A 60,948-nucleotide genomic window follows, 5' to 3' on the forward strand; every position below is an offset into this window, starting at 1 on the left:
GTTTAAATTTCACATTACATTTTTTTTTGTGTGTGATTAATCTTACCTATAACATCTTACATAACTTTTCTTAAACTAATAGTTTTTGTATAGTATTGTGTTTTATATTTAAAGTAGATGTCATGATGTATATGCAAAGATGCACAGACATTAGTATAATGGTCACGGGAAGAGCAAATACCACATATGAATCATACTTTTCTCCATGCTATTAAAACCTTCATAGAAGTATTGAAGAAGGAGTTGCTCAGAAATCTGGTGGTATGGACAACTTGCACATAACTTCTTGAATATTTCTCAGTATTCATACAAGTTTTCACCACCAAGCTACTTAATCCCATAAATGTCTTTCCTTATGGTTGTGGTCCTTAATGCTAGGAAGAATTTCTCCAAAACCAATCTCGTAAGATCATCCCAGCTAGTGATGACCTAGGCGCAAGGTAGTATAGCCAATCCTTTGCCACACTCTAATGAATGCGAAAATGCCTTTAAAAAGATGTGATTTTCAGGGACATTTGGAGGCTTCATGTTGAACATATTATGTGGAATTCTTTCACATGTTTATGTGAGAATTCACCTACAAGACCATGAAACTTGGGAAACAAATGAATCAGTCCAGTTTTAAGAACATATGGAACATCCTCATCAAGATATTGGATGCACAAGCTCTCACAAGTGAAATCAAGTGCAACCACCTCCCTAAGAGTCCTTTCACGAGGTGGAGGTTGAGCCATATTGTTCTCAGTATGATGAAAATTAGCATATTCTAAATTAGATGTAGATCCAGTTTTAGAAGTAGTATGCACAAAATATGGAGCGGTAGCCACAGAAGGAGAATGCTCAGAATAATGCAAATTAATGATATATAAATGCACAAACTCTAAACATAAATTCCTAAAATCTCTAACTAATCTATGAAAGGTCCTATCAATTTCAGGATCAAAGGATGGTAATGGTCCAGAATTGCCCCTAGTCATGCACTAAGTCAATGCATATCATGAAAAGTCAACACAAGCAAATATAGGGGGTTACAACTACAAGTATATGCAAACCTTATCCAAATGAGCTAAAATTTTGTGAGTAACACCCTAAAATGATATAAATATAGCACAAAGAATTTCAAAGATAAATTCAAAGGATAACTATTTTAACCAATAAAAGAAAGTTTGAAAAAAATGGGGAAATAAAACTTGAAAAATAAAAAAGAAATAGTAAACGATCTCTTTATGGAGATCTGAGAAAAACTAAATAATGAGGGATTGGGTTTGATAGATCAATTTTTTCTACCCAAAGTGCATATATGATATGTCCAATTTTAATAAAAGGATCAAAAGTTATGGCCCTTGAAGTTTCAACAAATTCGGTTTTAAAAAAATTTTGTAACTCAGAATTAGGACTACCACAAGTGCTTCTAGGATTTTTCTATCAAAATATTGACCAAGAGAACTACACACAAAAACTTTCAAAGAAAAATAACACCTCTAGCTTTCAAAATAAAAATCACCAATCAATTAGGAAAACTGAATACTATTCATGGTGGTTTTGAAGGTGATTTTCAATGTTTTTGAGTGGTTTTGCACAAACAACATGCCAAATAACTCCAATTCTCCCAATTTTTACTCGCACAAACAGAACACACACAACTCTGAACAAAACACACAAAACAGAACACACAAAACCTAAGACAAGATCGTTGGTCCTCGACAATAGTGCCAAATTTGATCGTCGATGTCGCGCTCGATCCAAATTAATATTGCAGATTAAATACAATAACTAGGGAATGACTCCTAGGTCGTCTCTTAAGGACCAAAACATAATGGGGGTTTTGAATAGATTTGTGAATTGAAATCAACAGCGTAATTAACTTAGACTAAACAGTAATTAAAAACAGTTGGCCACTAGTTCAATTGCATTGCTTTCAATCTCAGATTAACAATAATTACCCGCTCCTCTCACCCCTAATCCAACACGACATAACCAACTAAGCGAAGGCTAAAACAACTTTCATAAACACAAATTAAGCAAACGCAATGCAAACATTTAATTAGTTCTACACCACCACAGATTAAACAATTGTGACTCTAATCAACTAAGTGAAGATTAAACACATATTAGGCAACTAAGTGTGTCCTAATTGCAAGCAAAGAACACATTTAATATGATGCAAGGCAAGACAGCAAAATCACAATGATAGTGCAAAAATCTTAAGGAAGCAATGCAATCTCACTAGTGCCCAACCTAAATAGAATTAAGCTTCCATTAAAACAAATTCAATACATCAAAACATAGTAACAGGAGAGTAAAAACGTAACACTAGAATGAAAATTGAATTGCAAACGAAAATCTAAAAGAGAGAATACTAAAATGAAATTGGAATGCAAACTAAATTCACATTAAAACTCGAAAACGAAAAGGAATGGAACGTAATCAGAGAAGAACAGAAAGTGAAATTGCAATTGGAAAATGAAAATGAAGCAAGAACAGAAAATGGAATTGGAAATTAGAACGAAAATGATTCAATACATTAAAGGAAAATGAAAGCAAAACCTAAACCCCAAAAGGGGGAGTTGTTTACGTCCAAGAGCACAAAAAATGAGAATGAAATAGATAGTGTAATGTTTTTGCTCTCTTGGGTACTAAAAACCTAGGTCCCAAGTCAGCCCCCACAATTGGGCTTCTCCTAATTTACCAAAAATGGACCCAAAGTCCTAAAGTCTAACCCAATTTACATTAAAAAATGAAATTAAAATATAAAGCTAATGTGAATAATAGAACATGATGTGGCAACCCTCTTGAAGTACCAATTATAATTCCAAAATTTGCCCTGAAAAATAAGAATGGGAATAATTAAGCTCAGATAATTTAAATTAATTAAAATATGAATTATTGGTCAAATTAAGCCCAAATAGTAAAATTGAGAGAATAATGGACAGTTAAGCACAATTCACTAATTAATTTATGTGTAGAAAGGTAAGTGAATAGGAAAAAAATAATGATTCATCACACGACCATGCTATTCATTTGGTAAGATTTCTTTTTATATAATATCAATTCCTTTTTTAATTATTCATACCCTTGTTTACTTTATATATTTCTTTGTTTGCAGTCATAGAAGCTCGGTCGATTAGTCCATGTTGATAAAATATTTCAATAAACACATATTCGACGTTCAACAGAAGAATTTGTAGATGAAAGATTTAGGCAGACACATGTTAGTTTCTATAAGTTGTATTACATTTAAACTTTCATTATTTAGTATATTAATGCAAACTTTTATTATTTGAATAGGAAGAATTTCAAAGCAAATTTTCTCGAGCAATATCTGAGGCTGCATCCCTTGATGTATTAGAATGCAGTCCCCTAGATCCTATTGAGGAGGAAAGACTACGAAATAGGTGTTGGTTACAAGTAGCGGGTAGAAGGTACAAGGGACGAGTTTATGGGATTGGACATGTGAATTCTCAAGATGATTGTGTTGATAGTTACATACAATAGTTAGAAGCAACTTCTAATCAACACGTTAATGTAAGGAGTTTAATAAACTACAAACCAAACTAGAATAGAGTGAGTCGTGACTATTATTCGATCAATATATGAAGACTATTATTCATCAGTATTGTGTGGTCTTTGTAACATTGAATTGTCTGAATTCTATCATAAAATTTTTTATACAGGTATTGTGTGATCTTTGTAACAATTTTGCGATTTGAATTTGATAACTCAGTTACATACGAATTTATCTGTATGTAATTACATATGAATTTAACTGTATGTAATTACATACGGATTTTTTCGTATGTAATTACATATAGATATATTTGTATGTAATTACATATGAATATATCCATATGTAATGTTATCTATGACCACATTACATACAGATTTTTGTCCGTAAGTATTTTGTAGATAATGTAATTTTACATACAAATTTTGGGTGTTATATACGAATTTTGGTAGTAAGAAATCAACTTTTTTCTTGTAGTGACGATTTTGTCTTAACAATGCTGTATTGTGCGATCTCTACAATGATAATGATAATCATAGTTATTCCAATTGAGGATCAATGCCTGAAAGTCTTCATCCATAAATGTGAAGGACGACATGGACTTTGGTTTACGATCCACTAGGTGAATGGTATTGAGGTTTCTCAAGTGCCTCTTTCATGCTAATGAGTAATTAAATTTGAAATAATCAAGCTAGCATTTAATTAACTCAATTATGTATGATACTTTTAGCTTTTTACATTTCTTAATAATTTAATGTCTATGTAGCATATGTAACTTTATGTCAGACAAAATCTCGATGTAAATTTACATTGGGCATTATAGTACCCTACGTAAATTTTGAATCGGTCTTATAATACCTGACATAATATTTTGTTTCTTTTTAATAAGTGGTTTTAACTTAAAAGAAGAACGTCAAATATAGAAAAATATCAATTGGAATAAGAGGGAATCACAATGGAGACATTCCCACGTGCTCTCATGAATAAGATTCCTAAAAGCAACCACAAAGATATGTGACATATATCTAAATGATGCACTTGACCCACTCTAATGCAGTAAGGGCAATCATTATGAAACTCCTACAACAATCATGAAAAACCCTTAACAATAAAAGGACATTATTAAGTTCCCTAAAAATAATCATGATCGACTTCATTATGAACTGTTAACACTTCGGCAAGTATACCGAATCGTATCAAGTAATAATAAATGGTAAGACCAAGTATCGTTTTTCAAAGGACTCACGGCCTAGACAGTTATGTGATTTCTTGATTAAATTAGACTTGTAAACAAAATCATTGTGGTATTGAATTGTGAAAAATAAACATGAATGCAAATTTTGATCAATTGGATGGAAAGATGCAAAAGTGATTGATGTAAAATATGGAATGATGATGTTGTTGGGGTTTCTGACTTATCCTATCCACTCTCATGTATTCATGAATTCATCTTTCTTCATTAATGTTAATGTCACTTTCTAATTTACCTTAAACCCGATGTCTCGGTGAAGAAAGCCTAGTCCTAATTACTAGTTTACAATGTCTTGTCTCCCTAGCAATTATTCATGCATTATCTTCGCACAGAAGCTTAAAGCCAACTGATCCTCCTATTCCTATGTCTAGGTAATATTGCTTCCAGGAGAATTTCCCTAGTTCTAGAATTCCCCGTATGTGTCCATATCAACAAAATCAATGATCATGCAATTGAATGCGTTAAACAAAGCATGCATAAAGTATAGAGGAAAAATCCTAACAATTAATGAAGTAAAACATATATAATCAAGAATCAATTCAATACATGAGAGTTTCAAAGGATTATATCATTTCCCCAACAACAATGGAGGTTTAGTTCACCATAGACATGGTGAAACTAGATGAAAATAATGAAAAGAATGAAAGATAGAACTCTAAAAGTGGAAGATCGGAGCTTCCGCATCCAAAATTCGCCTCCAAGGGGTGGAAGAAGTATAATTCCGCCTCTTTCTGTCCAAAGATATCAACCCTAGGTCGACTAAACCCTTATATAATTTATTGAAAAATACAGAAAATTGGCTCAAGCCAAGTTAACGCGGCGCTCAGCGGTAAAATGACGCTCAGCAGTGAGTGTGGCACTCAAAATTAGCCCTCAGCGATGACGCTTAAGCACGAGACAGTGTACTCAACAAGCAAGCTTGGCGCTCAGCGGTGAAATAGCGATGAGCGGTGACTGCGATACTTGAATTGTGCACTTTTCCTTCCTTTCCAGAGTCCAACTCCTTCATACTTCAACTTCTTTCATCCAATTCTTCTAAATTTCTGCCAAAACAAGGAAAACCAAGCATAAAACCCATCCAACTCTCTTATTTCCACAACTTAAACAAAAACATGATTTCAAGCTAGATTCTAAGTCATAAAAGGTGTTTTAAATGTCAAAATTAAGTATAAAAATAACAGTTTTTCAACTGTTACCATTAACAAAGGTATAATATTACCCCTTTTCATTATATCCTAGTTAAAATAATGGATTGAAAAACAATTAAAGTTCAAGAAAACTATGATTAAGTTATATATGAGTGCATAAAAATAAACTTACTTTAAAAAGTTAGTTACTATCCATACTCATACACTAGTACAATTAAGGGAAATGGCATCGGTTCTTTTAGTTTATAGGCACCGGTTTTACAACCGAAGCATATTCAGGCGAAGTAAAAAAGATAGGCTTTATGTCTCGGGTTCTGAACCGAGTCAAAAGTGTTCGAATTCTGCCTCAGTTCATAGACAACCGAGGTAGTATAGTATTTTTAATTTTTTTAATCAAAATCAAAATCTCTTCTTGGTTCCTCGTCTGTTCTTGGTTCTGTTCTACTATGTTCTTTTCCTTTCTCTTTTCTATGTTCTGAACCACAATTTCTTTCCCAGATTTTCAACCTCAACCCCAACCTGCACTAACAAAGACCTTTCCAGATTTTCAACCCCAATCATCACCATCCACCCTAAGAACTTTCCCAGCGAACAATCAGAAGGCACAGAGAAAATTAAGAAGCAGTACCCCCAATTCAGGAGGCGAATCCAAACCGCACCTGCAGAGAAACAAAACCAAACACCCAAGGCAGAGAAACAGAACCAAAAACAGATCCACCGGCTACTCCTTCGCCGCACCGTCGCTGTGCCTAAAAACCTCTTCCACAAACAAGACAACTCCTTCCTTCTCCCCCATTTTCCAGTACAAGGAATCACCTTTTCAATCATGCTAAAACCCGAATCAATCTCTTCACCTAACCGAATGCTGGTCAGACTCAGAAAATCGCAAAGGGGCAGCAGCGCGTTCTCGTCGACGTTGTCGTCCTCGGCCTCCGAAGCAGAGTCGAACGGTCCTACCGCAGCGGCTCCACCACTGGCATGGGCCGCACCAGGCGGTCCACAAAAAAACCCAGATGATCTAAGAAACAAAAAAAAGGAAGAGAAAGGGGATAAGAGCTGAAGAATTGTAGATCTGAGAAAGGGGATAACAAATTATAAATTGGGGATGGGGATCTGGATTAGAACCCTAGGAGCTTCACTCCCAACGGCCACCGCTTTATCTTCATTCCAGAGGTGACGCGCTCGCAGGCGAGGTGGAAGCCGCACTCGCAGTCATCGCACACGACGAGGTACTAGTGGATCCCGGCGGCGGTGGATGAGGCGTGGACCAAAGTAGCGGTATTGTTTGGAAGAGTGAGAGTGGAGGAAGAAGCCTTGTGCAAGCGACAGAGAGAGAGTATTGAAGAAAGAAGAGTGCGAGAATGGAGGAAGAAAGGTTCTGCGCGAGAAATAGGTTAAATGGTTGAACCCCTGAACGCTATACTAACTCGGTTCTTCAATTAAACGAAGTAGTAGGCCACTATATGCCTCGGTTCACATAGGAATCGATGATTATACACCTAATAAAAAATAAAATAAAAAATTTGTTGATAGTTATATGCCTCAGTTAACTGTTAAATCGAGACATAAACATGTTTTCACACTGGTTTTGCCCAAACCGAAGTAGTAGGTCAGTCTCGAAAAGCTGAAAAGTCTGTTGTGCAGAGGGGTAGGTGGGATTGCAGGGTGTTAGGCATCGGTTGTATACTTTAACCGAGGTAATAAAGCTTATACGTTTCAGTTCCCTTTGAACCGAGGCGTATAAGTTCGACTAAACTACAAAAATGCCACCGCGTTTTGATAGATTTCGGTTTCGCCTAAACCGATACCTATTGTGCGAGTTTAAATAGCGTTTTTTTACTAGTGATACATGTAACCATGCAGGAATTCTATTTAAAGCTGGAATGATTCAGGGAGGATTTGATTTACCATTTCTATTGATATCTAAGGATGACAATGGGCATGACTATTCCATCCCTAAAATTAAAATTCATCCCATTATCATCCACACTCAACAATTTTGAATTTTTTGTTCCACCATAATTCCCATTAGGAAACGGCTATACGCTTACTCATATCATGTTTATATCTAACCCTTTACTATTTTAACTAATTAAATAATTTTTATAAAATAAATTTCAATAAATAAGAAAAAATGATATTATTAAGTGTTCAATGTTAAAAGGATATAAATTTTCTTTTCTCTAATATTAAATATAAAGAAAAAAAAATTATAATTATATAAATTTTGAATAATAGTATCAAGTATCATTGAAATAAAGGTATACAAATTATAGAAAATAATTTAAAATGTGAAAGGTATATCTTAGAAATAAGATGAGACTAATTAAATAAGATGTTAATAGAAGATTTTTACATTTCTTAATAAATTAACAAGAATACTAAGATACATATGTAGAAGAGGATAAGACAAATATATACATAACAAGCTCTATCTTTGCATTCAATTTTAAAAGTTAAATATTATTTATATTTATACCTGTACATAATCAATTCGGTATTTTTCCGTCAAATTCAATACGAATTTTAACAAATGGGTTAGTTAACAATACAAACTTATATGTTACTTTTAAGTTAAGTTTTTTTAAAATATAGAAACAATTATGTTAATATTAGGAATAGGCATTAAATAAAATTTATTAATGTTCAAACCAACATTTACCAATTAAATGTTTAAAATAGTAACGGACTAAATTGGAAAGTTATACATAAATCATTAATTAGTTTCAAGTTGACAAAATTAAGTGTCATGCTGACGTAAATAAAATATGATAAAATTTATTTGAATTATGTCAAGCTTAAAATAAAGTCTATATAAGAAATGAAAAGCTATAGGAAAAATGGTCCCACAAGTTGATAAGAGTGAAAACAAAAGAAGCATAGATAAACAGAGATGGTGGAGAAGAAGGTTTTGGCTACAATGATGTTTGTCATGGCTTATGGTTTGGCGCTAACAAATTTGAGTGAAGGTCAAATGCCTGCTACATGTGATGAGTATAATCCATTGTTTTCTCCTTGCGTGCCTTATTTGGTTAATCCAGACTTTTCCACTCCAACTTCAAGATGTTGTGTTGGAGCTGCTCAACAGCTTACAAAAGGAAACAATCCTGCAGCCTTAAAAAAGCTTTGCACTTGTCTTGATGACACTACAGCTAATTTAGGGTTTTTATCTCAGAAACTGATACAACTTCCAAAAATGTGCAATATTAAGCTTTCATTTTCTATTGAAAAGTGTGTAAATGGTTAAACTAGTTATTCAACTACTGAAACCATATATTAATAAATAAATAATTTCTCAAAAGGTTTGATCTATTTGAAATGACTATTGTTGGTAATGACGTGTATATAATTATAAAGATATAATTTTTTATTTATTTATGTATATTTGGAGTATTGTGTGTTGTGTAATGGAATTAATTATATGGCAAAAGATAAATAATAAAACAACCAATTAATATTTCTGATGACTTCTTTCGATACAAATTAATCGGAAAAATATGATTCTGGAACTTCCGCGACTTCCAAGAGTTATATTTCTACTTCTACTGGATTTGTGACCAAGTCAGGTGTATCTAACTTTGTCCTTAATCTTTCTATTCTTACTAAGGGTAGTGATTAGATAATTGATTCAGGTGGTACTGATCATATGACTTGTGATCCTCGTATATTTACTAATTTTTCCTATAATTGTTCTAAAACTGTTATTATTAATGTCAATGGAGTCTCATCTCCTATTGAAGGTATAGGTATTATATCCCTCTCACCCTTCTTATCGATTCCTGATGTTTTATTTGTTCCTACATTAAATTGTAATTTTATCTCCGTCAGCAAGTTAACCAAATCACATTCTTGTGTTGCCTTGTTTTACCCAATGATAAGATGTCGTTGAAGCTATCAAATTAATACTACTTTTCAAGGCAACTTTAGTATTGCCAAGTAGTATTCAAGAAAGTAGATACGGTTAAAGTAACCCTGAGTCGTCTCCCAATGAATACGGAATTGCCTTTCAATATTTGAATTTTATGAATGCAATGCAATGCTCAAGAATAAAAGTGATGTTTGGAGAATGTTTAAAGAACAAATTAGAAACTTAAAAACAATTATGATGAAATAGGCTAATTCCACTACTTTTCCAAGATAGATTCATCGTCGGTTATTCACAAATCATTGTTCAACTAATTATTGTTCAAGTTTCAAATTAATTAAAGTACATTCTTAATTAATTTGAGAGCGATCATGCAATTAACCAAAGTAAATTCTCAATCAATTGCAAAACTTTTCTAGATTATTCACAATAAATTCAACCAAAGTACATTCTCAATCAAATTCTATTGTATTTAATCATGTCTATTCTTAAATCTCCTAACCAAATTAAAAGTCAATTAATCAAAGTAAATTCTCAATTAATTATAGTTGAAATTGTTACCACCAATCAAAGTACATTCTCAATTGATAGCAAAAACCAGTTTAATCATATGAAAGTTCCTAAATCTAATCAAAGTAGATTCTCAACCAAACCTAGAAACCCTTGAACTCATATCATCAATATGCATGTAGATTTAAACACCTTATGATGCAAAAGTCATTGCTTTTAATATGATTGAGAGATGAAAGACATAGAAAGAGAATAACTTATATCAATAATCAAAAGAAACAATTGCATTAATTCCACTTAACCTCAGAATCCATAATGAAATTACAGTGGAATAGCCCTAGGAGCTTAGCCCTCCATGAATGGGGTGAAACACATGATGAAATAAAAGTGAGAGGTGTAGTGGATGCTGGCTTCTAGTGGAGGAGTATGAGAGAATGAATGAAGTCCCTTTCTGCCTCCCCTAGGTCTCTTTATATAGGAATTGTTTGGGCTTGGACTCTGAATAGTTTGTTTATAAGATATTTTCTGTTGATATATTATATATTTCAAATATTCATTAGATTAAATATGTTTTAAAGAATATTTGATAGATATTAACTTAAATATCTTATATCATATATCTTCCAAATAACTAACAGATTTAGATAATTATAACATTATTTGGAAGATATTTTCTGTTGATATTCCCAAATTAATTCACCAATTGAATTTTATCTTTTAGCCTTTCTGATTACTCAAAATTGTAGAACAACCCTTGATAATTTCCATATTCACACTTCAGCCCCTTTGTTTCTTTTCAAAATTATAAGAAAGCCCCTCAGTTGACCAACCTTGACCAGATTCAACTAGCATTGACCAACTTTGACTCAAAAATTACGCACCAATGGAATCTTGACACGTGTAATCCCCTTCCCCACCAAAAATTAGGGTTTCAGATTGAGGGGAAAGGGGAAAATTTCTCGCTCCTACGCCATGAAAGGATTTTTGGTGGTGAAGAATGGAGGATCGTGTGAGAACTTGGTGGCGCGATTGGGTTCCATTTTTGGCTTTTTCTAGTAGCAAGTGTGGTGAAGGTTGCGGGTAGAAGCGAGTAGCGGCGCAACGGCGTGAAGAACTCGCGTCTGGTCTCGCGATGATGGCGGCTTCATAACGGCATGATGGCCTGACGAGAAAGGAAGACTAACGCTATGGTGGCAGCATGGTGTGATTCTCGCGATGTAGCGGAGGTGTGATGCGGCGACCATGGAGGTTTCGCGGTTGGCGGCGACACTGGTTGCAATCGCGGCGGCTTGTTATATGGAGATGGTGAGAACAGTGCAGCAAGGCGGCAGGGGAGCTTGCGAGAAAGAAGATGTTGGTTGGCAATGAGGATGGTTGCGGCAAGGTGGAGACGATTATGTTGATGTGTTAGGGTTGAGGTGGCGTGTTCTGATTGGTTAACTAGTGAGGGCAAGGATTAGTGATGTGGCATCATCTAGTGGTTCAATCTGTTAGTGGTGAACTGCCACGTGGCATGATCTGGTGAAGTCTGACTAGTTAGTGGTAAGACGGGTATGGGTAGGAAAATTTAGGGGTGTAAGAGAAAAGGCTTAGTGTTTGGGTTTGGTTAAGAAAAGAGGTGTGCATTTAGGGAAATTCGGGAGCTGCAAGGGTAAAGACTACCTCTTTGGCCCATCTGTATATTATTTTCCAAACAAAATCTGATTTTGGGCCTTAATTTTCAATATCGACCAATAAAGCTTTAATTTCAGCTGAACAAATAAACATTAGAATATCCAAAAATAATTTATGCGCTAAAACTTCCCTTTTACGTCTCTTTAACTCTCAAACCCAACAATTCCAATCATCACAAATTCACTTTAAATCAATCATTTAAGCACATGAATCTCATCAAAATATTTAATTTTATAGCATAAATGTGGGCATAAATATGCTCTCATCACACCCTCACACTTATCCTTTTGAACTCCTGGGCAAAATTGATTAATTCCAAAACTTTGTTCTAGGTCATTTTATTCTATATCTGCATTTGGATCAAAAGAATGAACAACACCAAACATAGATCAATCATCTAGACATTACTTTGTCATGGACATGCAAATGAAATCACTCTATTCTTCACACATGAGTTGACCTTTTTGAATTCCAAAGAAAATCAAATATGAAAGATAACACTCAAGTCAAAATGTATTTATTTCTCCCTAACTCTCTCAAGTGTTTTTGGCTTGTGTTTACACTCAAAATACCCATGAAAGTAGCCACCCTTGGTATTTAATGTACAGATTCTTATTGCAATATGATGTTAGCTTTCATGGACTGCCCAAACATGACTTTGCAGCCTCTACCCACACTTAAACACTAAAAACAAGTTTCAACCATTGGATAAATGTCAAAAAATAAAAATATTGACTGTGGTGAGTCAGGTTACCACAACTGGCTCATGCAGTAAAGTTTATGTACAAAACTCCATTTTTGTTCGCGTAATCGTTTACGAGCTAGTTGTAATTGATTACTAGTGTGATTTTGGCTTGTACAAGTTTCATGACTTCCCCTAACTTGGTCATCTCATAAACGTTGTTTCTTTCCTCCATCATGGACTGTCCAAACATGACTTCCTAGCCTCTACTCACACTTAAACACTAAAAACAAGTGTCAACTATTGGATAAATGTAAAAAAAATAAAAATATTGAGTATGGTTAGAGGTGATAAATGTAAAAAAATTAAAAATATTGAGTATGGTTAGAGGTGGAAGGAATGTATAAAACGTTAACTTTAAGGAATTAACTGCACCTACTCAGATGTCCAAAAATCACAAATTAGTAGTCATTGGAAAGAGTTTTGAGTCTATTTTCTAATAAAAAAAGAATCACATCATTTGGAGGTCTGTGGAAAAGTTATGATTAAAATAGTCAGCAAAGGTCAAAGTTGACAACATGTTATCTCACTCAAATTGACTTTGGGGAGTGACATTCTCACAACTGGGTTCAGGACTTAGCTAACATGATCATCAGACCAACATTGGGTCTTTCCTCCACCATGGGTTGCCCAAACCTCAGTTTTCAGGCTCTACTCAAACTTAAACACTAAAAAGAAGTCTCATTCATTCAAGAAATATGAAAAAGTTACATAAAATGTCTTTGGCTACTTATGTGCCCACAGTTGGCTCCTGCAACACAAGTTTTTGTACAAAACCATATTTGTTTTCGTGTTATCGTTTACAGGGTCCTTGTAATCGATTACAATGGCCAAAAAGGCCTACACTTGATTACAAAGGCATAATTTGAAAGGTCTTTGAGTCTAGATTCCAACAAAACAAGAATCAACTCATTTGGAGTTCGGTGCAGAAAGTTATGAGCAAAACAACCAGCAAAGATCAGAGGTGGCAGGAATGTATAATGTTAACTTTATGGAATTAACTACACCTACTCAGATGTCCAAAAAAACACAAATTAGTATTCATTAGAAAGAGTTTTGAGTCTATTTTCTAATAAAAAAAGAATCACATCATTTGGAGGTATGTGGAAAAAGTTATGATTGAAATAGTCATCAAAGATCAAAGTTGACAACATGTTATCTCACTCAAATTGTCTTTGGGGAGTGATGTTCTCACAGCTGGGTTAAGGACTTAGCTAACATGATCATCACACCAACATTAGGTCTTTCTTCCACCATGGGTTGCCCGAACCTCAGTTTTCAGGCTCTACTCACACTTAAACACTAAAAAGAAGTCTCATCCATTCAAGAAATATGAAAAAATTACGTAAAATGTCTTTAGCTACTTATGTGCCCACACAGCTGGCTCCTACAGCACAAGTTTTTGTACGGAACCAGATTTTTTTTGTAATCATTTACATAGTCCTTGTAATCAATTACAAGAGACAGACACTAGTGCACTTTAACGTCACCCCGTAGACGTCGGACCACAAAATAACCAACGTAAATTATTGACCAGTGACATTTTCGTAAATAAGTTGGACACTTAGACGTCTGTTAAAGGGGGCATCGACATCTATAACATTATAGCCGCCGGTGCCCCTCCTAACAGACATGTATATGTTTGACAAGTAGATAAAAAGTTCTTTTTGTTCGCCATAGAGACGTCTGATACCACCACCCCGATGTCTATATACAATTATAGACGTCGGCCCCCTGTCACCGACGTCTATATGCCTGACATGTAGGTGAAAAATTGTTTTTTCCGCCATATAGATGTCAGATCCAGCCTTCTGACGTCTAAATGACCTGAGAGGCTAGTTGAAAAGTTGTTTTGGACGTCATATTAGTGAGGGCCCCGACGTCTAGGCGAGAATAGACGTCGGTGCCCTTTGTGTTCGACGTCTTGGTTCCTGTTAAATCAGAAATCGAACCCGCAGTTACGCGCACTTCATCGTCTTCCTTCTCGCCTTTTCTCTCCGCAGCATTGCATTTTCAGGTGCATTTTGTCTCTTTTGAACCGTTTAAACTTACTTTTACTCCGATTAAATTAGTCTTTGATGGATTATCTTCCATTTGAACCGATTAAAATTAGTTTTCGTTGTGTTTTGGTACAGTTTTTCTCGTGTCTTTGGGTAACGTAGTAGCACATTCTCCCTTTGCTAGTTTTCTCCTAAGGAAAGCTTGCGTCTTTTGGATGTCTTATAGCATTTCAACCCAAAACTGAACCTAGGTCCTTGCCTAGTTCTCATGTCACCGTATTCGTTTTCATTGCCGGTTGGAATGGAACTAGGCAAGGACCCAGATTCGGTTTTCGGTTTAAATGCCATAAGAGGTCCAAAAGACGCAGCCTTTTCTTATGACGAAACTAGCAAAGGAAGAAGGTGTTACTACACTACCAAAAGACACGAACTGTAGTAGACTTCGGTTAATGCCATGTTCGACGTCTATAAAGACGTCGAACCTGTAGAGTCCGACGTCCCATTAACTTCACCCATAAAGATGTCGGATCAGGATCATACGTTAAAAGTCCAAAATAACAGACGTCTAAAGCCCTTTATGCACTAGTGAGAATACCCTGCAAATGCTTGAAATCCAATAAAATTTTGTCAATTCCTCATTATGAATGGATGATACTCAATCGCATTGGACACTTTGTTTTTAACATTCCAAACAACACTCACTTGACAATGCCAATAGGGAAAGGAATAACATTTCAAATAACATTCACAATAATGAATGCAAATCAAGATCCATGTTCATTAACGTTAAAAAAAATGTTACAATATATTATTTTGTTCATCTATGTACAATGATCTCTTACTTTCTATAATAACTAAATACCCAAATTACTCATGTTTCGTCCTATTTCCAGTGTACGAAGTCCTAAGGGCTCTACTCTTGTATCACTTTCGTGATTCGGCCCTCACAAACCTCTCTACAATGGGTTGGTTGGTGTAAATGTTTCCCAGGCTTACTACAAGAAAACTCGCAGTTACATACAACCAAAATCCGTATATAAATTGATGTTACATACAGATTACATAAGACAAAAATCTGTATATAAAAGAGGTGTAGATAAGTTATATACGGATATATCCATATATAATTACATACAGAAAAATCCGTATATAATTATATACGGAAAAATATGTATATAAAATTTGTATGTAATTACATAGAAAAAATCCATATAATTACATACGAAAAAATCTGTATGTAATTTATTGTTTTATAAAAAAAAATAGGTGATTCCACATCTATTCGATAGTTGATAAAAGTCAACATAACAGTCAAATTGTCGAAAACCATCTAATAGATGAAACATTTACAATTATTTAATAGAAGATTAGTTCACTGAAACCTTTCAACATTTATCAAAAATAAGACAGGTTTCAAGCTGAATGGTTTCTTTATCCAAGAAAAGACCATGCTAAAGTAAAAAAATTGTACAAGAAAATATACAAGGATTTTATACTTGAATAGATAAATAAAATATCTATCTATATACAAGGATCCTATACTTGAATGGATAAATAAAATATCTGTCTGGTAAAATATCTAAGTCTAAAGGTAGAGAAAGTTGTTTACAACAACTACAATATCTTTTGAGGATGGAGAAAGATGTCAACTAGATATATGTTGCGTTATTCTTTTCAAAACAAGATGTGTAGCCCATTGCTCAGTTTCCCATAGTGTGAAATGTTATAGGGCAAGAAGCTATCACCATGTCAATAGTTGTCAAAGCAGCAATCTACAACTGCTCTAATACTAGCAGTCTTGTTAAAGCAACAAAAGCAATTACCCCAACCTAGAGTAATAAGGAAAAAAAAATACAATTAATAGTTTTAAGAAATTAATTGAAAGATTCTACACTTAACTCATTAAATTAATAGAAATTTATTATATGTCACTTTTTGTATGAGTCTATACATCAGTTTATAATTTTAAAAAACTTCTCTCTTTATTAACTCGCCAAATAAGTAAGTTGATTTTTATTTGCGAGGAAGACTTTTTTTCTTATTTTCTTTTCTTGAGAGTTTTTATCTAAAATTTTATGAAAAGGAATTCAACTAATTAATAACAAATGAATCCAAATCTGCAACATGATTATACTAAAATCACAAGGTACATTCACACGTTCATACATTGAAATATAATTAATTTTGCAGCAATCCAGTTAATAACTTTAAATATAATATACTAATAATCCTAAAGGAAAAAAAATGAACAGGGTGAAGTCGTGCAAGAGGGACACGACTTCTTCATTAGAAGTCGTCTGGCCCCCCACGACTTGCCTATTTTCGTATTTAGAAAAGTTTTTGCCTACTTTCGTAATATCTTACGCAAATTTTCCTAGTTTGGTAACTTTGCCATGTGCAAGAGATAGTGGTTGCTTTGTGTTTACTACTCTCGCCTCCCGATGCGTGGGTGCTTGGTCTTGGAGGTCGCTTTTAATTATTTGATAAATGATTGTATTGGTTTGGGGTTTTGATTAATTCCATAGGTAGTAGTCTTTCCATTTTAAACCTGTTGATTTATGAAGTTGTAACTATAAAACTATGTTATTTTCTTGCATTGTTGATGATCGTGGGTGAGTTTTTTGTATTGCATTACGATAAGATTGTTGGAGTCTCGTGTAAAAACTGATATTCGAATGTCACTTTCTTTTGCACGAGGAGGTGGATTTCTCGCCCAAAAGACTTCGGCTCGTGTTAAGTATAGTGCACTAGTCCGCGTAGTGTCAGTGTTTTTACTCGTTAGTCCTTGAGAAGTTTGGGAGATAGGTCTGAAGTCGCGATGGAAGATGACTCGAATCACCCTATTAGTGAGAACAGGTTATTACGACATTTCAATGCATGGAAGTGACATTAGTTAATGGACATTTTGGTTGTGTTGGCTAAATCTGTGATGAAATATGATGTATTTGTTATCTTATTTTGTATTTAATTTGAATATGCTATGTTATGATATATTTGGTTACTCATCCTTGCCTGTTTGTGGTTGTGGTTTCCACTTGCGATAATCATACTTGTACGGAAGTAGATGGTGTTGTAGATAAGGTTGGCATGAAGTAGTTGACGAGAGTTGGGGAGTCTAAGTTTGGGCTTTATTATTAGTTTGCTTATTTACTTTGAAGTTTTAAACTTGGTGTTTTATGTAAAAGTGTAGTTTCCAGACTTCCGCTTTGTTTTGACCTACGTTTATAATTGTATGTTTTGCTTCCGCGATTTACTTAATGAAGTTATTAGATAAGAAGAAGACGTTTAGTAAATTGTGATTTTTTGAAAGTTTTTATATACTCGTGACACTCTGTTAGGAGTGTTACAATGGTCTATTAGATTTAGTACATCATGGTCAAAGGAAACATAAAAACTATGTTGAGGGAAAAAAGAAAGAGACCTGGTGATACTTCGTTGAAGCTATCAAATTAATACTACTTTTTAAGGCAACTTCAGTATTGCCAAGTACTATTCAAAAGAGTAGATGGGGTTACAGAAACCCTGAGTCGTCTCCCAACGAATATGGAGTTGTGTTTCAATATTTGAATCTGATGAATGCAATGCAATGCTCAAGAATAAAAGTAAGAAACTATGCTAATAGAATTAATTTTTGAAGAACAAAAAGGAAACTTAGAAACAATTATGATGAGATCGACTAACTCCAATGCTTTTCCAAGATAGATTCATCATCGATTATCCACAGATCATTGTTCAATTGATTATTGTTCAAGTTTCAAATTAATTAAAGTACACTCTTAATTAATTTGAGGGCGATCATGCAGTTAACCAAGATAGATTTTCAATCAAATGCAAGACCTTTTTAGATTATTCACAATGAATTCAACCAAAGTACATTCTCAATCAAATTTTATTGTGTTTAATCATGTCTATTCTTAAATCTCCTAACCAAATTAAAAGCTAATTAATCAAATTAAATTCTCAATTAATTACAGTTGAAATTATTACCATCAATCAAAGTACATTCTAAATTGATAGCAAAAACCCGTTTAATCATATGAAAGTTCTTAAATTTAATCAAAGTAGATTCTCAACCAAACCTAGAAACCCTTGAACTCATATGATTAATATGCATGTAGATTCAAACACCTTATGATGCAAAAATCATTGTTTTTAATATGATTGAGAGATGAAAGACATAGAAAGAGAGAAACTCAAATCAATAATCAAAAGAAAAAATTACATTAATTCAACTTAACCTCAGAATCCGTAATGAAATTATAGTGGAATAGCTTTAGAAGCTTAACCCTCTAGGGATGGAGTAGAATACATGGCAAAATAAAAGTGAGAGGAGTGGTGGATGAATGAGTTATGTTTCGTGCCTCCCATGGATCTCTTTATATAGGCTTGATTGGGCTTGGACTCCAAAACTTCTGTTGGTAAGATCTTTTATCTTATATCTAATATCTTCCAAATATTCAACAGATTTAATTGATTTTTGAGAATATTTGATAATATTTTTTAAGATATATTTTCTCCAAATTATCTTTTAAAATATCTAACATATTTGAACTTGCTCAAAATTACAATTCAACTCTTTCTATTTTTATTCCAAATTGCACAGAAGTCTAGAAATTTCCTCTAATTGCACTTTAGCCTTTTCTTTCTTTTCAAAATTGAAATTCAAACTTTAATTCTAGCTGGATCAACAAACATTAGACTCTCCAAAATAATTTATGCAACTAAAATCACATTTTAAGGCTCTTTAATTCCTAAACCCCATAAAGGTAATCATGCAAAATGTTATTCAAATCAATCATTTAAGCACAATTATTCCACTAAAATTTTGAAATTAAATCTAAAATGTGGACATAAATATGCAATCATCACACCCCCACACTTATCCTTTTGCACTCCTGGGAAATATTGATTAATTCCAAGACTTTGTTCTGGGTCATTTTATTCCATATTAGCATTTTGATTAAAAGAATGAACAACACCATATATAGATCAATAATCTAGAAATCAATTTGTCATGGACATGCAAATGAAATCACTATATTCTTCACACATGAGTTAACCTTTTTGAATTCACAAGAAAATCAAATATGAAAGATAACACTCAAGTCAAAATGTATCTATTTCTCTCCAACTCTCTCAAGTGTTTTTGGCTTGTGTTTACGCTCAAAATACCCATGTAAGTAGACACCCTTGATATTTAGCAAGACTCTAACATTCACATACTTTAGAAAACATGCAATTATTGATCATGAGGGCTTTTTAAAGATCTATTGAGGTCAAGGCAAAGGTAGGAAATTTTTTTGGAATTTCTGAGTTTTTGAAATTGATATAAAAAGAGTAATGACACTTGATTTCAAAAACACATGTATTATTTGATGCTCTTTTAAGGAAGATTTTTTCTTTTCTTTTTTCCTTTTTTTTCTTTCTTTTTCTCAAAATTATGACTTTTCATCTTCCTTTTTGCCAATCTTATTATATTGTAGGTGAGGTGATGAAGGGGGTCGCACCTCCCACAAAAAGTTGTGCATAAAAGAATGCAGTATAGACTAGGAAGTAACTCCTAGGTCGTCTCTCAAGGACCAATATTGTGGGTTCGGTCTCAGATTTAACACGAAGTGGGGGGGTTTTCTGTGTTTTTGATGTGGTAAAATAAAATTAAAGTGGACTGGAAATTAAATAAAACAGAATTAAAAACACTGAAATAAATTTTTATTGACTGTAAAAATAAACAGTAAAAGACGGTAAAAACGGAAAACGGAAAATTCAACAGTGTTTGAAATTAAAATGCTGGAACGATAAACATGCAGAAAACATAACAGTAGTGTAAATAAAATTTACCCAAAGTAACAGTGAAAATGAACAGTAAAAACGACGTTGAAAATAAACTGAACGGTAAAAAGCAATGATTGAATTTAACGATATGGAAAACAGAACCGGTAAAATAAAAATAGAAAACATTTAACTGGAAATGAAATTCATCAAAGCTTTCAACACTTAAATTAAAATTCTTGAACATTACAACTAAAAATGTACGAGCAAAGGTGACACACTTCTACTGCTTCAGAAATTAAAACTACATTTTGGCACTGTTTGAAATGAAAATTCAGAACCTCTGGAAGAGAGGAACCGAGAGTGTTTCCTACACTACTCCTAAAATACTTCCTAAAATCTACTTCCTTTCTTTTTCTCTGCCTGCTGCTCCATTTTATAGCCAATCTTCTGGACAAACTCCCGTGAGCATCTTTACCTTGCCTTCCCGTGAGAAAATAGAGTGAGGGCCCCTCCATTTTTTGTCTTCTTCAATCTGTTGCACACCATTTCAATATTCCAAGACTCAATTCTTTCCCCTCTTCACGCGTCCAACCATGCTCCATGCTGCTGGATGCTTCTCAACTTTCATCACGTTGCACAGCCTTCTAGCCCCCTTGCTCACGGTTGCTTGTTTCTTCATTCAACTCAACTCAACTGGACGTGAGCTTCACTTCTTCCTTCTTCACGTGAGCTGCAGCCAAACAAATAGACACAACCATGAGCTCCCTTCCTTGCTGCTGGATATCTTTCTCTCCAACTGTGATCTTCCATAAGGTCCCCTCCTTCCATTTAAGGTGAGGCTTGCTGCAAAAAAATAGATGTCCATGGCCGTGGGTTTCAAAAACATGTAGAGTGGAAGAGCATGAGAAACAAATCTACACTTGTCTTCAAAACTAAACCAAATGCATTTCTTTTGTTGTGTGTGGTTGTGGACTCCTCCTTCAAGGATGTGGCTTCCCTTTAAAAATAAAAACTATGTGCAGCTCCCTTTCTCTGGCTGTGTGTCTCCTTTTGTTCTCCTCTGCATCCTCTCCCAAGAAAAACATTCTCTCCTTCTCCCTAGAATCCATGGACCGAGAGATGTTCTTCAGCAAGCATGCAGTCCCCCTTCCAATCAACAAGTGGCAGCTGGACTTCCAAATTCTTCTTGGACCAAACCAATGCTTCTTGTGTTTGCTGCTGCCGTCAAGCTCTCCTCTCCATGTGTGCCTCCCACTTCTCCTGGATATGTGCTCTTGTGTTGGAGTGGCTTACTATGTTTGCCTTGGATGTAGCATGTAAGTTTTCTACCATTTTTCCAAGGAGAAACCGTGAGCTTCCAACTCCTTGAATGTGGTTGTTGCACTTCATATTTAATGGTTGCTTCCTCACGTTGCAGCCAAGAAAGAATGTGATGAAAAGATGATGCTAGCCAAATTGACCGTGAGCTTCTCCATGTAGTGGCCCCTTTTTGACTTGCCAAATGCCTTCCTAGAGTGAAAACCGTGAAGTGGTGTCCCTTTTTTAATCAAGCTTCATCTTTCAATTCAATAAAATATAACATGTAACATGAAATGTGGCTTTGGCCGTGTGATGTGCTCCATGTAGTCTTCCTTCAACAAATGTTAGTGGCCCCTACCTTTTATTATGTTGTCTCCCACTAAAAGAAAGAAGACTCTCCATTTGTTTGTTGTTTGCCGTGAATGCTTTTGGAATTCACGTGTGCCCCCTTTTCTTATGTGATGCTCACCAAAATGAATGGGCATGTGTATTGTTTTACACGTGAAAATGAGTCACCAAGGCCACAAAATAAATTAGCATAACAACATGTATTTCTCCCAAAAGAAGGTGGATGGCCGTGAGTTCTCAATAAGTGTGGCCCCTCCATTATTTCATTTCAATTCTACTATGTGCTTGGTGGCCGTGGAGTATGCACCTCTTTTCCACATTTTCTTAGATCAAAACAACAAGGAGGGCCTTCCACTAGTTGATGTTTCAGCCGTGACATGCACCTTCTTCTATTCTCCATAAAAGAAATAAAACCAAGAACTAGATTCCTCCCATCATTTCCTGCATGTTGGTGCTGCACGTAAAATCCATGTGGTAGCTGTATTAATTCATTTCAACGTGACAGCAGCCCATATGCAACTCTTAATCTTTGTTTCACACGTTCAATTGCACAACACCAATTCCTTTTCTGCTTCAAACCGTGAATGGCCGTGTGTATTGGCATGGTTTCCAAACCAATTTTCTTTCTTCCAAATTGTAAGAAGTGAGATGTTTCCAAATGTCCCAAAATGATGTCCAAAATTTCCCTACAATTAATAATGCACTTTATTAACTTTAGATAATTCAAATTAATCAAAATAAGAATTTCTAATCGAATTAAGCACAATTCAGAAAAATGGGAAAATATTGGACATTTAAGCACGATTCCCCGATTAATTCTAGTACAGTAAACTAAGTGAAGTGAGCAAAATATCGATTCATCATGAGGCACTCACCCACACCACTTACTTCTAACACAATCCATTACTCCTTCTTTCCTAAGGTAAGGAAAATATGATATTTCTTCTTTTCTCATTTGACAATGACTGAAAACAACGAAAATAGTCTTAAGGCTCAAAGGGTTTCCAATGAATTAATGTTAGGACAAGTTTATTTGGCCAAGTAACTAAAACAAGAAATGTCTCAATCATATCAAATCACGCATATTCACCTCAGTTGCACAACATTGAATCAAGCTAAATATTAAAGTACAATCAAAACATCTGCAAATCACTCAAGAAAAATAGGTATTGCATAAGGTGGTTCATCCTTAACATTAGGCCGAAAACTCACACGGTTCAAATTTCTTTCACAAAAGATTTAATCAAGAAATTCTCAATTCAACTCAAGCAGCAAATCATAGAAGCAATCCACTCATATCAACATGACTCTTTTTTTACTCTTGAATTCATGATCATCCCAATTACCACTAGTATAAAAACAGCGTATAACATCACACGTTCAACGTCCAACCACTAAATAGCCAACGTTAAAAATGACTGGTGGCATTTTTGTAAATAAATGCAATTATTAAACGTCATTTAGAATTGTAATTCGACGTAAAAGGATATAAAACGTCGAATGTCCCCAGCGTTCAACTTCAAAAGGATAGTGAATTCAATAAAAATTTGAGCGGGAGATTGAAATTTGTGTTTCAATTACATTGTGCTATAAATCCTTTTTTGCTAATGCCCAAAGAGGGAGAAATAATTGAACATTAAATGAGATAGTTGAATGTGTATGACATATATGTCTCTGTTTGAATCTGTGTCAAACAATTTCTGATTGTGCATTATACATCATGGTTATTGTTTTATTGATCATGGTTGTGCATCATCAAAAAAGGGAGAGAATATTGATAGGGGGAGCCATGTGAGTGCTGAACCTAAATCTTGTGTTTGTTTTTTATGATGACAACACATTGACTCTAACAGCACAGATGTTGTCATGACACAACAGAAATGTGTTTTATTTGTCTAATACATATGTTGATATATATATATATATATATATATATATATATATATATATATATATATATATAAATGCTTATTACTGATTAATACATATGTTGGCCATACTATTGTTTCTGCATACTACTGTGGTTTTGATGTGATTATATCTTTGTATGCATACTGTATATTTCTGAGTAATGAAAACCACAAGCACAAAAGATTAAGTTTTGAACTGTGGCAAAACAACAAGTTTGAATCGATTACATTAGTTGGTGAATCGATTAAAACTAGTGTTTTTGCATATATCATCTTCAAATGTGTTGTGATGAGTTTTTGAAGAGAAAAAATTTTCCAAATTCCTTTTAAGTGTTAAGCTTAATCGATTACACATTTTATGTAATCAATTAAGTATGTTATCTTTTGAAAATTGTTTTCAGCTTTGTCAAAAATGCTCTAACAGTCATATTTTTTTAGGGTTAAATATGTTTTTCGTCCCTTAAGTATCACACGATTTTGGTTTTAGTCCCTACTCGAAACTTTGATGGTTTTTAGTCCTCATAGTTTTGAAACTCTTACTATTAGTTCTTAAAATTGGACGGCGTTAACTTTAGTAGATGTGGCAAACGACGAGGCCACGTTTTATGTAGTCGCCGTTTGCCACATCTACTAAAAGTTAACGCCGTCCAATTTTAAGGACTAATAGTAAGAGTTTCAAAACTATGAGCACTAAAAATCATCAAAGTTGCTTGTATTTTCGTAACACTTGATCATTTGTACATTTTCATTTCTGACAATTTTGATCTGAGAAAGTTTTACAGATTACATTGACGCTCCAAGAATCAAGAAGCAAAGATCTTGAAGAAACTTGAAGGATTCTTGAGAGGAAATTTGAGAGCTTGACTGACTGATCTTATCCACACTATTGAGGTGGATTTGTTGTGATCAAAAAAGGTTTATGCACTTGTTGATTGTGTTGTGTCCCTGTTTGTGTGCAACAGGAAGAAGAGTGAGGAGCTCTTGGACTTTGAGAGGGGATTCTCAAAGGGATTCTGCAACAAGAACGTGTGGTTCTGTGTGCGCAGGTGTATTCATTTCTATATTTAATTGTTTGAGTGGAAAAGGTGTTTACATTGTGAGAGTGTGTTCCCTATAAATTTTTGGTGTAATTCTCCAATCATTATAGTGAAATATCCTTCAATCAGTGGTTGATTGGAAGGGTGATGAGATGTAGGCATTGAGGTCAAACCAGGATAAAAATTGTGTTTGATCTTCTTTCTCTATCTCTATCTCTTTACATTTTATTGCATACGCATTTTACTTATATCGCAAGAAAGTTTCAAAAATCATTCTAATTTCGCAGAAAGAATTGAAAAGTACATGTTTTTATAAATCACCAATTCATCCCCTGTTAGTATTGAGAAACAAGATTTTTTTTTAGTTCTAACAACATAAATAGTAAATGTCTTCTCTCCTTAACTTGATAATTATGAAAAGATGTTGATTTTTTTATCTTTTTCTAACCTTCTTTTACCCAAAATCTCTCGTTAGCCTTTCTCTTTTTTCTCACATTCTATAACCCCTCAACTTTTATTCAAGTTTAACTAATATATTATTATTTACTGAAGTAATTAATTAAATGCTGAATTTTATTGGATGAACTTATCTTTTAACAGATCAATTTTTTATCCTTATTTATTTTTTATTCAAATTTATTCTTACCATGTTATGATGTCACGCTACTTGATAAAAAAACATGTTTTTCATAATTTACCTACGTATTATTAATATTTATTCACTACAATTTATTGACTCATAACTTCTTAACTCATAACTTATTAACTGATACTATCACTTATTATTATAATTGTTCACACTTCATGAATAATATTATATAATTTATAAAGAGTATATTTGTAAGAACCTGGAAATTAATTGGAAAACTTAATGCGATATTAAGTTAATGAAACCAGAAATTTTTCCTTTAAAAGTTATTTCAAACACATTTTGGTTCATTAACCCAACTCCATTCTCTCTCTAGAACTCAGTCTTCTTCTCTCTGTCTTCTCTCTACCATTCCCTCACATTCAGTCATTGCATGTTTGATTTGGTAGTACTCAAGTGACCGCGGCGCAGAGAGCTTTGCAACCTTCTGATTAGATTCTCGTTCTTCAGCGGGTAAGTCGTTTCCCCTTTCTCCTTCGTGATTTTGGATAGGGCATGCATCTCTACTGGTTGCATGTAGCTAGAAATATTCCTTTCAATTTCCTCTGTTCATTCTAGCTCTAAGAGTTGTTTTCTATCACCAATTTGGTGGATGTAGGGTATTGTGTGTTTTACTGTGAGAGGTTCTGTCAAGTTGCTATTGTGAGTTGTACTGTGAGAACCTTAGGTAAGGGGAGCAAATTATTTTTCTTTGAATTTATTTCTTGAATCTGCTTTGTAAATGAATGCATGTTGAATTTTGGACTGTCGTGCGGTTTTGTACGGTACTTTGGATTTTAAGTATATAGGATGGTTTGAATTGAATGATGTAATTGATGGAACTGTGATTGATTGCTTTATAGTGAGTTTGATGAACTTAATCACTGTATTGGATCATGTTAGAAGTGATTTGGAGTGTGAAATCTGTTGTAACTTTAGCTAGGTAGAAAACTTGGTGATTTGGTAGTGTTTTAGGTCATTTTGGAGGAAGTGAGGTAGTGAATTTGAGAGTTAGGGGTTTTGGGTATAATTGGGCTATTGGGGCAGTCTTAGCAAGTGGATTGTGACTTGTTTGAGTCACCAAATTGGTCAAAATAGGTACAAAGTGTTAGAATTAGGTTTGGGGTCCTCTAGTTATTGAGTTTGATGTTTTGGAGTAGAAATTGAGTTGGTTTAGTACATCTAATTCCTATCCAAATGACCAATGCAATACTTTACTTCCATCTATAAACATGTTTCATATCAATATTAGTGTTACAGATTTTAAATTGATCAATTGGATATGTCTAAGATGCACCAAAACTAGAAAAATCAGGTTGCTGTCAAAAACTGATAAGAATAATCGATTATCTCACTTGATAATCGATTATTCTAGTCAGAGAGTTGTATCTTCTTCAAAGCTCTCGCAAATAATCGATTATCACATATGATAATCGATTATTGTCGTCGAAAAATCATCCAGGACAGTTTTGGGTGGTTTTTAGGGTTCTGGATGTGCATTTTGGATGTTCTTTAGGTCGTTTTGGGGGTTTTGGACTTTTCCGGAACTGTTGGTGATGGTTTCAAAAGTTTTTTCCTTGTCTAAGTATGAGTTTAAGGGGTTTTGTGTTGTTTAATGGTTCTTCTTGGACTGTTATTGCCTGTTAATGTACATGGAATGGTTTCATGTGATTTTTGATGACTTATTAAGTTGTTTGTGGTCTTTTGAAGTATAATTAGTATTATATCTATGTTTGTATGCAATGTAAAAGTGAAAGTATGTGACTTTCAAAGTATGTTTGATAGACGTAATTAGATGGACCTCAGAGGGGGTTACATGGTGGTGTCTCATGTTGTGATCCAAGTGAATTCTCTTGTTGAGATTCAAGTATGTTTAGAACGAATGTAGGAGCTCAGTCTTGGGGGTCATCCTGAAACTCCAATGATCTTTCTTCTCACGTAGAGAGGATTGAACCATGTGGTGAGGAGTAGCAGGAGGTCTTAGTCTTGTGGGCTTCCAGTACGCCTCAACGCCCGGAACAGGCTAACCTCGTGAGTGTGGTAGGGTGGGGAACCCAGGTATCATAAGCTACCATGAGTGCAAGACTCGACATAGCTCGACTATCATTCTAAAGTCCGGACGAGTCAAGTCTAGAATATCACATGTTAGGATGCGTGTTTATCTTTCTTGATTGAAGTTAACTCTTGCATGCACATATTGTTATATTGTATGCTTTTTATATAATTAGCTCACCCTTGCTTGTTTGTGTTCGTGTTATGTTTGTGTGTGTTTCCTCTTGCGATGATCATCCACTTGGATGAGAGCAGATGTCGAGGAGGTGCCCCTGGACAGGCATTGGAGGAAGCTGACGCTGAATCATAGTTTCATTAAGATCTCCTTATTTTAACTTATGTATTTTGAAAAACTTTAATATGTAAAACCCTTGGTATATTGGAAGACCCTAATACTTCAAGCTTTAACTTCCGAGTATTTTAAAGATGACTGTAATCTTAATATTCTGTTATATGTCTCTAACTACTTTCTAATATTATAACTTGATAACGTCTTTATTATATATACATGCAGTATATTTTGGAATCTCACAATATTAATATTAATATATATATATATATATATATATATATATATATATATATATATATTCTGAAATAAAAATTATATATAATATAACTAATATATTATATATGATAAGTATAATATTATAAAATTTTAGGTATTACAGTTACCTAGCTATAAAATTAAAGATCAAATAAAAAATTAAACATATCTCAAAATTATAAATAATCAGCACATTTAACTTTCACGTAATTCAAAAAACCAAAACAACCATAAAAAAGTGCACCTGTAAATTTTGTTATTATGATTGATCTTATCCTTTCTTTATCTTAAAAAAAATAAAAAATGTGTTTAGAAATATAGAAGAAAAACTTGAAGAGAAATTTGAAAAAAAAAAAAACTAGAGATATGGTAATCTTATAAAATAAAATTCGATTAATAAAATGATTATTTATAACTTTAACATTTTTATTGTTAAAAGTCATCAATACTCCCAAATCATTATTTTATAATTAATCCATGTAGATTTTAATAAATGACACACGTCTTCTATACAAAATAACCTATTTTGCTTTTTTTTTAAATATTGTTGACTAAAACTGAAAAAACTTATAAATATTGAAAATTAAATTTTTAAAATATAAAAAATTAAAAAGCAAAATAGAACTGAAAAATTACAAAATGGAATTTTATAAATAAAATAAAGCAAAAAGGTTATATATATATATATATATATATATATATATATATGTTTAGAAAATTTAGAAAATATGTTATTTTATTAAAATCACAATGAAAAGTAAAATTTTATTTTATTTTTTCTTGAGTAACTTAACTAATAAGACAATAAATTCTATTGAAATGTCTGAAATGGGAAAAATATCCAAACCAACGGTTTATTTTGCTTTGTTTTCCGGTGAAATTGAAGAGCGCTCTCTCGGAGAAACTTCAGAAAACCACCATTACCATCTCCGTCGCCGCCATGGAAGGAGGTGGAGGAACGTTATCGGAGATTCACCAATCCGCAAAGAAACTTCTGCTTAGGTCTCGTGACGGTCTTGAACGTCTCGAACGCCTCGAGTACTCTGCCACCGCCGGCACCGGCGCCGAAACGGAGCTTTCGTTCGCTGTGAAGAAGGACATCACACAGATCCAATCCCTCTGCGTGGAGATGGAGCGCCTCTGGCGATCCGTCACAGCAAAACCTCAACGCGATCTCTGGAAAAGGTGAACGATTTCGATCCCGATCTCAGTTGAATCAATTGTTTTCATGAGGATATTTGTGTGTTTTTGAGGAAATTGCTTCGATGATTTGGGCATGTTGTTTCGCGCGGTGGTTGTTGGAGTTCGGAATTGCATATTTGATTGTGGAAGAATGCAGACAATTTCGTATCTCTTTCTGATGATATTGCTACTGTGATTTTTCTCCATATTATATGAGTTCAGAGTTGCGCCTCTTGAAAATTTGAAGAATGATGCCAATATTTTGTTTGGAATTAATCGGAAGAGTAATTAAAATTCAATGCGAAATGTTGTTATTTGGGATGGTATGGAAAAGTGCTAGGGATTAGATGGTTGGTGATTCGAAATGTAGGAGTGATGTTGTAATGGTCCTGTCTCTTTGATTTCTGTTTGTTATTGCAATTTGTTATGTATGTTAATGTAAATTCCCAAAATTGTTCTCAAAGCTAGACGTTGCAAACGTTGTTATTGATAAAAAGATCGAAGTACTAAATGCTTAGGTCACTCGAGAGAGGCCTACGGAACATTACGAAATAAAAAGCTCCTAGGCCGTGGGTGATCCGTCAATGCATGTTTTTCTTAATTCTGCATTGGCTGTCTCAAAATCAAGTAAAAAGCTTCATTTATTTGTGGTTTACAAGGATGAGTACAGTTTTGGGAAGAGAAACAATTAATCTGTAAATTTACTCAGACATATGCTACCAATTAGGATTTGTCAATCTGCTGGTGTTAGAAATAACAAGAACTTAAGTATCTGCAATGTTTCTTAGCGTTTACCTCAATTTCTTCATTCTGTTCCAACAGTGCTCAATGAGCAATAACATCTATATAAATTTGCCTTTATTTTTGCTGCATTTCTTAACACCGCATTCGTTTTGTCAAAGTAAATGTGACAGACATACTGTATAATATTTGTTTATTTTCCCTCTCCCTCTGCTTGAAAATTAAACTATCTCCTGCTTTAATCCACTTCTATGTTTACATACCCTATATCATTGTTGAAATCTCAATCTTTTGGAATATAACTTATTTCACAATAATTATCCTTGACCTTAGTAATGCTCTTCTGTTCTGGTTAAGATCTATAGTAGCTTCAGAATTTTGGAGTCACAAAATTTTAATGGCAGGTTCTCTTTATTGTCTCACTTATCTGGGCTAGTCATTTTGTGCAACATGATTACACGCGTAACTAAATGCTAATTGTCATATCATAATACAAAAAACAAATTCTCTGTATCTTCTGCTTACATCTATGCTATAATGGGTTCTGCTGCTGGAATTGCAGTATTCTAGTTGAGGATTTTCATTAAAGGTATTATGTTTCTTATTCAGAAAAGTGGAACAAATAGCTGAGGAGGCTGAATCACTAAGAGCAAGTTTGGATAAATATAACTTACGGCATCAGAAACGGATGAGAGAAGCTAATGAGAGAGCAGAACTGTTGGGACGAGCTGTATGTTGTTACCATCATGCTCTAGTTTAGTGGCTTATTTTAATCGTCATTTGCTGATAACAACTTCATTTGAAATTGCTAGAATGGGGATTCTGCTCATGTTCTGAGAATTTTTGATGAGGAGGCACAAGCATTACATTCAGTCCGCGCTTCTGCCCGGGAACTAGAAAATGCAAATGCAATTGGGGAAGCCATCCTTTCTTCAATACATGGTCAAAGAGAACGCTTGAAGGTAATTTCATTTCATTTCTGTTGTGACAACATTTATATTCTACAGTTTAGGTTTAGCTAGAATAATATCGTTTTGATTATTGGTGACAAATTAAATATTATGTTTGTTTATAAGCTACAATTGTAGTTTTTCTATGGAAGAAATTTAGATTGTAATTGCGTAAAATATCAATTTCCTATCTCTATTTATTGTTCTTTTCGTGCTGTTTCAGTTTCAGATGTTCACCTCTTAAAATATCCACTAAGTCATTAGTTACGTTAAATATAATTATGCTTTTTATCTCTATTTCTCATTAATGCTATTTTATGGTTCAGGTTTTAAACATAAGACTTTTTTGTCCCCGTTTCCCTTTAAATTTGAACCATTACTTCTACTTCCATTTACACTTGAGAACATCTCTCTTGAAGAATCCATTTCGCGGAATACCAAGAAAGTGTGTTCTTGTAATTCTTTCTTCTTTTTTGGGCTTCACTCATTGAAAATTGGAATCAAACTTAGTTTGTTTGATGGTTTTCATTATCGTATTCTCTTGTTGAAAAAGTGTAGCTTTTATCCTTTTCATGTTGTTTTCTATATTATTAACCTTCATCAACATCCAGTTTTTTAGGGTTTTAATTTCTTAGTGATAATTAATGGAGCATTATTAATCCATTATATTGTTGTTGATATACCTTTCCATTTGGACATATATCCGGGATGCAGAGTGCACATAGAAAAGCATTGGACATCCTCAATACAGTTGGGATATCTAACTCCGTTTTGAGGCTAATTGAGAGAAGAAACCGTGTCGACCAATGGATCAAATATGCAGGAATGCTATTGACTGTCATTTTCTTGTTCGCATTTGTTTACTGGAGACATTGACCATTCTCAGATGTTGAAAATCTGGAAATTTGTTTGGGAGAGCATATAAAAGTGAGATACGAAGTATATTTGGCAGAAATAAGCGAAACTTCAACAGCTTGTGTGTCACGAGGTAATAGACACGAGGCTTAAATCTTGTAACTTCTTACACCATAGTCTTTGACAATATATTTTAGCCTACTTTAGATGTACAGTTTCATCTTAGAACAGTTCCATCTTAGATTTCTATTCCCAAACTTGATGAATTTACTGTCACTTCCTATGCCGAATCCCTCTAAAAAATATTCTACTTATATGGTTACTTCAAAGTAAAATGTCCATCGGTACTTTTCAGATAAGTGAACATGGAACTTTTTTCTTTCTTTATTTGTAATTCAACTTCAACAATATTCATAAAGAAAATAGTGAATTTTTTTAGCTTAATTCATTTCGAGCTTGTTCAACGCTACATATTTATTTTTGTCAATAAAAAATGTTCTTATACACGAGTAATTAATTATAATAATTTTGAATACATCTTTTTAAAGTTAATGTATTTTTCAATTCAAGTATTTTGAATTCTGGGTATTGACGATGGTATTTTTCCTTGTCTGTATTATAGAAATCAGTCTCATTCCATTCCTTTTTTCTTCACAGCATTTTTGGTAGCCGGAACGTGTAGCCGTAGGCGGTGGAACTACTTTTTTTTTAAGTTTTCATATTTCTATTTCAGATATTAGAAAAGGCTTATTTTCAAATCAGTAATAATGAAGTGCAATTGACGCTTAAGATAAAAATTGATTGACAAAAGGATCTACAACAATTTAAGAGTGTCATGAGGTTCAAACTCACTTGGATCAATCAGCCAAATATAAATTTTGTAATGTTAATTAGCTAATAATATAAATTTTTAAGCATTGTTTTAGAACGGGCAAAAAACAACTTTAATACAACTATCAAATAGAAAACAAGGTCATCTCGTGTCAAATGAGAATAACTTATAATACAATGAAAAATTCATGTAATGAAACCGATCATGCAAATGATTTTGACTTTTTTTTACTAGTGATCAAAACAAAATAAATGAGAATAATGATAAAAACCATTTATTAATATGTAGCAATTTGTCAATAATAAATTCATGAGACTTGAAAACAGTTGTTAATAACTTTCAATAAACAAATTAATATAATGAAAGTTTTAATAAAATCATTGTATTGTAAACACAATTATATTTAACTTTAAAAATAACAATCACGTATCACAAAAGGCAAAAGAATATTAAATAAATAAATACATCATTTTCAAATATATATATAAAATGATAAATACATAGGCGAAGGCTAAACCCATAAACACATCTCTTAAACATAATATACATAAGAATAAGGATTCAATTTTGAAACTTAGTATAATAGAAGATATACCGAGAGATGGATTTAGCATATATAAGAAAAAAGGCATTTGTTGGCAATGAATACTGAGTTTTGACATAAAGTTAGACCTAAGAAATGTGGTATAACATGAACAGTGAATAGTAATTTAAATTGAAAGTAATACCCGTAATTTAGGTCATCTTGCAGTGAGACGTACATATCGTTGTTTAGAGACTCCAGAATAGTCCCGAATTAATAGTTTTTTTACCCCTTTGGGAGGGGCATCGTACACTCGGAGACCTATCTCCTTACTATGCCCATATTTTGACAACCAGTCAGCCACTTGGTTTCCTTCACGATAACTATGAGAGATTCGAACCTTCCAATTTCCCTCAATCAACTCAAGTATCGATTGAACAAGAGGAGTATAAAGATCATGTTTTTCCGCCCGTTTATTCAGAACACAGTCCACTGCATCAACACTATCAGACTCAATCCACAGCTGCGAAATCTTTTTCTCCTTAGCAAGCTTCAGGGCAGTCAGGACACCCCACAGTTCAGATTGCACACTAAAGTCATTAGACGTTGGATCTGATGATCTGACAGAAAAATAAGAGATTGCAGTGTCACACTTAAAATACACATGAAAATCAAAGTTACACTACAAACCCAAACACAATTTTTAAATTAACTTCATTTAAGAGTTACCCGAAACAGAATGTTCCAAGATTTAACGTGAAGCCAAAACACCAAGAACCTGTGTGATCACGGAAAACTCCACCACAGCTAGTAAGATGTTCTTCAAGCTTATAAGACCCATCTACATTAGCTTTAATCCATCCCACCTCAGGAAAGGACCACCCAACCCAGATCTTTTCATAGCAAGCCCCTGTTAATTGTCCAAAATGGTAAGCAATATCGCAAGAAATTGTGAAAACAATGTGGCTAGAATAGCCACAACTGCAATTATGCAGACTTCAAAATTCAGAAAATTGCAATAGCAGAATTACAAATTTAACCATGAGCAATAAATATCGTAAGAAATAGTGGACAAATGTGGAGACTTCAAAAATTCAGTGTGGTTACGTCAACAGCTTGCAGATCAAAACTTTATACCATGCCAGTAATAATACTTTTTTTGTTGATGTGGTTGTCTAGAAGCTCTCACATCAGTCATGGTTACGTCATCATTTAAATGTGCTGTCTGGATTGAACGAGCTGAACCTGTTTCAGTGTTCCTTCTTGTGGGATCCCTAGGCTTTTCTGCACCTGTGAATTTGCTAGCTCTAGAAGGCACATCATTGTGATTTATAAGCCCTGTACAGAATCCTTCAAGAGTCATGACGGTTTTCTTTGTTGGATTCGAACAAGCCAAACCTATTCGAGCATTTTTACTTGTCTGGTTAATTGAATTTTCAATGGCCTCAGGTTCAGATGCCTTAACTTGAGATGGACTGGTCTGGTGTGCATCTTGATTTATAAGCTGTGTTTGGAATTTTTTTGTATTAGTAGCATTTGTTGTAGTCTGTTTCATAGCACAATCTGAGATGAGTGATATGCAAGAACGCCCATGACAAGAAAGAATGCAAGCTAGGGAATCCACTGCGGCTTGTAGAACAGGAGAAAGAACATCCGTTGAATATGTCACCTGAAAAGAAACAAACACATCATGCAGATTAAAAAAAGGAACAGGCATTTACAAGATATAAATCTCTAAGTAAAGAAATACTGTCATACTTTGTATATAATTGCTGCTGTTAATAGCTCTCTCAAGTAGTTCATGTGAAAAGCATCGAATGCTGTTGACTCAAAATAAAGCCATCCATCTATGATTACTGTGATTATATTATCAGTACAATCCTTTGCATTATCAACATCAATCTCTTTGGAAAGCAAAAATAATGGAAATAGTCCAACAGTGGTACTGTCCCCTATGCACAAGCCCCGGTCGATGCTAGTAATCTCATCATATACAACAAAAGAGCAATCAAGAATTTTCTGTGAAGACAACTTATAATTCAAAGTATGACTATTCAAGCAAACACTATCGATACTTTTAGTGTTAACAAGAATCTTCTTTCCACTTCCGTAAGGAAAGAACAATTTCCCAACCATCGGGTACATCCCTGCTACCAAAACAGCTTGAAGTATACCAGGATCATAGGCATTAGAGCAATAATTTCTACTACTCCTATTAATAAGCCCATTCCTATATAGTTCCGCAGCTAAATTCTTCCGCATGACATCTAACTTGCTCATTGCACTTTGAGAAACAAAGTACTGAGAACAAAACCGTGATTCTAGACCCATTTTCTTTGAATTAACCCAGCATTGATATGCTGCTATTATAGAAAACTGATCACCACAACCCCCATACAACGAAGCAAGCTCAGATCTAGCAGCTGCAGCTCTCTTCTTTTCATCAGGTAAAATAGGAAGCACAAATAGATCTTTACACTTAGATGCACATGCAAGTGTTAAAGCTGGATCAAGGCAATTCATTAATATGGAAAAAATAAGCATCCTGCTCGTATATGGATGAACAGGAAGATAGCCAAACTTCTGCCCTAGCTCTGTCAGGTGTTCATCAACTGACAATGCCCCAATCTCCTGAAGAACTCTAGCAGCACTTCGAATAGACTCAAAACCAGGAGGATCTAATGTCTGACTCAAAAATTCTTCTATTTTACAGGTTGGATCAAACAACTTAACCTGTGAAAAAAAAAATAATGAGACGAATTTTTAATCGTGTTACTGTCTTAATTCATTCACATATATATTCTCTATTGCATATAATATGAAAATGTAAATATAACTGGGGAAAAAACATCATACAAAATGTACGAAGCACAAAAAAGATGTAGACAAAGCAAGAAAGTAAAAAACTTAACCATCTTGGTTCTTATTAAAGAGAGATTATTAAACAAATCCTTCACCAAAAAGCAGTAATAGAAATCATCAACAACCCATCGAGAGGACAAAGAAAAAAGTTGTACTCAAAAGGATTGGATGGCAGGTAAGGTGAAGGAGAATAATATTTGGGCATTCAATAATAGAATGGCACTGGAAGATACTCAAAGAGAAATCTTTCCCCTTAGCTCTCAAATGCCATAATTTTTCCACCAAAAAAAAGAATTCTATCTGAGGTTGGTTAGAAATCGATCATAACAATTCTAACAGGAGTCAGAGAACTATTAATAAAAAAAATGGGCAGAGTTATGATACGCTGCTCATTCTACCAGAAGTTTAATAAATAATAACTAAATATAACTCCTTCAGATAAAATAACTCAGCTGATTGGGATCACCTATACCATAGAATCATTGTGAATTCTCTGACGTAACATAAAAAGCTTTTATTTTCTTATTTTATATCTCAGTATCTTCGAGAGATTATAAAAAGCTTTATCCTCGTGGGATATAAGAATCACAAACTTTGACTTATCAATTAAGGAAGATGAAAACCTGCAAACACAGCTCCTCAATAGGCATTCTCTTAATTTCAGGATCCTGAAAATCTAACAAAGAATCTGCTTGAACTTTTGAATATAGATGATAACAAGCTCCAGGATGACAGCGACTGGCACATCCCTCTCTTTTCTTAGCACTAGCTTTTGAAATCCAAGATGATTGGAGAGTAAACAAATTTTTGCAAGGATCATAACTTTTTTCTTTGATAAGCCCAGTGTCGATAACATACACTAAATCATCCAGAGGGACAGCAGTTTCAGCAATATTGGTAGACAGAACAATTTTGCGACAACCATGGGGTGCGGGCATAAAAGCCTCATTCATCTCAGAGGCTAGAACCATTGAATGCAGAGATACCACCTTAAACTTTGATCTTTTATTGAAAAATGAGGATGAAAGCAATCTTTCACGTGTTCTAACTATCTCATCCCAGCCTGGAAGGAAAACAATGATGCTTCCATCTTTTGAATCAACACATATTTTTCTTAAAAGTTGTTCTATCAGAACAACATCAACATCTTTAAGGTTGGCTGTTGCAAGATATTTATCTAGTAAATTTTTCTCTTCTTTGACAGAAAAATCATTATTCATGTGCTTCTTCAGCAATTCAACAGCTACTGGCTGGTGTTCTTTCTCAGCTATCTCTAAAGCAGTTGTTCCATCTTTGGCCTTTAAATGGCAGTTAGCCCCTAATGATAAGAGCATGCACATATCACCCACTTTACCTTTTCCAGCAAACACCATTAATGGATTGAGGCCAGTTAATGAATGCTGATAATCAAAGACCTTTGGCCTAGCTTTACTATAAACAAGCTCTAATAGTGAGCACCAGGCATCATTAGACCAAGCCAAATGTATTGCTTCATCTAGAGACAGCTTTTCTACTTGACTAAGCCCATGGTTATCTGCACCTGATTTTACAATAGAAAGTACATCCTCCAAGTAGTAATTTTTTACCTAAAAACAGAGCAAGAGGATGTTATAGTCAAATGTGATAACTTAGGAGTTATTTAACAAAAGAATACTGTACACAGACCGGATACGTGAGCCCTGGAACATAGATAATTGGGCAGGCACCAAAATATTGAGAAAATCTTGTAGCATCAAAACTACCACTCATCAGTATCTGTAATACGATGCGGATGGAACACAAACGTTACAATGATTGATAAAAACGGTGCAAAAGAAACAGAATATATATACATATATGTGAACATACCAGACGTAGGTGGGGATTTGAAGGCAGGATTTCTCTGCATACAAGTTAAAAAAAATAAAAAACGTCAAAAGCCATTGTAAATTTATACACAGCATATCAAGGTTACTATAACAATATATTAGAGACTGTGGAACATAGGTAACAGGATAACTATCCAGAATCTGTACTATCACAGGGTCAACTAACTCATCCGGTAAAACCACAGTACGAGGCTGATTTCTCAAGGAAAGCCACCAGGCCAGTTCACACTCTTGCCAAAGCGCAAATTTTGACACATGATGTAAAAACTACAGGACACAAATATAAAAACAGAAGAAGATTCAAACAATAATCAATATTTGTGTATTCTTGAGTATTCACAATTTAAGTGGACTACTTTTAATGAACCTGAAAACATACTGAAAATTGGTTATAGTCTGATTGATGATGGACCAAGGTGAAATTTTTCCAGTTCGAGAGAGACATAGGAAATTAGTGGGAAAACTCACAATAAAAAGACCAAACATTTCTTTTGCAATCGAAGTTCTTAGTGAATTCATCCAATATCTTCATACTAACCATCAGAACGTTGTAATTTGCATTCGCAGATATCTCATAAAAGCTCAAAGGAAAGGATTGTTGTATGAGTACAAAGATACTAAAATTATAAGACCTTTGAAGATTGGGCTCATTGTAAGATTGAAAAGAGATCCACCAAAAGATAGTGTATTCATTGGAGGAAATATTGTCTCCTGGATGAGCAAGAGACAAAAATATTGTTGCCCAATCCAATGTAGAAGTTGAATATAGATCTATGGCCTTGATCACTTATATATATATATATATATATATTAAAAAACTACTTCAGTAATTAAAATTTTGACAGAACTCTCAAGGTTTGTTAGGAAAAAGGCAACAATAGAAGTTAAGAGTCAATTAGGAGGGGGTTGGACAGTTAACCGGGGTTAAAAGGGGTTATATTAGAAGTTAGGAGGTGGTTATAATGCCTACTGTGGGTTATCTCTTAAGGGGGAAAACATGTCTGAGGAGGGGGTTGAGTATTTTGTCCTGTCTAAAAGGAATTTCTTCCCATGGAAGTTGTTGAACATTTCTGTACCAACTTTTCTAATAAAAACACCATCTTACAAAGTTGGTATAACATTCGTGTGCATTTTTCTTAATATGAAAGAGGATTTTGGTTTCTTGCCAGTGAAGTTGAGTAGATGAAGTTCTATTGTGATAATCAGCCCTTCATATTACCTCCAATCATGTTTTTCATGAAAAGACCAAACATAGAAATTGATGGTCATTCTGTCAGTACAAGATTTATCAGCTAAAATGACCAGCTTGCAGACATTTTAAATAAGATAACTAGAAGGATGATGACAATGTTTTTAAGTTGCAAAATAACCAGAAAAAACTGCTACGTATTTGATGGCTAAACATGATCTTAATACCATGAAATCAAGAACTCAAATGAATCTTAGACTCTCAGGCTCAGAAGAGCAACTAAATATTAAATCAATAGGAATAGGTATTATCAACTTTTGGAAGTCCCATATCCACTATTGGTAAGGTCGGTTTAGAGTTTATAAGTGCGCACACCTTACCTTATAAGTTGATTTTGTGGGATTGAATTAGGCTTAAAGTTCACTCCTTAACATAGTATCATAGTCATGGTTTAGAGTCTATCCTAGCAAAATTTGTTGTTTTTTGGACATATTGTTTCACCCGTTATCAAACCGTTATCGTATCATCCATTAATATCTAGTCTCACACACAAGATGTATATACCTCAGGATGAGGAGGATGTATTGAAAGTCTCACACCAACTAGTAATAAAGCAAGTTTAGAGTATATAAGGGGGTGCAATGCTCACCTTACAAACTGATTTTGTGGAGTTGAATTAAGTTTAAAATTCATTTCTTAACATCAATGTTGGTAAGTTTCAAGGAACGAACACTGAAGAAAGAAAATAGAACAAGGCTAAAATCACAATGAGTATACTTGAAAAAAAGCCTAAAAACTAGTCGGAAATGAGATTGGTCTACATTGGATACAAAGATGCAAAACAGAACCTGGACAGAAACAGCTGGAAAACAACAGACTGACCCAAGGAGCTGGGCCTTCACCAGAGATGATCAGGCTAAGGTTTCTGGTTGAGGGCATGAAAATGGTGAGAACAGTACATGAAAAAGGAGGGGGTGCTAGAGGGAGCCGAAGATTACCACTAGAAAAATCTTTAAATATAATCAGGGACAAAATAAGTTTTATGCCCACTGAATCCATAGTGGCACAGATGGCCCTTAAATCACACAAACAACACCTTAGTGCTCAGAGATCAGAAAAGTGGCAGAGTGCCACAACAGTGCTCAACTCAACTATTACACATTATTAAATACTATTACTCTTATACATCGTTTGAAAATGTTCATAAATCTAGAGCAAACACCCCTTATGCAAATCATAATCCAAACTAATTAGACAATCAAATCGTGGAGATAATCTAAATTAATTTTGCAGTTCCAACACATCGTTAATGAAGGCAGACATGCTAATTTATTTTAGAAGTTAGTTAGCCATAAAACTATTGTGGAAATCCCCGTTATAATTATAGAAATAAGCATATAATTATGATTAAGATTATGTATATGTATGTATTAACAGGAATGCTTTTATATATTCCCACATCATATCTATATATTGTTCAACTCTTGGAAATTGTTAATTGTTATAATTAGAGAAGATATCTTTAGAATTTTCCTAATTAGAGAAAATAGATGTATAATCTTCTATTTTATTTTGTTTCCCTTAGTTTTCTTATTCCCTTTTTAACAGAATTAGATTGTTACAAATCGAGGATATGAGAATGTATTTTTCATCATTTAGAATAATAAAATCAGTCCTATTTCCTACTTGGTATCAGAGCTCCCAATCTTGGGGCTTCGTTCCGTTGTGCAGTCATGCTGCCGCCGCTGTCTGGCTGTCACCGTTGTCGTTGGTTGGGGACGTTGATAGGGAAGAAAGGTGCACCCAACACCGGCGACCACAATACTGAAAGTCGATGCAGGAGAGAAGCTCCCACGCGCTGTCACCGTCGCCAGCACGTGTAGCCCACGCGCCCACCTCCAGCGAGACCCACTAACCGATGTCGCCACAGACAGAGTCGCTAGAGCCTCTTGAGTCTATTCCTAGGGTCGATAACGACCTGTTTGGCCTATATTTGAGTAGATCTAAGTTTTAAGTTTTGCTCCTTTTCTTGGTGTGACCCACACATTGTCGTCGTCTCAGAAAAGGTCACCAGATACTCCTAATTGCGTTCTATGGGATGTCTGAAGTAAAAATTATTTCTTTGGGTCCTAATGACCTACCAAATATAAGGGGTACCTGTCGATTGGATGGTCGAAATTTCTTACAATGGAGCCAGTTTATTCGAAGGATTCTCAAGGGTCGTTCAAGACTTGATCACATAGATGGAGGAGAATCAGGACCAGAGGACACTCATTTTTCAATTTGGGACAATGAAGATTCATTAATTATGACTTGGATGTGGCAATCCATCATTCCTGAGATAAGTAGAAATTATATGTTTCATTCTTCTACAAAAGAAATATGGGATGATTTACAGAGTACTTTTTCATTAAAAAATGATCTTGCTGCTTACTATGACATTGAAAGCAGGATATTTAATAGAAAACAGGGCTCCCTTTCTGTATTAGAATATCACAGAATTGTGAATGGTCTTTGGATGAAATTCGATCAGAACCAAACAATAAAGATGTGTAAAATAGATGTTGCCGCACTTGCTGAATTCATTGAAAAGGGAAGAATCTTTAAATTTCTCCATGGCCTGAATCATGAGTACGACCCAATCTGGGTACAGATTTTTGGAAGAGAAAAATTGTCATCCGTATGAGAAGTTTTTTTTATGGTAAGAGGAGAAGAAACTCGGAGAACGGTCATGACAACTAGAAAGGGAGTTTATAACGGAACAAATGTTGGGGGAAATTCGTTTGAAAAAGGTACTCGTGGGGACTATTGTTCATACTGTAAAAGATTTGGACATACCAAGGAAACATGCTTCAAACTCCATGGAAGAAAGAATGTTCTCGAACGCATGGGAAATAACAAAGGGTTTACCCAAAGATAGGTAAATCATACTACCACAGAATAGGAAGCCACTAATCAATCTAGTCCTTCACCACCACTAAATCTTGATATGAAAGCTTATAAGGAGTAACTTGAGTGCTTGAAAGCAATGGTTGAATCAATGAGTAAGCCCCCTAAATCATGTACTCTGTCCATAAAAGGTAAGATTTGTTTCAATAGTGTTGGTCATGTGTCTCAAGGTATTCGGATCCTTGATTCGGGTGCAACTTATCATATAACACATTTTAGTGTGTCCTTCGACTCATGGTAAAAGAAATAAAGAACAATTTATTATAGTTGTGAATGGTCAGGGTATACCTATATGCTCTGGAAATATAATTTTGGACTCATCTATTGTATTGAAGGATGTTTTACATGTTCCTCGATTAGCTAATAGTCTTATCTCTGTGCAAAAACTCACAAAGGATTTAAATTGTTCAGTAACATTTTTTCCAACTTAGTGTGTTTTTCACAGGACCTTGCCACGGAAAAGACGATTTTAACTACTAAGGAGCAGAGTGGGATGTATTTTTTAGAGTTTGATAACCAAAGCTACACAAAAATCATCAGTCAACAAGCTACATCTGAGACGTGGGCAAATTCCCAAATATGGTTACATTATCACAAGCAGGCATCTTTCATTTACTCTTATCAAGTCCTTATTTCCCGATTTGTTTACCAAGGAGTCTATTGAGTCTTTTAATTGTGATATTTGTCAATTGTCAAAACACCATTGTGCATCTTATCTTATTAGTAATAAAAAGAGTATTTCTCCATTTGATTTAATTCACTCTGATGTTTGAGGTAGACATACCTTGTGAAAAATAAATCCGAAGTTTTTCAAATTTTTGTTAATTTTTCCGGTCTTGTCCAAAATCAATTTGGAAAAAATATCAAACGAATCAGGTCTGATAATGGTACTGAATATGTGAATCATGAATTTCTCAATTTTTTGTCTCATAATGGTATTGTTCATGAACTAATTTGTGTTAACACCCCTCAACAAAATGGGATTGCAGAAAGAAAGAAATATCATCATCTTGAAGTAACTAGAGCTCTTCTTTTTCAAATGTTTGTTCCAAAACATTATTGGGGAGAAGTTGTGTTAACTGTCACATATCTCATCAACAGGTTAGCCACTCGTATCTTAAATGGCATTAGTCCTATAAAGTCTCTATTGTCTTTTGTTACTTCTTCTTCCCTAATAACGAGTCTACCTAGTCGAGTCTTTGGATGTGTTGTTTTTGATAAATTAGATCCCAGAGCTCTTAAATGTGTCTTTATTGGGTATCCTTCTAATAAAAAAGGGTACAAATGCTATTATCCTCAGAGTCATCGTGTCTTTACCACCATGGATGTCACCTTTCATGAAACACAATCCTTTTATGTCAGTCCACCACTTCAGGGGGAGAAAGCACTTGACAAGGAGGTATGTAACACAATCCTTTTATGTCTCCTTCTTGTCATTACCATGTTTGTCTTTGCAGGATGTCCAAGACCTTAGCAATGAAGGTACCATAGTCCACAGTGAGGAAGAAGAGAAAGACATATTATTTGGCAAAAAATATGAAAGAAGAAAACAACCCACTTCGACTCTCGAGCAAGAAAAAATGTCTAATCCGAAGGTGAGGATCCCTAAAGATATCAATGACGAGGAGGTATGTATTACTGAGGATTTATCCATTGCATTGAGAAAGGAAAGAAGATCATGTGCTAAATATCCTATTTCTCAGTGTGTTTGCACTAACAATCTCTCTTAAGCACAGAAGTTTTATTGTTGCCATTGATGCCACAAAAATTCCTACCTCAATCCAAGAGGCCATGAAACTTGAACATTGGAATCAAGCCATGAAAGAAGAGATGAATGCATTAGAAAGAAATTCAACTTGGGAGATTGTTGATAAGCCAAGAGACAAGAAGGCAGTAGGGTGTTGATGGATATCCACAGTGAAACATAAGGTAGATGGAACAATAGAAAGATATAAAGCTAGATTGGTGGCAAAAGGATATACCCAAACATATGGGATTGACTATGAGGAGACATTTGCCCTAGTGGAAAAGATGAACACAGTTCGAGTTATTCTCGCTTTAGCTGCTCATTTTGGATGGAACTTACACCAGCTGGATGTGAAGAATGCCTTTCTTCATGGAAATCTGGAAGAGGAAGTGTACATGGAGATTCCCCTAAGTTTTGAAGTGAAAAATGAAAGAAACAAGGTATGCCTCCGGAAGAAAGCATTGTATGGTCTTAAGCAATCCCCTAGAGCATGGTTTGGAAGATTTACAAAAAGCAATAGTTTCCTTGGGTTACAGACAAAGCCAAGGAGATCATACTCTATTCATAAAGCACTCTTCTACAGGTAAACTCACTCTACTGCTTGTCTATGTGGATGATATGATTATTGCATGAGATGATGAAACAGAAAAATTGGCATTAAAAGATAAATTGACTGCCCAATTTGAAATGAAAGACTTACGAAAACTCAAATATTTTCTTAGAATAGAGGTTGCTTACTCCAAGAACGGAATTTTCGTCTCCCAAAGGAAATATGTACTAGATCTCCTCAAAGAAACAGAAAAGCTAGGATGTAGAACCGCAACAGTTCCTATAGAACAGAATCACAGAATTGGAAGTAAGGAAAGTGCTCCTGTAGAGAAGGCCCAATATCAGAGATTGGTGAAAAAATTGATCTATCTATCACACACAAGACCAAACATTGCTTATGCAGTTAGTTTAATGAGTCAATTTATGCATGATCCAAGAAAGAGACACATGCAAGCAATTGACAAAATTCTCCAATCCAGGAAAGGGGCTATTATTCAAAAGGGAAGACACATTGACTAAAAAGATATATATTGATGCTGACTATGCAGGTTCTAATAATGACAAAAAATCTATGTCTGGGTATTGTGTGTTTCTTGGAGATAGTCTGGTAACATGGAGAAGCAAAAAGCAAGATAGAGTATCTTGTTCTAGTGCAGAAGCTGAATTTCGAGCTCTTGCTCAAGGAATGTGTGAAGGACTCTCGATGAAAATCATTTTAGATGATCTTAAAGTCAAAGTGGATAACCTAATGCAACTACACTGTGACAATAAGTCTGCCATGAGCATAGCCCATAATCTAGTACAACATGACAGAACCAAACACATTGAGATTGACAGACATTTCATCAGAAATGATCTTGACAAAGGCTTTGTGATTACAACTCATGTCCTACAAAACTTCAAATAGCAAATATTTTTACAAAAAGGCTTCCTCTGAGTAGATTTCAAGATCTTGTAGGCAAGTTGGGAATGATTGATATTCATTTACCAACTTGAGGGAGAGTGTTGTAATTAGAGAAGATATCTTTAGAATCTTCCTAATTAGAAAAAATAGATGTATTATCTTCTATTTTATTTTGTTTTTCTAGTTTCCCTATTTCCCTTTTTAGGAGAATTAGATTGTTACACATAGAGGATATGAGAATGTATTTTTCATCATTCAAAATAATAAAATCAGTCCTATTTTTTACTTTAATTTTTCTTTAGATGATTATCCACTAGATGGTGTCTTTTCTAATGATGGTTATCTAAAAGGGGTTAAATGCCTTATATGAGTTAGTTTCGTTTTTTACTTTTTTTATTTTAGATTAATGGATTAGATCCATTTTTGTATGAGGCAACTATATGTTCATGTTATTATATTTGATTTAACTTTTTTATAGATGATTTTAAATATAAATCTTGATTGTCAATTTAAATAATTCATAATGACGTTGAATATGTATGTCATCACGTCCCACATTTTTGGAGATTATGTGCTTGTGTCCGTGCTTCTGATCAGTATGAAGAAGCAGATGTGTTCACATGCAGACATGAAGAAGTGTCAATAGCATTATTATCTACAGCAAATATCATTCTTGGATGAAGGAACAACCAGACGACTGTAATTTGAAGATTAATATGACATTGATTGTTATTTGTACTCAGTTTTAACAAAATGATTAGTTAAGAAAATGTTGAATAAGCAAGTCCTACAAACATTGATTTTATTTAGGAAGACAAGGGTACTTGACATTATTTTATAAGGTGATTTTATTACACGAAAGGATACAGAGTGAAAATGCTAAGAATAACTTGTGATGAACAAAACAATGAAAGGAAACAAGATCACAGCAACAAAAATTAATAGAATTTTTCAATAAATCAGAAATTAAGCATAAAGTGAAATTTTAAACAAAATTAGTAAGGAAAGGAAAGGAGATTTTCAATGAAATGCAGTAGAAGAAAGCATCAGCATCCGTGAACAGCATAAACTTTAATTGATTTGCCAGCTAGGATCTCCACATAATATGAACAGCTACAGCCTAATTTTACAACCAATTATATGCTGCAGAAATTATACTTTGATATTTAATGGAAAAACACTACAAAGTTATATGATAATTAGTCCCTTTCACCTGAGGATTGCCAACATGAGGTCTGAGTAGCTTTCCCTTTCGTGAATCTCATCCTGTACACCAAATGAAGGTCAAATAACATACCAATTTATTGCTAAAAAGGAAGACACGGCATATGGACAATTTATGCATGACTAATGAAGACCGGATAAATGAAGACAATTGAACTTCACATCACAAGTTTTTTAAGAGAACCTTCAACCTTTTCTTTATACATAACAATGTCATAATTTACATCTTCCTTTGATTTTGACTATCATTATAGCTGTGTAGTGGGCATCCGAAGGCATAAAATATAGGACAGCACTAGAATTTGTTTTCCACCCAGATAATAGTTAGAAGTAATGACATTTAGATTCCAATTGCTTTAAAGGCCTACCTATGTTTATAATTATTTAGGATTTAGCATAGATAGAAGCATAAACATTAATTATCTATTGAAGATTAAGCACCGTGTTGGAGCTCTAACAAATAATAATAAAGGTATAATCGATAAATTACCATAATTATGTGAGTAATATTAGAAATGCCACCCTGCACATGCTGTCTCTTCGAAAAATGGGAACTCGTAGAAGCCAAAGCCTTCAATAGAACTCCAGGAGTACAGAGCACAATTGATGAGTGCCTTCCACCTTCACTTTCAAACTGTACCTGGATAGTAGTTTAAAATGAGATGTGAAGTGTAAACATGAATATGGGAATCAATACTAAGAAAGAAGGTAATCAGTTCACTTGAAAAGAGAATGAATTTTATTATTATCATTCATATCTATTAGATTCTCCTTACCTCTATTTGTTACAATTTAATCTCCGAAAAAAGGAAAATAAGGAAATAATTTATTGAAAAATAATCTAGAAGAACCTACAAATATTTTCTCTAATTAGAAAGATTCTATGGATATTTCTCTAATTAAGAAGATTTTCCTCTAATTACAACACTCCCTCTCAAGTTGGTAAATGAATATCAATCATTCTCAACTTGCCTACTCCCAACTTGCCAACAAGATTTTGAAATCTATCCAGAGGGAGCCCTTTTGTAAAAATATCTACTATAAGAAGTTTAGTAGGAACATGAGTTGTAATCACAAAGAAGTCAAGTAACTAAGTAGTCCATTGATGGGAGTTGATCACTAGCTAAAACTTGATCATGAACATGATCAAAATATGAGTGTAAATGAAAGGAGAAGAAAGCATTAGTTAGCCTAACTGCCCTGACAATTAGGAAAGGCTGGAATGAGTCTGTATAAATAGATAGGCTTTGTTAGTTGTTGGGGGACTTTTAGACTGGGGGTAATCGGTACAGGAATTGTTAATCCTGTAGGGGGAGGTTAGGCTCTCATAGTGGCCTCATACTTGTATTCTTTCTGTTGATAATAAAAAGAGAGGTTATACAATGTTCTGTTAGTGCATTTGTGGTAATAGTTTGGGTTTCTTGATCAGAAACCTATCAGTAGACTTCTCAAAATTAGGACCATGTAAAACATATCAAGCTTTTTTGTTGATATCTTCTAAAGAATCAAGACCAAAGAAATTATTTAACTCTCCTACTACGGCACGAGCTTTTCCTATGTGAACAACCATATCGTGATTGGCTTGTTTGAGTACCATTTGAGTTGCATCAAAGAGACGTTGCACATCATTAGCAAAGATATCTTGTGCCATTTTTCAAAAAGAGGAGCACGTCTTGTAAGGTCTCAAAATTTTTAAGACCTCTGACAGATTGCCATAAGTCAGCCCATAATTGAAAATCAAGCTTTTGCCAGTGAGATTTCTCTTCATCAGGTACAATAGAAACACCTTGTTCAAGATGATTTTGGTATCCTTGACCAAGAAACCATAACTCCACAAAAGAAGACCAAGATAAATAGTTTTTCCAGATGAGTTTTGTAGAAATAATGGTAGGAGTGGCAGATAGAGAGTGTTCCAAAAAATAACCATTCCAAAGAAAACTGATGAAGGAAAAAAATGGCTTGAGAGTAAAAACCCTAGATATGAGCCACGGCCAACGAACCAGAAAAACAAGGACCACAACACACTCAAAAGACTGTGACGAGACGACCGACAGTAGTGTAGTGAGATTCTAGCACCGAGAAGGCAACACATGAGGAACATGCACCCGAGGCTAGTCAGAGAAAGGTGGCGCATCACGAAGCATGTGGAGGCAATTGAGGCGTTGACCACCAGGAATGAGTTGCACTTCTCGAGATGCACCTAACCTTGACTTCAAAAATAAAATGCAGCCGCAAACAGCAACGACGACAGCAACAAACAACAACGACGACGACAGCACCAGCGGCAACAGATTGCAGAAGGACAGCAATGCCAATGACAGACAGTGAAAACACAGTGGTCTAGCTCTGATACTATATTTACAAAGTACAATAGTGCAAAATACAAAAGGTTAGGAAACCTCTAAAACCTATCAGTTGAGTTTACCTACATAAGTATTAATAAATAATAAAGAACATTACATTTCAACACTATTCTTGAGCAAGTAAATGCATTTTCCAATGATAATCCCATCCTCATAAAGGATATAAATGTTACTCTTCAAATATCAAAAGGTGTTATGCAGGTGTCAATTGATGTTGCCTCTTTTAAGAAGACTCACTTTATCCCACCCTCTATACAAGAACTACCTCAATCCAACAAGTCTTACTTGCCTTCTTTTTTTTTTGCAGTTATCCCCTCAAGAGGAAAATCAACCTCACTCTCTAACAAATGGTCCAACTAAAGTTGTTTCATCTATTCTAGTTACATATGGACATTGAGCACAAGGAATTGATCCCTAAGTATTTTAATTGTTACATGGCATGACCTTCAAACACTTATACTACAAAGCCTAATAATGATAATCCATTTCATAATAGCATTTCTTCTACTTGAAACTATCATCATTATACGACATTTTGAGTTATTATGGTCTAGCTTCATATTTCCCCTTTGTTTCTCTATATTCCAAAAAGTTTTCACAAAGCAATTCATCATCCTAGATGGCAACAAGCCATGATTGTTGAAATGAAACCTCTAGATCATAATGATACATACATTGGAGTTTATTCTTCTTCATTCTGGCAAGAAACCAATTGGTTATAGATTAGTTTATGCCATTAAAGTTGGGTCCAAAGATGAAGTTCATTGTTTAAAAGCCATATTGGTGGCTAAGGAATACACTCAAATGCCTTATCTCATATGACCAAAACCACTACTTCTTTCTATTCCTTGTGATGGCTGACACTGGAACTTGCACCAACTAGATATAAATAGTCTTTCTTCACAGCAAGCTACACAAGGAGATTTTCATAGAGCAAATTTTTAAGCTCGTTACTCAATTCAATAATGCTCATAGGGGTGAATTTTGCCCAAAACCTTTAATTAACTGCATTAAGAAAAACCTGCTCTATTCAAAAATTCATTCCAAAATGTAGAATATTTTTTCCTAAAGGTTAGATTAGAAAACAATCTTTTTCAAAACCAGGAATCAAGTTTAACCTGTAAATCACAGTTATAGTCTATGACAACCATAAAACAATCAGGAATGTGTAGAGAAAGGTTATACTTCTTTAATTTATTAATGACAAACTCTCAATACACTTCATTGAAAAGATTCAATAAAAATTATGCGTGCATCATCTGAGCTCAAAAACACTGGCCTAATAATAACAATGTCCACAGATCAAACAAAAACTCAAATCCGAAACAGAAAAGTAAACCATATACTAATACTAACAAAGATAAAATAAATAGAAGTACCTTGTATCCCACATCGTTTCCAATAACCTCTCCTCTCTCACTGGAGATTCTCTTAGAAACTAGAGAGACAAACACAGGACACCTTATAATTATAATAGAACAGGGAAACTGTGAAAATTATGGGTGCAAAATTTACACACCTGAAATTGCTGATACAGATTGCAGCTGAGTGCAAATTATTTTGCAGACCTCACCCTTACCCCACATGTGATCCAATATATATTGCGGGACCTGAATTATTTTTCATTATAAATTTAGCGGGTCATTTCAAAAAGAAAAATATTATACAAAGCATAGAATGTTTATTAAAATATCATTTATCCTCTCTCTGTATTTTAAATACATACGCACACACATACATATATATATATATATATAAATATGTACATATATTAGTAATACAATCTTGAATGATATGATTTATCCTCTCTCTTTTAAATATATATATATATATATATATATATATATAGACACACATACACACATACATACACATATACATGTGTGTGTATATATATACGTATGAATATGTATGTATAAATATGTATTTATATATGTGTGTGTATATGTGTATATACATATATACATATATGTATATACACACATATGTAGATATGTATATATATATATATGTATATATATTAGTAATACAATCTTGAATGAAATCACTTTTAGGAGTAATTCTTCATCAAGAGATTCGTGGAAATTTTTCTCGAACGAGAACATTTTTTCATATCTATCTTCACCTGTTACCTATTTTAGAAAGAATATTCAACAATCAAAAATAACATTAATATAAATTGTATATCATAAATCTAACATAATTTATACATTTAAAATTATTCACTTATAACATTTTAAATATAAGATAATTTATATATTCATGAGTATTTATTTATCATATGAAGAACAAATACAACACACAAAGTGCAAATAATATGACATAAACAAAGGAATATGGCATTTAAAAATTATAGGACCCGAAACAGCTATAATATGAAATATTCAAAGGTTAATGTCAAAATTATGCTGCTTATTATGTGTTTTAGGATTTTTGTAACCTTAATATAATTTTAGTCGTTATTTACAGGTGTATTTGGCTACTAAAACTAGGATTATATATTTATAAACAATCCCATAATTACACCGATTTGATTCCTTAGAATTAATTAACTTTATATTTCCAAAAAGAAACAGACCCATGTATGTATTGGTCCAATCGCCTCATTATTAAAATTCAGGCGAAATATATTATTCTTTCTAAACTTGAGATGGTACTGAGCTCCTGATCTTTGGACGTCTCTAACCCGTGTCTATCAACCCTAAAACGCAGCCTCCATTAACGCACCCCCTTGAACATATTGCAGCCTTCATTATTCTATCGCTCTAATCACTATGCCAGCCTTTATTGCTGGAAAACCCACTTATATGGCTGAGATCATGAATTCTGGAACGGAATTTGGGAACAAATCCCAAACTGCTGGAGAATTGGGAACCCACCTATATATGTCCAACTCAGGAACGTGCTCTCTAACATATTCTGATAAGTTTCCATTTTCTTTTGGTCTTAATGCTTCAGATACATCTTTTTTCTCACCATTGGATGCTAGACTTTGGAGTCACTGACCATATGACCCCACTACCCAAATACCTCATATTCTCCATGTTCTAGCAACAAGAAAACTTCAACAGAAAATGGAAGTCTTATAATAACAGCAGGACAAGGAATCATCCAAATAAGCCCATCCCTAACCTTAAAAAGTCTCCTTCATGTCCCTCAATTGTCCACTAGTCTGATTTATGTACAAAAACTCACAAGATCTTTCATGTAATGTTTTTCATAGCAATTCTTTTATTTTACAAGAGAAGAACTCAAGGAGGACGACTAGACACACAAGAGAATGGAAAGACTAGAAAATGGAAAGACCTTTAGTACATGGAGGACCCCAATCAGCCTATCTATAGACACTCCCTCATATCTGAATCCACCACGACCAGTAAAGAGAAAGCTTAACTATACCATTGCTGGCTGAAACATCCTAAACACAAGTGCATTAATTTGTCCATTAGTAACAAAAGGTGTCTTGTCCCTTTTTATCGTATTATCTTATTCATATTGATGGGGTCCCTCCAATATCTATAATATCATAGGTGCTAAATGTTTTATAACCATTATAGAAGATTGTACCCGGGTGACTTGGGTTTTCCTATTGAAACACAAATTTAATTGGACCCAACAACACTCGTGACCCTTTTGTTTCACCATGGTTCCCATTGTAGACTAGAAACGAAGGAGATAAACAAAGTCGATGGCGCTAGCACCACTAGACTTGCTTAATGTGTGGTTTGACTGCTATTGTAAGATACATATACATGTGAATGAATCAGTAAAGAAATCACTGAATTCTCTTAGACTTTCCTTCATACTTTCAAGTGTCAAGTATAATTATTTATTGATATATCACCTGTTAGGCTAGTATGACGTGTTAATTTATAAATATTTAAGTCCACACCAAGAAAAAAAAAACTCCATAACAAAAGACCATGAATAATGTGGTATTTGTGATGGTTAATTCAAGATTGAACAAGAAGGATATTAGAAAACCAAATGAATATATCATTGATGATCTTGCTTCTGATGATGAATGGATTGTGGAAGAGAATGAAGCAAATCCAACTTTCGATAGTTTGGACAAAGACATCTTAGCTCAAATTGGAGAAGATGCTAATGGTGTAGTTGCTGCACCTTTAGATGATTTGGAGATTCCACCAATTGCTAATAATAATGATCATGGAGGGGATGGCATTAATGAATATAAAGATAGTACGGAGGAGTATGAACCGCTTATAATATTAACAATTTCCTGTGATAGTTTTATTAAGTGTTCCAACAAGCCCAATAGAGATTAACACAAAAAGGTCTATTTTAGTTTTCTTTGATATTTACTCCTAAGCGATTTAAGACTATTAGATGTATCAAAACAAGTAATGTTCTGATCTCAAGTTCGTTAAGATAACATCATTAGGATCAATCACTAGATCCAATTTATTGTTTGCTTTCGAACCACTTTTCCGATAATCTCAAGAACATAGGTTTGCCTTTGAAACCTCATTTTCGTTCTCACGGGACGATTTAACATCATTAGGATCAATCACTAGATCCAATTTATTGTTTGCTTTCAAACCACTTTTCCATTAATCTCAAGAACTTAGGTTTGTCTTTGAAACCTCATTTTCGTTCTCATGGGACAATTGGTAATCGAAGCATTAAGAATCCATGAATTTCTTAGTTATTTTATTTAAGAGTAATGTTATGAACTGTGGACCTATTTTTAGTTGTGTTATATGTTAAATCTTACCACATATATTAATTTTAATGCATGCTCATGTCTATAAATATAATTTTTCATATATTTGTAACTCTTATGAGTCAACTTATGATCCTTCAATTACGATTTTTTATCCCTCTCCCATTCAAGTTTAACATTACTTTAAAATAGCAAACTCCTTAGTACAATACAAAAATTGTGACTTTCGAATTTTGCTGAAACCCTCCCCCCTCTCGTGAATATAATTATTCATATACTCGTTACTCTTATGAGTCAAGTTACAATTTTTTATTCCCCTCTCATTCCTCATAGGATCCTTGAGTTTGAAAAAATTGCTCTAGAATAGCAAACTCCTTAGTACAAAACAAAAATGATGATTTATGTATTTTATGGCCCCCTTCCCCTCAAACCAAAAAACGAAATGCAATGCCATCATGATTGCCCCAAGAGGAGGAATGCTAGTTAGGAACTGTTTTAGCTAGTTCAAGGGAATCAAATTAATATTAGGAGGGGAAAGACACTTAACAGTTTGAAAGAAAGGGAAAACATCAAGGACAAGCATTATTCTTCCTTCTTGCATTTCAAGCTCATCCAACCAATAAAAAACATTTTTCTTTTCTCTTTTCATCTTGGGCTCAAGCCAGTGTTCAGATTTTTTTTCATTTATAAAAAGAGCATGTTATAATATATATATATATATGTGTGTGTGTGTGTGTGTGTGTGTGAGAGAAACTGAGGGTTCATATAATAAGGTAACTGAAGTGCACCAATCAAAAAAATAAAAAGTAAAAGCATTATATAGAATCATTCACAAACTTCTATAAATGTAGTTGTACAACATCCAGAGCATAATAAGCACAAGGCAAATACCTGAGTAGTCTTTCCACAACCAGTCTCACCACATATCATAACTACCTGCTTTGAAAAATGTTAAAATAAGATAGAAAAACCAAAAGATATGCAAGCATGAGAGTTGTGTTGACAAGAAGTTGCATGTTCAAAAATATTATTACATCATCAAGGAATTAAATTAACCTGGTGAGATTCAACAGTTGATGTAATCATGTCCTTGAAAGATGTGATTGGAAGCTTAGATCTCTTTTCGTTGATCTACATCAATAGAAAGTACACTACTCATTCAGTATGATGGCATGTAAAGCCTACATATGATAGCAAATAATATGATTGAAGCCGACCAACAAAATACATATACAAGGTCTATGCAATGCAAAGATAGGAAAAAAATGAACCAGTTTCAATTTAAAGGAATCCTTCGTTCCTTCAGAAAGAATCTCCAGTCTCTTAGTAATTTCAACTTTGCTCATACAAGGCCTCCTGAAAACATCATCTTCCTTTTCTTCTGTTCTATCAGTAGTGTCACCAAATGCTTCAATCATCGTTCGCCAGAGTTCCCCATCGCCAGGAGGATATTGCTCAAGTAAATCTGCTAATACACGCTTTGACTGTCCAGAAAATGTGAAAAAAGGAAGATTCTCTAACATAGCAGTGGTGTAAATATTCTTTTCAGTTTCCTGCACAGATGTTTTCTGCCTCATCCCACTCCTACACATGCATTAGTAAAAATCTAATTTCTAACATGATCAAAAATGAAATTTCATATGCAGTTTTATGAGTGCAGTTAGAAATTACCCTGAATTTTCCACTCTAAATCCCATTTCCTGGGATAATTGCACTGCAAAACATTTTTCAGAAGACAAGCTGGCTTCAAATTTGTTTACTGCAGACAAAGTTAATATTCGGTGAATGTATAACAAGTACAATCGGCCTATTCCAAACAAACTTATATAGCTGTTAGGCCTAAAACTCACATTTGCAAAAGAGGGAAAACAACAAAAGGCTTATTTTGCACAAAATGTGCGGTGGGTGATTGTGCAGTGGGGCCAAAAGGAAGAGAGAGGAAATGGGTATATAAAGTGGGTACTCAATAGAAGGGGTTAATTATTCTAGAATTTTAGGTGGTAATTTTGAGAAGAGGATGGTTTTTCTCGTCATCTAGATGTTTTTACTATCTTATTACGCCATATTTCTAAGGCAGCTTTCGCCTATTCATAGAACTGTTTCCTTGTTTGATTCCTCTAATTTCCTTATATAGATGAATGTTACTCTGATAAGTGATACATATCAGTACCAGGTTAGCTATTTTCTCTTGTTTCATACCTTGGAATCCTATCATCAGCTATATAATCATCCTCTAAACATTTCACAAGTGAACAAGCGAGAAAGATTCAAATATAACAGTAAACAAAAATGCATGCTTAATTCACCAAGCATGTTAAGAAACAGACCACTGAAACATACTAACTGCTTTTCTCAAAAAAAACAAATGCTGCCCACACAATATTTTTATGTGAAACCTTTCACCTTTTGATGTTGAAAATTTTTCCGATGTCTGGGAAATCCGAATCCTTGTTGATTCATCAATAATGGGATTTTGGTGTCGTGATGCCACTGTCTCCTTTCTATTCTGCATTTACACCAGCCTAACCATATTAATCAAAAATGAAGTGGACATAGATGAAATAGGCCTAAACACAATACTCAGGCTGAGCACAAATGTCCCAGTACCGGAGTTGACTGTTCAGGAAATGTGATGCAAGGATGACAACCCGACACCCTGGTGGTAGCAACCTCCTTTTTGGAAATCGGATCCATCCGAACCCCTTTGGGTTCAATAACAATGAAATTCTGATGTTGAGCTGACTCTGGCTCTCGCTCAACTTTCTTTTCAGATTGTTTCAGCTTATCAATCTGAATCAAAAACAGGGCAGAAGTATTTTCTCACACAATCAACCAAGTAAAAGTGATAATTGAAGTCTTAAAACTGAAAGAGCTGTTCCCCAATACCTGATCTGATTCATCTGAACAAGTGACATGAGAAAGATTCTCTACCAAGGTAGTATTGTCAACTTCCTCTCTGGTCTTACGCACACATACTCTCTGTTTAATCCCATTCCTAAACAAAATGAGAAGAAAATTTTCGAAACCAAATAAAACACATTTATTTGAAACTAATTCCATTTCACACATGAATCAAAGAAACTAATAGAAATTAATTTTATAATGCACAACTTCATTTAGCACTCACCAAGAAAGAGTATATATAAAACCTCTTTCTCTGCAAAAGTTATACACTAAATCATCTTCTTGACCAGTCAATTTATTTTCAAAAGTGTACACTGCAAAAAAAAAGTCCCAATCATTTTAAATGTCCATGAGTCCTATTAAGTAGACAAAAACACTTTTTATCCAAATCAACAACATAGAGCATTAGACAAACACACTTCACAACGGAAGTTTGACAACAGAAAACTAAATGATCTGCCTCACTTCATTTCAATCAAAAAACCCAGACCAAGCTCTAGATGGTTACTTGGGTCAGAGAGAGACAAACGTAATTTACAAACTAGACCATACTCCCCTACCAGGATAGTGAAATGACCAACAATGAATAGTAGTGATAGTAAGGAAGAATCAAACCATACTAATCTTTGCCATGGGTAAAGTGTCATTGTAATCAAGGCCAAAAATTTCAATACCCATCCCTTGGCCACTAACCAAGTTTTAAGTAGATCAATTTCAATACCATGTTTATACCACTTCATTCCCACTAATGAGAGAGACAACTATATTTCTTCCCATGACAATGATTGAAGTCTTAACAAAATTGGTAGAGTTCTTAAAGTGGGTGGTGGGAGTGAGACAGTATGAGCAAAATGAAAACTATATTTGTTGGGACATTTGTGTTCTATAGTTACATAACCCTAGGAATAAGTTCTAAATGATAACAAACAAGAACATATTTTTTTCAAAAGATCATTAACAGTTATCTTATTTTGTAACACAGTTATCATTTCATTTCCCTCTCCCTATAAGTCTTACCATCTGAATCTCAAAAATTATAAACATATTAAATTCAAACAAATCGTCAATGTAAATTTAGCCAGAAACAATTTTCCATCTCATTAATGTAAACCTACTCAAAGAAAACAGTTTTGAAAAAAAAAATCCATTAACTACAAAACGACCTCTCCAGAAGAAAAGCACAGATTACATAATCAGATTTGCTTAATGAGACAGAAAATCCACACAAACAATTCAAGGGGATTCCACATTATTATCACCTTCATCGTTTGAAGCTGCAAATTTTTCTAATGTTTGGGAAATCCAGATTTTATTCAATTCACAAATATCTGCATTCTCACCACACGCCTCTGACTCCTCTCTGTTCTTCCTTTTCCTGGACAGGACGGCCTGAATCTAAACAAGATGGATGCAGAGCCTCAGAGACAATGAGAAAACTATATACAAATACAACAAAAATATAATAAAGAAAGCAAATCCAAAAAAGCCATGTCCCAATACATGATTTGAGGCTTCGTTATTCACTTTGAAAGCAATTATTTTCTGCTCACCTGCAGTCCTACACAAACAAAGACCCAAAGTAATAAACAGCAAAAACGTAAAACAGAACAAAACACATTAAACTATAACCTACTCCTTTCCAGACCTGATAGTATAAATAATTCATACATAATGAGAAAGGAAATTTCATGAGCTGCATTTAGTACTCACCCACAGAATCTTACACCTAACTCCATGAGGTGGCATAACCGGTCCACTACCTTGCGCTCTTCACTAGACAAGTTACCATGGAACACATAAGCTGCATACAAAATGCTGACTGTAAATGACAATATACAACATAATATAATATATGTATATATATAATCCATACATGCAAAATAGAAAAATCATCGTACAAACACTACTCTCAGATAAAATACATACACTGCAAGCAATATTATAACCCTTGAAACGAATAGTACTACATACTCACCACACAACTAACAAAAATAGAGTAATACATGCGTACGCGCGCACACCAAATACACACACAAATAAGTCAAACAAACGCACAAAACTAAGAATAACAATATATATACAACGCAAGCAATCTCGTCACCCTTGAGAATAATGGTACAACACACAAAAAAATGCAAGCAATTTAAGGTCCTCCAAAAGAATATAGGACAACACCCTTAAATGAAGATTGATACTAATTAAATTTCTTACAAACTTGAGTCAAGTGATGGAGTAAAGACGAGATTGAAATAAATTAAAATAAAATAAAAACATAGTTGACCTTGATCGTTGGAGGCTATAAATTCTTTCAGAATTTTCAAATACTTTTCCCGGAGAACTTCGGAGTTTTCGTCGATGAAGGATTCGGGAATGTCAAATTGGCATGACGGCTCGGCCTCATCGGTGTTTGCCATATCAAAAACCCTAATCCACACGAAAAAGAAGGCGCGTGAAGCAGAGACAATAGCAGAAAGAATGAACACACTCAATGCACGCACACTATGCAGCAGAGGAAGTAAGAGTCATCTTATAAAACTACCAAAAAATACAACAAAGAAAACATAAGACTAATTATATGTGAGAAAAGGAAATGTAAGACCGACCTCAACTTGTCCCGGTGGTAGTTGTGGCTGCGTCTCGCTGACGCGGTGGCGGCAACCTGAACTGGTCGCGGTGGTTATGGATGGTAGCTACTGCGCGGTAGCGGCAATGCGTGAAGTGGGAGGACGCGTGGCGGCGTCGTGGTGGCCCCGTAATAATGGTCGTGGTCTGCGTCGAAGCAACAGCGAAGATTATTTTCTAGGGTTAGGTTTACGTCAGCGGTTACACTTGCCAGAAGCAGCGAGCTCACATAATAAATATGATAAATCCGATGGAAGTCTTTCATCTTTTGTTTGGTTGGGTTTTAGGGAGGGAACTATGAATTTAGAGAGTAATAAATGAATTAAAATAATGTGATTTGTACTGATAGAATAATAATAAATTTGAATAAAGAAATATATTTTAACACTGATTTAATTGAATTAATAAAAAAATATTGGTAATATTAGAAGCGTCCTAGATATATTTTTTTTAAATATAAATATTTTTTATTGATAAAACATTAGTTAAAAAGAAATACTTCTTAATAGGATTTATAATGTGAAGTTGTGTCCATGCGTATTTCTGCATGTCATTCTATAAGGTTTAAAATAAAATTTTGTTTATTTAAGATTGTTAATATATTTTCAAATAGTTAATTTCAATTTTGTGTATATGTACTTCAAATTAGAAGCGTGACGTGATCAATTATTTCAAAAATTAGTTTGTCTCGATCAGTTTGAGATTATTTATGGTTATTTGTTTATATTTGATTTTTACATGTGAATGTTGATAAACTAGGATACATTATTTTAGTCAAATTGCTTCATGTTATAATTATTTTGAACTAAATGCATTACTTTTTAAGTGTGGATCAAGTTGGTTGATATTATATATTTATTGAAATTTTAAAAAGTTCAATCATTTTCGACGTCTTTATTTTTTTAGTTTCAAATTCGTTTCTTAATTATTATTTTTGATGTCTTAATTAAATCTTTAGTTTTGACAAATTGATGTAATTGGACTTCTGTCCTTAAATAGGCTAAATGACGTTACAAAAAAAGTTAACGTGACATGTTAATATTGTTTTTTAAAATAACGTGACAAGTTGTTAAACACATGGATTTTGGTAATTTTAAAATTAAAGAAATTGGGAAAATTCAATTAAATACATTTGTTCTAAGAATTAGGGAGAGTTTAGGGTTCATTCACATACATTTTTTCGAATCCTGAGGTCAAATCACGAGGTCATTGGAGTTGAATTGCATAAAAGGTTAATAAATGTTCTGATTTTTGAGATATTACGATGAAATTTTTTTCCAAAACATTTCCATAAAATATTTATTTAAGATAATCAAACTTTATTCGATTAAATACGGAAGCAAATCATAACTTTAGACATCGTCTCTCCAAAACAAAAATCTCAAATTATTTCATTTACAAATAAAAGTATTGAGTTTGAAAAACTTGTAAATACTGAATAAATAGTCAACCCCGAAATAAAAGATCTCAACTTTTGCCAGCTACTTCTATCCGGTCTCATCTATAACGTCATCTACTCTCGTACAAGTACGATCATCATAGGTGAAAACCACAACTACAACATGCAAGGGTGAGCAACCAGAACTTTCATAACACAATATACAATAATCATATTAATTACAAAGTAAAATATCATATAACCAAATCTCGTCATAGCATTTCAATACAGTTAAACCATTCATGAACCAATGGTCTTTCCTTCTATTGT

At 34.1% G+C, this 60,948-nt stretch overlaps 3 protein-coding genes across 11 annotated transcripts; 2 read left to right on the forward strand and 1 right to left on the reverse strand.

Annotated features, from left to right (window-relative positions):
- The first annotated feature begins 8,798 nt into the window (after positions 1 to 8,798).
- LOC108341404 (non-specific lipid-transfer protein D, cotyledon-specific isoform) lies at positions 8,799 to 9,152 on the forward strand. Its single transcript, XM_017579091.1, has one exon. The coding sequence runs from the start codon at positions 8,799 to 8,801 to the stop codon at positions 9,150 to 9,152; it is 354 nt and encodes a 117-aa protein (XP_017434580.1).
- Positions 9,153 to 29,127: 19,975 nt separating this feature from the next.
- Positions 29,128 to 32,328, forward strand: LOC108341974 (membrin-11). Its single transcript, XM_017579674.2, has 4 exons — positions 29,128 to 29,474; positions 30,822 to 30,942; positions 31,025 to 31,174; positions 31,877 to 32,328. Exons 1-4 carry the CDS (start codon positions 29,230 to 29,232, stop codon positions 32,036 to 32,038), a joined length of 678 nt encoding a protein of 225 aa, XP_017435163.1. The 5' UTR covers positions 29,128 to 29,229; the 3' UTR covers positions 32,039 to 32,328.
- A 1,136-nt stretch (positions 32,329 to 33,464) lies between these two features.
- On the reverse strand, positions 33,465 to 59,516 carry LOC108342813 (DExH-box ATP-dependent RNA helicase DExH6). Of its 9 annotated transcripts, none has more exons than XM_017580627.2 (24): positions 59,222 to 59,512; positions 58,900 to 59,042; positions 58,329 to 58,419; positions 58,119 to 58,176; positions 57,878 to 58,013; positions 56,842 to 56,932; positions 56,601 to 56,709; positions 56,322 to 56,504; positions 56,118 to 56,220; positions 55,386 to 55,428; positions 54,986 to 55,298; positions 54,771 to 54,845; positions 54,606 to 54,650; positions 50,547 to 50,637; positions 50,407 to 50,465; positions 47,155 to 47,304; positions 46,654 to 46,706; positions 38,083 to 38,116; positions 37,900 to 37,989; positions 36,858 to 37,820; positions 35,131 to 36,105; positions 34,510 to 35,041; positions 34,102 to 34,282; positions 33,465 to 33,992 (listed from the first exon to the last, which is right to left on the reverse strand). In XM_017580627.2, the coding sequence occupies exons 2-24, from the start codon at positions 59,030 to 59,032 to the stop codon at positions 33,590 to 33,592; spliced, it is 4,911 nt and encodes a 1,636-aa protein (XP_017436116.1). In that variant the 5' UTR covers positions 59,033 to 59,042; positions 59,222 to 59,512; the 3' UTR covers positions 33,465 to 33,589. The 9 variants fall into 9 exon arrangements, 8 of the variants coding, with proteins under 8 accessions (XP_017436116.1, XP_052734722.1, XP_017436115.1 ...); XM_052878762.1 differs by having other exon boundaries at positions 55,386 to 55,473; positions 57,959 to 58,013; positions 59,222 to 59,511; XM_017580626.2 differs by having other exon boundaries at positions 55,386 to 55,473; positions 59,222 to 59,511.
- Positions 59,517 to 60,948: the final 1,432 nt, after the last annotated feature.

The sequence above is a fragment of the Vigna angularis genome, chromosome 6 (assembly GCF_016808095.1).
Source record: "Vigna angularis cultivar LongXiaoDou No.4 chromosome 6, ASM1680809v1, whole genome shotgun sequence".
Lineage (NCBI taxonomy): Eukaryota > Viridiplantae > Streptophyta > Magnoliopsida > Fabales > Fabaceae > Vigna > Vigna angularis.

Coding starts and splice junctions, on each gene's coding strand:
- LOC108341404 (XM_017579091.1), top strand. CDS start 8,799: ATGGTGGAGAAGAAGGTTTTGGCTACAATGATGTTTGTCATGGCTTAT.
- LOC108342813 (XM_017580626.2), bottom strand. CDS start 59,032: ATGGCAAACACCGATGAGGCCGAGCCGTCATGCCAATTTGACATTCCC. Junction 56,933..57,877: donor TGCAGCTTCAAACGATGAAG/GTGATAATAATG, acceptor TTTTTTTTGCAG/TGTACACTTTTGAAAATAAA. Junction 56,710..56,841: donor TTTATATATACTCTTTCTTG/GTGAGTGCTAAA, acceptor CATTTTGTTTAG/GAATGGGATTAAACAGAGAG.
- LOC108341974 (XM_017579674.2), top strand. CDS start 29,230: ATGGAAGGAGGTGGAGGAACGTTATCGGAGATTCACCAATCCGCAAAG. Junction 30,943..31,024: donor CAGAACTGTTGGGACGAGCT/GTATGTTGTTAC, acceptor TGAAATTGCTAG/AATGGGGATTCTGCTCATGT. Junction 31,175..31,876: donor GTCAAAGAGAACGCTTGAAG/GTAATTTCATTT, acceptor TCCGGGATGCAG/AGTGCACATAGAAAAGCATT.